Below are 60479 nucleotides of genomic sequence, written 5' to 3'. Positions count from 1 at the left end.
AGTGGACTAACAGAGATATTGTGGTTACGAAAACTGATGACAGAATTGGATCTCCGACTAGCTCTTCCATGCAGGATGTTCTGTGATAATAAGGCGGCCATAAGTATCTCCGGAAACCCAGTACAACATGATCGAACCAAACATGTGGAGGTGGACAGACACTTCATCAAAGAGAACATTGAAGCCAAGGTAGTAGAAATGCCCTATGTCAAGTCGGAAGATCAACTGTCAGACATCTTGACAAAGGTAGTGAACTCGAAGTCGTTCCACGAAGTACTGTGCAAGCTAAGTATTGGGAATCCCATTACCTAGCTTGAGGGGGAGTGTTAGAAGAAGACCACACCGCATAATTAGAAGATCACAAGAGATCACCACAAATCAAGGGAGATTATTTGAAGGAATATTGAACCATAAATAGAACATAGAAATAATGCTAATATAGGTTTACCTTATTTGTAAATATCATAGCTTATATAACGTTGTATGATCTGTGTTCACAAGTATGATGAATAAGAACTTTCCCTATATTGAGTTTCAACACTAGTGTTTGCTTGTTGTTCACAAGTATGATAGAATAAGAAAACCCTTTCCCTATATTGAGTTTCAACACTAGTGTTTGCTTGTTGAAATGTCAGATATAGCTATGTTAGTTGCAGAAGAATATGAGAGGAGAGTCAAGAATTCAAGAGAGAAAGGTGAAGAGATTGAGCTGCTGTCATGTGTGGGAGTTTTCATAGATAAATTCAATGGCTCTTCTTCTTGGTCATGGATGAGAGAGAAAGTGAAGTTGGAGAGAGAGAAAATGGTGAAGATTTTGGAGCCCAAATCACAGACCACTCTTGCTGCTACTACTGTTCTCTTTTCTGCTTGATTATTAGTCCTAGTAGTATTATGTTATTTAATTTTGCTAATATATGTTTAGATATTGCAAGTTGATATTGTATATTTTGTTGTATTAATTTGGTGTAACTTTGTCACTAATTATAGGACTTATGGTTGTACTAATACTATATTATTTCTTTTTCTTTTTCTTTTTTGAGAAAAATATTAATATAGATAAGTATTGATGAAATGGAAGGGAATCTATTTAAGTACTAATATAACATAAGTACTGAGAAAAGGGAGAATTAAAGTTTAAGCTTTAATTAACATACAATATTCAAATCCATCCTTTTATTTTTACTCAAGGAGAGTCCTATTAAAGATTCTTTATTGTCCAAGCTTTGAAATAATGTAATGCCAGACCCTTGGCAGAATATGGCTATCGATTTATTTATTTTAATTATGTATTATGTATATCGAATCTTATGTACTGTCACTGTATCACTCAACGTCCATATAATTAATATTATTGTGATTTGGGATGCTGGTCAAAAATAAAAACTTTCATTCAAATTATTAACATTATTTTATCAATTTTTACTCTTTTTTACTTACTTTAACCCCTTTTTACCCTTCTCTCTTGTACTTAACAGAAATTTTTTTACAATTCTCTCTTACTTTACCAATTTCTCATTAAAATTTAAAATTTGTATCGCATCATACTATTTTTTATGAACGGGAGAAGTATTTTAATAAAAATAATTAAAATTTAAATAGCACTATGCCATGTTGATAAATTGGCTTCAATGAGTATTCATATTATAAAAACGATTAAATATTATTTTATTACTATAAATTATTTGTCATAGCTTTAACATATTTAATAAAATTATTAAAGTCAAAATATATTCTAACTATTAATCTTTTACGATATGCTATAGCACTTTTTAATCCTTACTCATTAAAATAGGCAAAGTAATAAAATTAATAACCAAAAAGCAAAAGTAAGTATTACGTTTATTTAAATTAGGATAGAAATGATTTTATAAATAAGAAAAAAACAGGTAATATACCAATTATTGATTAGTAATACAAAGTTAAAAATAATACTCCGTTGCCTTATAGAAAAAGTAAAAGATCATCAATATTAATGCTGAAATTTATACAAAAGTTTTCGTTCAACTTCAATTACTATTTTGAAGACTTGATTCAATACTTGAACTTATATAATAAAATAGTAGTACTATAAGGTAAAAATGAATTGGGCTTTCAATTAATACTACACCCAAAAATAAAAGAAGAAGGTTCAGATTGTGGGATCGACGGCGTTTCATAAAGTTTTGTTTAATTTTGAAATAATTATACCTACTCTAGAAGGAAAATTGCATTAAATGTTGTGAATGACAGTAACTGAATAGTCATGAAACAGGTAGGATTCCACGTAGGATATGAATACTTGGCCCCACTTTACACCCACACATGAAGCTATATTCATTTACCTTTTTTCCTTTTGTCCTCAATTTTAAGTTACTCCTAGTAAAAGAATCAAACCAAAAAGCAAGTGCAGATCCTTTTCAAGTCTAGTTTAATTATATTTTGGATACAATTATGTGTAGCAAATCTTGAAAGTCTTTTTTTATTAATGGTAAAGAAAATATCTCAATCAATACCATATTTTAATCACATCATCTATTTTTTTTATATAGACTCCAAGCAAGTGCAAATCCTTTTCAAGTCTAGTTTAATATATTTTGGATACAATTATATGTAACAAATCTTGAAAGTCTTTTTTATTAATGGTAAAGAAAATATCTCAATCAATACCATATTTTAATCACATCATCTATTTTTTTTATATAGACTCCAAGCAAGTGCAAATCCTTTTCAAGTCTAGTTTAATATATTTTGGATACAATTATATGTAACAAATCTTGAAAGTCTTTTTTATTAATGGTAAAGAAAATATCTCAATCAATACCATATTTTAATCACATCATCTATTTTTTATATATAGAATCTTGAGAGCATCCACAATAGCAAGGACTTTCCCAACGGACTAGTACTAGGACTTCCCAAAAACACATTCTGTCACGTCATAAGGACTTCCCACCTCACTGCCACATCACTACGACTTCCCACTGCACAATAGTGGACTAGCACTAGGACATCCCAACAACATAATTTCACATTTTATATACGAAATTTAAATACGGAATTAAAATTTCGACACGAATACGGAGAAAATGCGAACATTTTATATTAATAAAAAACAGACATAATTAAAAAAAAATACATAGTGAAATAAAAAATACATAGTTCAAAGAGAATAATACAATGCAACAAAAAAAACAACAATTTAGTTTAGTAGGCCTTCATTTTCGACGATCGTTGTGCATGATATGAAGTGCAAATGAAATGAAGTGGAACGAGTCGGATATATAGAGTTGAAATTAAAAAAATATAAAAAGTCAAAAAAATAAAAAATGCTCTCGTCCGTCGAGGACCCACAATAGCGGACGAGCAGACGGACGAGACGACAGACGACCGAGAAATCCGACTGACGAGAGGTCGTCCGTCTGGCTCTTCCTTCGCGCGCTCGTCCGCCACAATACTGGATGTCCCGGACGGACGACCCGCTTGCCGGTCGGACGTCCGCCGGGACGTCCACTTTAAGCTAATTAATTAAATATATAAAATTGAATATCCATACAATAAGACAAATCAAGTTAAACGACATGATAAAACGAGTAAGCTAAAAGTTATGCAATTTACACCTCATACTTCATTGTCGTGGATATAATTGCAACGGTGGATGGGCGGCGTCCGTCCGTCCATGCCAGCGGCACGGAAGACGTCGTCCGCTGCTGGCACGGCACTGCTCGATGCATCGAGCACGTCCTTGCCAGCGAGCAGGTGATGTGTCGTGCTGCGATTGGGCAACAGCTATGACGTTGCATTTGAATATTTTTATTTTTTTTAAAAATTCGGATTTTAATTATAAAAACCGATTAAAAAAATATTTTCCCAATCTCCAAAAAATGGCCGTTTTTGCCAGTTTTTTTGTATTTTTTTATTTATTTTTATTTTTCCCCAAAATCATCTATAAATACACACATTCATCTTCCATTTTCCACGTCAAATCATCTCTCATTCATATTTTTCATACAACTTATCTACACCTTCATCTCTCACTCAAAACCTCAAATGGATTTCACCTATCTTATTGCGGAAGCGGAGCACAAAGAACAAGAATACTACTGACAACATCGTGCCGCTTATGATGCATATGTCGCAGCGGATACCCACGCCCCTCCTCCTCAACCAACTAGATCAACTCCCCACTACATCCATCGTGACCGGGAGGGAGCCCACGAAAGGCTTGTTGCTGACTATTTTGCCGACCCGCCGCGGTTTCCGGCGGATTACTTCTGGCGCCGTTTTCGCATGTCAAAGCACTTGTTTATGCGTATTGTCAACACGTTGTCCGCCCGTGTTGAATTCTTCCAAACAGGTCCAGATGCAGTCGGCCGGCAAAGTATCACGCCGTTGCAGAAGTGTACGCGTGCCATCCGACAACTCGCTACTGGGCAAACGGCCGACCTCTTCGATGAGTATTTGCATGTCGGTGAGTCCACTGGAATCCTTTGTCTTAAAAATTTTTGCGAGGGCGTTCGTACATCTTTTGGTGATGAATTCCTTCGGGCACCCACCACCGATGATTGCCAACGGTTGCTTCGTCTTCACGAATCAGTCCATGGCTTTCCCGGAATGCTTGGCAGAATTGACTGCATGCATTGGAGGTGGAAGAATTGCCCGACTGCTTGGAGGGGGCAACACTTAAGCAGCCACAAAGGCGGCGGCCCAACACTTATCCTTGAGGCGGTCGCCGGATCCAACAAAGACTTGAACGTGCTCTATTCTTCACCCATCTTCAATGATGTGTTGATGGTGTAGCATCGGCGACCGACTTCACCGTCAACGGAAATACATACCACATGGGTTACTATCTCGCCGATGGTATCTACCCAAGGTGGTCGACTTTCGTGAAGACGCTCAGCAACCTGCAAGACCCGAGACGGGTTTTTTTTGTGCAGCGTCACGAGTCCGCGCGGAAAGACGTCGAAAGAGCCTTTGGGGTCCTTCAAGCCCGATTCAACATTGTGAAGGCCCCGGCTCGGCTGTGGTACTTGAACAATATCGCCAACATCATGTACACGTGTATTATCTTACACAACATGATTATAGCCGACGAAGGACCGAGGGCGGCTAGCTTCTACGACGAGGATGAAGCCGGAAGCTTAAGCGCGAGGTCTCCCCCACGCCGAGCTGTGCATACGACGGTGGGTGAGAGGATCGAAACAAGGCACACAATGCGCAATATCCGAACTCACGTTGAGCTACAAGAAGACCTAATCAAACACATGTGGGCGAAATTCGGCAACGCGTAGTGGGTTTTTTTAATTTTATGAATTTAATTATGTAATTTTTAATTTTTAGTATTTTAATTATGTAATTTTTAATTTTTAGGATTTTAATTATGTAATTTTTATTTTTTAGGATTTTAATTATGTCTTTTTTATTTTATTTGTAATTTGTAATATTTTTTCGGTTTTTTAATGAATTTTAATGTTATGGAAATGTTTTTTACTTAAAATGAATTGTGCTCGTCCTTGCGGAATAGCACAACTGTGGGTGTTGTGCTCTTGCCTAAGAGCATGCAGGAATAGTGGCGTCGGGCCCACAACCGTGTTCGTTGGCAAGAGCACGGTTGTGGGTGCTCTTAGACTCTCGCGTTAGCTTTCCGACCGTTATAATTTCTTTGCGAAAAATTTTATTCCAAAAATGAAACGATGTTAAATTATAATTAACTAATCGATAAAATATTTTCCTCTAAACACTTATCCTTTAACTAAATAATAATAGTGACATCCTAATTCACTATAATCATAAAAAAAAAACTCTCTATATAATTTTCTATCTAAAATTTTGATAATTGGAGTTAATACAATAAAAAACGGATTAGCTGTTTATACGACAAAATTACGATGTTGATGTTAGAAAATTTTCGACATAAATTTTGTCTGATGAGATCTTTTAAAGAAACTAATGATCTGGAAAATAAAAATTCTACTTTATCGATTTCATATAAACTTTGACAGCAAAAGTTCCACTTCACAGTCTCTGGTCCCTATGCCCTCTCCCTCTCTCTTCTCTCTCCACCGCTGTCTCTGCTCCGCAACTTAAAATCAGCCATAGATAAGCAGTTTTCAACTTCCTCACCTGTTTTGAAATTTTCACTTCAAATTTTTAGTTTCAAGATCTAATTTTTATCTTAGTTACTCATTTTGTTCTCTTCAAACGAGAGCTCAAAGTAGAGATCTATCTACTGGATATGTTTCGCCTTCTGCTCTTCTTCTTTGTCATTTTGGTAATCTCTCTCTCCCTCTCTCTAGTTTCTTCAATAAAGGTTTAATCTTGAAGTGAAAGATGTTTCCTTTTCTTGAATTATTCTCACAAATTTTGAATGACCAAATTCATCACTTAAAGTTCGTATTTTTATCTCACTTTTTATGGGTGGTGTTTTAGTTGAGTTGATTTTAGGGGTAAATGTAGCTGGAAATAGCAATTGGGTTAACTCGGGCAAAGAAATGATACAGCTTTCTTTTTTGTATGTTGATAACAGCATTTACCCTTTTTTGGTAGAAGGAAGTGTAAGCTGAAGAACTGAGCTTTTTTTTTTGTTGAAATGTTCATATTAGGAATTGGATTTATGGCAGAGTATTCAGTTGTATTAATTGGGAAAAATTGGGACAAGCTTTAGCTTTAGACTCTAAAAAAGAAAGGAAAAGCTTTTGGTTTTATTGCACCTATGCTATTTAGAAATGCAAGAACAATTTAAGCTGTGGTGAAGGTAGTATGTTAGTGTTCATGCCATTTCTTAGTTGTGAAGTTCAAATCATTTGTGACATTTTTGAAGATTTCCATTTGAGATATTTGCAGAGAGTATATTTGTTTTGTTATGAATGAACTTGTGTGTAGCTGATAAGGCTAATTTTGTTTTCTAGTTTGTGGTAGTGATTCTAAAATTTCCATTTTTAGTTGCAAATTTGAGCTTTTAATTGGTGATGAATTCCAGAATCTGATGCTTGCTACTCTGATTCCTGTCTCAGCTGTTAGGGTTCGGGTCGAATGGTGCAAATACTCAAAGGATTTTGACTCCAGAATCTGCTGCTCATAGAGGTATAGCTTGCTTTTCTTTGCTGCCTATTGAGTTCTTTGTCTTTATGGAACTCCACGTAATCGAACTTGAATACTTGGCCTTGTGTTAAGATCATTGGGCACAAACCCGATTCTGTTTTTGATACTAGTTCTTGACGTTGTTCAGTTTCATGGCTAGCTTTAGTTATATCTGTAGGGAAAAGAAAAGCATTGTTTTGATTATGTTTCTCGTTGCTGTGGAACATGCTAGGTTAACTATATGTCTGTCTAAAGATTCTCGTGGTTTGTTGAGTTCAGCCCTGATTCACCTCCATTACATTCAACTCTTAATAAACTCGTTCAATCACCACATAAGCGAGACGACACTGCCCTTTTGTTTCATTGTTTCTATGGTTTTCAAGTCAATTGGGATGCATATAACTAAACACAATTGTCGCGTTTTTTTGCAGATGATGGGGATGTATCGTCTAAGCCAATCAAAATGAGTACTGTGAGGCACGACGTTGCAGGTATTTTTACGCTTGTTTCATATGTCATATGCATCTTTTGTGAATCTAGTTAGTTTCTTTTATGATCTGTTGGATGTTATGTATTACGAATTTACGACTACTCTCTTGAAAATCGAAATATGTATTGAAGCTCCATAGCGCGGTTTATATAGTGTGTTGATGTGTGTCGTTGTTGCTCAGTGGGAGGGATCGGTGCGAACTGGGGCTCACAAGCATCGCACCAGATAAAACCCGACTTAGTAGTGAGGATGCTAAGGGAGAACGGGATTCAAAAGGTAAAGCTCTTTGATTCTGATTACGACACACTACGAGCCTTGGGAAAGTCCGGGATTCAGGTCATGGTTGGCATTCCGAATGACATGCTTGCGAATTTAGCCAGTAGCTCGAAGGCTGCTCAGAAATTTGTAGCGGATAACGTCACCCATCATATCTCCAACAACGTCATGATCAGGTCAGTCGCTCTGTTCAACGTATTCGTTTCGTTTTTTTTCCCGAGAATGGCTATGGATTGATGACGAGTGGTGGTGGTAACAGGTATGTGGCCGTTGGGAACGAACCTTTCTTGGAGACGTACAACGGTTCCTTTCTCAAAACGACGTACCCGGCTCTAAAAAACATCCAAGACGCCCTCACGAAGGCTGGCCTCCACGACCAAGTGAAGATCACCTGCCCAAACAACGCTGATGTCTACTCGAGCGATAGTGGCTTGCCATCGGGAGGGGACTTCCGAGCCGATATCCGCGACTACATGGTGCAGATTGTGAAGCTGCTCAACGACAACGGAGCCCCATTCACCGTCAACATATACCCGTTCATAAGCCTCTACACGGAGCCCACGTTCCCCGTCGAATACGCCTTCTTCGACGGGGACGCGACGCCACTCACCGACCAGGGGATGACCTACACCAACATGTTCGACGCCAACCACGACACGCTCGTGTGGGCGCTGCAGAAGAACGGGTTCCCCAACATGCCTATCATACTCGGCGAGATCGGCTGGCCCACAGACGGCGACAGGAACGCCAACCTACAATACGCGCAACGATTCAACCAAGGCTTCATGACTCGTATGTCGGCCGGGAAAGGAACCCCGATGAGGTCCGGCCCGATTGACGCTTACCTCTTCAGCTTGATCGACGAGGACTTGAAGAGCATTCAGCCGGGAAACTTCGAGCGCCACTGGGGGATCCTCCGATACGACGGGCAGCCCAAGTACCCTCTCAACCTCGGGACCACAAACTCGGCCACTCTCATCCCGGTAAGAAACGTGAGCTACTTGGAGCCGAAATGGTGCATCATGAAGCCGAATGCGAGGCTCGACGATCCTAAGGTCGCGGGGAGTGTGAGCTACGCGTGCAGCCTAGGCGACTGCACGTGCCTCGGATACCAGACGTCGTGCGGGAGCTTGGATGCGCGGGCGAATATATCGCACGCCTTCAACAGCTATTACCAGATAAACAATCAGATGGATGAGGCTTGCGACTTCAACGGGTTGGCGACGGTGACGAGGGCCGATCCCTCGATCGGAAACTGCAGGTTTAATGTGATGATCAAGCCATACTATGCTGGTGCAGCTACACTTGCAGGATCTTTCATCAAAACAGTGTTGGTTGTGACCCTTGTTTTCTTGAATGGTTTGTGAGTTTTGAGCAAGAATTTGTCTTCATTTTATTTTTTGGTTAATGTAGAGGAAAACTGGAATTATTCTGGCATTCATTCAATTATCAAATCATGTCCTTCAACTATTTCTTCATTTTAGCTTGATCATATTCACTTTATTTATTTTCTTTATTTTATTTGTGGAAGTAAAGAATATAAATTTAGCGATTCCAACATATTTGTCATGTGTGGCCAATCAATCAATCACAATCGCAGTAACTCTTTGTTTTACCCTCTTTCAATAATTATGATTGATTGAATATATTACAAATATGTCCGAGCCAATTTTCAGGAGTAAAAGAACTGCACCAAAAATGCATCTTTAACTATTAATTTCAAAACTTACATTAAAAGATTAACTAAAAGTTTTAAATTTGTGGGCCATGGGAGGTGAAATAGTCGCTATCTCGTTAAATAATTCATATTTTCAAAAGTCCACGGTTCGAAAATAAATTTAGGATTATCTACTTTTAATGGAAATGACTAAGGCACACTAGCCTGTGAATAGTGGAAAAGCATGAAGAACCCATTAAAATGTGGTGATCATTTTAAATTACCAACATATAATTGTGGTATCGCCGCCCCAAACCAACAAAGTATTTCAATTATTGTATATGCATGGGGCCTTTGGATTGTGGTGGAAACACCATAGAATATATAGATGTCAAAGACATCATAGGATTTGAGATTAGAATAGATATTAAAATAATTTTTAATTTGACTATTGAAACTTTTATATTGAACTTTTTTTTTAATTTTACACGATTTTTGTATTTGGACATAAATGTATTTATTTGCATATTTCTATCTATGTTAATACTTTCTATTTGATGTATAATCATCGGCTAACAACTTTTTCATAGCATGTAAAAACACGCCAAACTTGCTAGACACTGACAAATTTAACGAAATTTTCATAATTACGCTAATAAAAATTAAACTATGCAAAATAATAGACTATGTAGACTTAGACCATTTCTAGTGATATAGTAAAACCTAATATAGAGTAGACAATTATCTTCGATCGTACTCCAATATTATCATTTTTATTTTTGAGTAAAATATGCATACCTTTAGGTTTACACTAAAACAAATTCAAATTACTTTTTCAAATTTTGGATGTGTGTCCAACTTCTCCAAACTCACATCTATTAATAGACTAGAGATGTCGACATAAATAGCTTAACAATAAATTAAAGACAAAAATCTTGGCCATATGAAAGGGCAAAACTCTCTTTCTATCTCATAGTTTTTGCCGTTATCTCATTCATATTTCTACTAGTTTATTCTTTACTTCTTTACTTCTATACTTTTATTTTACTTGAATCAATTAGTGCATTCATCTCGATCTTATGAATATCCACGTGTCTCTCAGTTCTACAACGACAACTTCACAATGATCATTTACTCCTTATGAATATCATGATTGAGCACCTAATATCGGAATGGTGTCAAAACTAGAAAAACATTTATATCATGATTCAAGCTTATTAATGAAATTTTACAATGATACTCATGAGCCGACAATGAAATCAGGTATAGTCTTTAAAAGGTACTTTTACATTCCACGCTCCGCAATTCCTACTAGCACTCCATTGCGGAAGTCCCGATAGTCAAATAATTAACATTAATTAATCCAATGTAAATCTACAAGCGCGGCAATAATTAACATTAATTAATCCAATGTAAATCTATAGCGCGTCAACTGCGCGTAAATTGATAGATTAATCCAATGGTAGTACGTGTGCGATCGAATAGCGTTGCCCAAAATCGTGCGGCTACGATGATAAGCCCCAATTTCATTCTTTCCAATCTAAACCGCCCTTTCCTTCACCACAATCGACGCTCATCCTCTCCTTCCCCCTTCCTTTAAATTCACTCATTTTCGCCTCTGCAAAACACACACACACACACACACGCAGCAAAATGTCTTCGATTGGGGCGAGCTACGCATCGTTGCACGTGCAGCAGAAGCGGCAGAAGGAGAGGTTAGCGAGGAAAATGGAGCAAGGTGGGGAGAGATTGAGTGTGGAAAAGCATGTGTTGGGAGAGGCATCAGATCGGAAGGCTGCTGCTCAAATTTGCAGCGCTAAGGGCAAAATTCACCCTGCGCCCTCCTTGATTTGATTTGATTTGGATTTTGAAAGTAAGTGGAATTGAGTTTGTGCTGAACGAAACCATCCACGATTAGCGTTAATCTTTTTCATTAGTGTCTAGTTATGTTATGCTTCTCCTCATATTGTAATTGTAATTGTAATTCCAGCCAATGTTGAAGGGAAATTGCTGTATTACTATTTCTTTTTCTTTTTCTTTTTGGGTTTAATTTGAAGTAGGTGTCGAATTGATTTTGAATGTGCGCCGATGAAGAATGCATGAAGAATGCATGAAGAACTCAAATAAGCTAACTACTTAAATTTTACTAAGATTTAAGAAGTGTTTAAGACGGCGTCCGTCCGTGCCAGCGGCACGGCACCGCTGTTCGTCGCTGTGCACTTGTCGCTGGCGCGGCGCTGCTCGATACATCGAGCACGTCCGTACCAGCAAGCAGCGTACGTGGCAGCCTCCCATTGGCCAACTGCTATGAACAACTCAAATAAGCTATCTACTTAAATTTTACTAAGATTTAAGAAGTGTTTAAGACGGCGTCTGTCCGTCCGTGCCAGCGGCACGACACCGCTGTGCTCTTGCCGTTGGTGCGGCGCTGCTCGATGCATCGAGCACTTCCGTGGCAGCGAGCAGCGTACGTGGCAGCCTCCTATTGGCCAACGGCATAGCCGTTGGCAATTTAATTTTTATTTTTTAAAAAAATCATATTTTAATTAAAAAATTCGATAAAAAAAATATTTTTCCACTTCCCAAAAAATTATATCCGTTTTTTAACCACTTTTAATTTATTTTTCAATTTTTTTTCTCCAAAAATACACCTTTTCATTTATAAATACCCCCACTTACACACTAAAAAATTCATACCACACTACACAATTCTCAATTGGGGTAGAGCAGGATGAATAGTCATCCATGAGGGTAATTTTTAATTTTTAGGTGTTTAATTATGTAATTTTTAATTTTTAGGATTTTAATTATGTAAATTTTAATTTTTAGTATTTTAATTATGTAATTTTTAATTTTTTTGTAATTTGTAATATTATTTCGGGTATGTTTAATGCATTTTAATTTTGTGGAAATATTTTTATTTAAATTGAATAATATAATGGTGGACCCTTGAGCTTGTCCTTGCGAGCACGGATGTGGGTGTTGTGCTCTTGCCTAAGAGCAGAGAATAAAAGTGGGACCGGGCACACATCCGTGCTCGTTGAAAAGAGCACATATGTGGATGTTCTAATTATTTTCCAATAATTTTTTAATGCCTATAGACTATAGTGGAATATTGCTATACATTTATTTAAAATAAAATACTCTTTATTTGCCAAAAAAAATGTTATACTAGTGCGTGTTAAAGGACAAATTACAAAATATGATGATTTTTTGTTAAATTCCAGTCCATTATGCAATGTTAAAAATCGACCGTAAAAATTATGAATTTCATTATTTTTTTCAATAATGCATCCTAAGGAATTATAAAGTTAAATTCTCCATTATTATTATTGTTGTCTGATATTGAGAGATTGGTATACCGATAATTATGTGAGCAACACTCGATTCTTAATTGGGCCAGCTAGTTAATTTAGCCCAAGTATTTTAAAGGCCCAATTATTGGACTGAAGTTTGAATCCAACAATGAGTATAGGAATAACAGTAATGAAAAAATCTTTGTAGATCTTAAGCCCGGACGGATCTAACTATTGCACAAAATGTTTCCAAAGATAAAAGTTAGATTTTATTGATTTATATCTTTGTTTATTTTTTCATGTAAGATTGAATAAGATATATTATTAATAATATGGGTATAGTTTCCAGATATAGAACATAAGTTGATTGGTAACAAGTCAAATCTTAATATGGATATATATCAATAATTAATAGTCAATGAAATCACCACATCAACCTTAGGCTTAAAAGTTAAAATCATGCTAGCTCAGTCCCAAACCTTCACATAAAAATAGGGTTATATATATATCTGATCCAAACACATCAAATCATAATTGAAGAGTTTAAGATTGAAACAGAATTTCTCTACTACGAAGGTATACCGGTAAAATCCAACGCATTCTTCATAAAAGCATCAAGAAGTATCTGAAAGACAACGAGGCGCAACTCAGTTTGTAAGACATTTCACTTCTAACCAATAGGTGAGTGGTTCGAGTCATCACATGGGAAGATGGAAAACCATTACTGATCCTCTTTAAAAAGAGGGAAAAAAAATCAAATTAAATAGTTTTTGAAAGCCCAACGTTTGATCGGAAAACATGCGGATTGCCTCCGCTTCAACATCAATGTGATAAAGACCAAAACTTAAGTCAAGTCCAACATTTGATTCGAAAATAAGGCAAAGGTCCTCCGAATCAACGTGATAAAGCTCAAAGTTCAAGTGAAAGTGTTACGAACTCAATGTCCCACATCCGCCATAAAAGCAACCTCTTAATCAACCGGACTCAATGCCCAAAACTAAAGTCAAGCCCTAACAATCCTAAAGTGTTTGAAATAACATACTAATGTTCCTTTCTAATTATATACTTGGAACATAATTTAGGTCGAACCAACTAAATAGTACTACTTACTTCATAATTTATTTGTCGTAATCAGCTTTTGGTCTCACTTACTTTGAATACATGACCATCATTTTGAACCAAGAACAAAAGTTGGGCCTCCACTCATTAACATAATTAAAAGTTTTAATTTGTGTTCCGAAAATACAAAAATGAGAACAAATTAAATTAAAGCTAATTAAACTGTATAACCATTTTAACTGGCCCTTTTACAAAGTAATTATTGACTCCTAATTTGGTAATTTAATTGCTAAATTTATTACTCCATCCATTCCACAGTAGTAGAGTCATTTCATTTTGTGCACTCGTTTTGAAAAAATAAATATAAATAGTTTGGAAAAAAGGAAAGTAAGAAAGAGATTACTATAGATAAGACTCTTCTCTACATTTTTCTTTCTTTTACTTTACTCTCTCTCCACCTTAACTACTATTTATTATCATTTTTCAAAAACGAGTGCAGAAAATGAAATGACTCTACTACTGTGGAACAGAGGGAGTAATCTCCAACTAAGACTTATAATTAATTTACTTGGAGAAAGTGAATAAATCTAAGTTCAAAATTAACACAATCATGTCACAAACATTTACACAAAAATAAGCCATCACAGAGAACAATGCCATATGATTTATATTCCACACCACAACTACACTCTCTAGCTCCATCTTGATCTTATAAAAATGTTATGTGGTGATGAACTCATTCTTGATATGTTTATAATAAAAAGATTAGCATAAAGATTTTAAAACTAGAATGAATAAGCCAGCAATAACGACTATTCAATTAGTGATGACAACATTCTCTAATTAGGGCTAAAATTTTGGCATATAAAAACCGCACAACACTAGCTAGTGGTTAGTGGTTACCAAATAGTTGATAAAACAATTAAGCAGCTGACAGCCTAATTCCCATATTAATCACCAAAACCACCCATAACCACAATATACTTGAAGATAATAATGCCTTTAAAGATGACCATTTAACATGCTCTCTCCACTTTTAATCAAACCACACTACTTAATTACTTAGTGATTTTCTTCCTCAGAAAGCATCCAACATATCTTTCCCTCCCTATAATTTCATCCTAGCCTTGAAGTTTCTAAGCACACCAACTTCTTCCATTGCTTCCATAGATAGATTTAATTATTTGAGCTCATTAATTTTGTTGTAGAATGTCTTCAACGGGAGCTAGCTACACGCACCTCTATGTGCAACAAAAGAAGGCGCAAAAGGAGAGAACGAAGAGAATGGAGGAGGAGAGAGGGAAGAATGGGGTTTCGAACAATGTTGATGAAGGGAAGAGTGATCGGAGCAACACTAGGGTTTACCCCGGGAATTTCGTCTCACCTCATTTTAATGGAGCTTGATCATCATCATATGATGTGTAAATTATATGATGTTCTTGAAATATTTTTTGTTAATGTTTTTAGTTTACGTTTGAAGTTCTCACCTTTTTCCTCTTGTAATAAATAATGGATTAGTGAGTTTCTTGTTACATGTGTTTTCTCGTTTTCTCAATTTCATGTTTCAGTTATATTCGATTTCTATCTGAATAATATTCATAATTACAAGTTGACAATTTCTATATTAATCAATTAACGAGCTATTTTATACTCGAAGCGTTGCCAAAAGGAAGTGCGTTGCATGTGTGACACTAATTATTTATATATTTTCAGTAACTTTGATCTTAAAAATAGAATAATTTAAGTTGCGTGTTAATGGATGTCCAAATTAGGCATTTAAAATTTTTAATATATATATCACGGTTATCACTTAGTTATGTGTCACCTCGTGAGGGAAAAACCTTAATTAGAATATTACTTACATTGGCCGACCATAATCTTTTTCGTTGTTATAGTTGGATAAAAATTTTCACTTGAAGATTTAATAATAATAACTTCATACTTGTGAAACCACACAATGAGTTGAGGGCCATGTTTTAATTGTTAAAAGTTTCATAGAGAAAAGGGACAAGTTGGCAAACAATAATTAATTATAATTAAAACAAACTAAAATGGCCTCGGGCAGACAATAATATAATACATTACATGCAGCTATTTTAGAAAAAAAAATATATACTCTCTTATGTCCATAAAAAAATAGTCTAATTTTTGCCATTTTATAGTAATCGTGAATAACAGTCTCATTTTAAAAATGAAATTTTTTTCTCATGTTTTTCTCATATTTTTCCCGTTCTCTCTTTTACTTTTTATCCTTTCTTTTATATTTTATCCACTTTCTATAAATGTGACTATTTTCTTTTTTAGACAGAAGGAGTATACATTACTATCTTGTATTGTTGGCAATAGTTAATTTGTATGCATATTTTTGTATAGCAGCATGCATAAATTTGTTTGTAAATATGCTAGTTTCATATTTAGACTATGTATATTTTGCTCAAAAATAAATTTGTGTTCAAGTGGTTTCTATTTATGCAAAGTGATTTCTATTTCAATTTGCAAAGTGGTTTCTTTTTATGCATGTTTTTACTTGAAAATATGCTAGTTTTTGTTTGAAAATATGCACATTTTATGAAAATACATGATTACAAATATCTTAATATCTGATTTTTAACACAAATATGGAGTACATATAATTAGGAATATCAATTGGGCTAATTCATCAAGTTTCAGGTCATATCTACTTAGGTTGCAGGCTAATTGAGTTAAAATTTTATCAATTTGTATCCTTGGATTTTGGGCTAGCCTAATTGGTTAATCGAGCTAAAAGCTAAATATCATCGTCTGCGCATGAGTGCTATCGGAAAATGACAACACTCAGACCCCATCGTTTGCGCATAAGTACTAGCGAAAAACTTCATTAATCGGGTGACTTCATGATTCCGACATTAATTCGTCGGAGGAATCTTAAGGTAGAAATCTATTACATTACATTATATTTTTGTTGTTTCTAAGCCAACTTAATTTAGGTCGAACCAACTAAATACTTCATACTAATTTATTTGTCGCGATCAGCTTTTGGTCTCACTTACTATTGGTTTAAATGGGTGGCTATCATTTTTGAACCAAAGTTGGGCTTCCACTGATTGGCTTTTCTTTTTGAGTTTAACTTTGCATCAAATTAGGTTATGTCAACCCCATATACTAATATAAACTTGTTGATTATACCAAGTGTGGTTCATATTAATTTAAGAAAATATAATACATGATGTATTATGCCCCAACAATTTAAAGTGGGAAATTAAATATTATTTGAATTAGAAAATCCCTGTTAATTCTAATGACCACTCGACAATGTGGATAATATTTCCTATAAATATAGTAGTGTGAGATAAGTTGGTGGGAGATAAGTAGACTTGATAATAATTATGACCTTTTAAATATATAACATGGCTTGGCCAGACCACTCATTAGCAATGCTTTTTTTATATTATTGCATGGAGGTAAAACGCATTTTAATTTTTTGTTTAAATTAAGATAAGATGTTAGCTGTTCTCGACTAAATGACATTGATGTATGACCAAAAACTGAACATTATTTAAGTGTAGAAAAATTTAGAAAAAGGCCTCATTAGTACATATTTGTGTTCCAAAATGCAAAAATGAAAACAAATTAAGCTATTATATAAACTATATAATGGGAAAAAATTAACATTTTTAACATATTCTTTCGGCGGTTCCACATGCAAATATATAAAACATGGATAATTAAAACGTGATTATTGTTTCATGTTATGGATTTATTAATTGCTATAAACTTATTAACTTTCAACTAAGATTTAATAATTACTTTACTTGAATATAATTAAAGATAAAATTAATAAATTGAACTCAATCATGTGATCAAACTCAACCGCATCATTGTACAAATCCAGTGACGCTGTTGAGTTCTTTTGGTCACATGATTGATTTGCATGTTGATAGCAAAAGTAGTAGATTCACCTCTAGGATTCGATCAAATACTTCAATTCAATAACGGCAACACACAAATATCTGTTATAAATCTAGATCTATATTTATGTTTGTAGTTTCCAGTGCGTATCAAAATTTGATGATTATATGTCAAATGATCAGATTACTAGTATATGAAGAACTATACTATAGTACTTACTACATTTTTTATATTTAGGAAAGAAGTTTATTGAAGTTTAACATATTTCCTATAAAAGTATACAACACAGATAATTATAAGCCATAATCACAGAGAAAAATGCCCACATGATACATATTCTACATCTACACTCATTCTTGAGAAGTTTACTTTAAAACTAGAGTGGCTTAGCTAGATAGCAATATCAAGTAGTATTGAATTAGTGATGACTACATTGATCAATTCTTTAATTAGGGCCCAAATCTTGCATATAAAAAACCTCTCAAAATGTAGTGGTTTCCAAATAGTGGATAAACCCATTAAGCATAGAAATCAAAAGCTGCTGACAGCCTAATGACCAACTAATGCACAAACCTTTAAAGATAACCATTAAACATGGCTTCCATAATTAAACCACACTACTTACTTAGTGATTTTCTTCCTCAGAAAGCATCCAACACCCCCTTTCCCTCCTCTCCTCTCTCCCTATAAATTCATCCTAGCCTTGTAGTTTCTTACCACACCAATTACTTCTCCCATTGCTTTCATAGATTGAAATCATTCATTAATTTTGTTGTAGAATGTCTTCAACGGGAGCTAGCTACGCGCACCTCTACGTGCAACAAAAGAAGGCGCAGAAGGAGAGCGCGAAGAGAATGGAGGAGGAGAGAGCGAAGAATGGGGTTTCGAACAATGCTGATGAAGGGAAGGGTAATAGTAGCAACGCTAGGGTTTACCCTGGCAATTTCATCTCACCTCATTTTAATGGGGAGACAAGAAATTGATCATCACTTTCATCTGTTTTTCTCCAATTTGTAAATTATGAATATTGCATGTGTGCTTTTGTTAGTTTACGTTTGAAGTTTGTGAGTACCTTGTTGCATTTGCATGTTTTCTTGTTTTATGAATTCCATGTTTCAATACTTTCCATTTCTAATTAATCTTTTTTATTGGATAATGTTAACCTATAAACTACACTCGCTACTTTTTTCGATTAGTTTTAGCTTTTTTATTGATTAAATACTTACATGGTAAATTAAACTAAAACTAGAACTGAAATATAAAATAAATCCTAACATAAAATATCTCAAAAGAAAGAATATGTATTCTCAAAATTATGATTCCTAAAATCCTAATTTGAGGGTAAAATGATCTTAATTAGTATGAACATCAAAATTAGTTAAAAGAAAAACTTAATCAAAATTCAATAATTCACAGTCTATTATATCACTTCTTTTGATTTTTCATTAATATAAATGATAGAATACCATTATCACATCTTGTTAATTCGGCCGTGGACAATGTAAATACATATGTGAATGCATAGATAGATATGCAATGCAACATGCATTAATTCCTTTCAATTAACTAAAAGTATATACAATTACACGGGTTTTGATCTATACAAAACTAGATTTAAATATAGAAACATAGAACAAAATCATATATATGGCATTTTTAGGTCATTGTTAATTTATTTTTAGGTCATTCTAACAAAGCATGACCTAAAATGATCTTAACGTGACATCAAACTCGAATTTCATAATACACGACCTAAGACTGATTAATAATGACCCTCTGTGTTTTTAGTTAATTATTGAGATCACTTAATCTTAAGACCAAGATTTGGACAGCATTTCTGAATTTAGATGCATTCTTGTTTAGAACATCCCCTACAATTACACATGCTAATTATTATATATGATAGGTACTATTGACGATTATGAATGTTACCAACCACACAATTAGAAAAACGTAATCATTTCACAAGATGGCATTCCATTTCTATCTAAACACCATTCATAATTAGAAGTTGACTATTTCTATATTAATTAATTAACGACAGTGGTTGCATTTGTAGCACTAATAAGTTGCATGTTAATGGACGTCCAAATTAGGCATTTAAATATCACCTAATTGTCACCCTCACGAGGAGGAATCCTTAATTATTAGAAAATTAATTACTAGGCCGACCATAATTATTTTCGTTGTTATAGTTGGATAAATTTTTGAAGATTTAATAATAACTTCATGCTTCTGTAACCACACAATGAGGGCCCACTTTTAATTGTTAAAAGATTTACATAGAAAGGGACACTTCTAATTACGCCCCTCACAAAATGAAGCCAAATGACCTTGCCAAACAATGATTAATATAATAAACACAAACCAAAAAATGGCATTGGACATGCCATTAATATAATCCACACATAGTACCTGATACATATGGTTAATTTTCAATTAAAGAAAATTGTGAGAGTTGTTAATGCTCGAGGCCAAAGGTCTTAGATTCAAATCTCATCGTATCACATTCTTTATATTCATTTGCCTATAAAAAAAAGAAAGAGTTGAGAGAGCTTCTCCAAAATTTCATATCAATCCTTTTAATCTGTTAATAAAGCTGAAAGGGAAGAAAAATTATGTTACAAAAATTGGCTTTGACAATACATACATGACTAGGAATAGGTGGGAGTCTAGCATCACTCAAGGCTAGCCACTTTATCTTCAATACCATGAACTCTATCGAGCGACTCTTCGAGTGCACGCAGTGCAATCTTGTAATGGTCGAGGGAGATCGCTCCTTCCTCCACGACTTGCAATGCACTTCGGTAGAGCTGGTTGAACCATTGCGCCTGCTCACTAGTATCGGAGCTCTCAGCCTGGTGGTCGTGAATGCATAACCGTTTGTAATCCTTTCTCCATCTCGACAAGATGTATCTCTCAGGGATCTCCTCTACTCCGTTGAAATTCAGCACGCTCAGCGCATGCCGACATAGATAACCATAGAAGTTAAAGCAGCTGCAGATGCAACGAACTTCAGATGCAGCTGGGTTGTAAAGTACTTCAAAATCTCTGATCTCTCTCCTGTTTACTTCGAGCAGAACCCTTTCCTTGACCGAGAAGATTGTGATCGATCCCTCAACGTGTATCTGTGTCGTACTGAAGCAAGAATACATCTCCTCCACCTCCAGCTGGAATCTTTTGAAGATTGCTCTAGTGTAGACCTTTGACAGCTGCAGTTCAAATGAACATCGTGTTTTCAGTTCAGGACTTGAGTTTCTCGACTCCGTGTCTGCAACCACTTCTTCCTTGTGTTTTTTCTGCAATGCTAGTTCATACTTGTCGAGGAATTCCTTCAGCGGAGTCTGCTTGTGCAGGTACTTGTCGAAAAAGGGATTCAGCGTCTCACCAAGCCGCACAGCAGCCATACCCACGAAGAAAGTGTCCTTCAGGTAAACAGGAGCCCATTGTGCTCGATCCTCATATAACGATCTAAGCCACTCATTATCCGAAACTCCAAAATGCTGAACCATAAATCTCCATGCTGCTTCAAAATCATATGGCTTTAATGCCTCGTAAACTCCTTTCAAAAGGGCCTTCCTTATAGTATCATAGCTACGCAAACCTCCCAGATTCTCTGGAACTTTTCTCATGATGTGTGACAAGCAAAACCGGTGTTGAGACTTCGGAAACACATCAGCAACAGCACTCTGCAAAACCTTGCACCTGTCAGTAATGATGGTTTGTGGGGAAGGTCCAGATGTACAACACAGCCATGCTTTCAATACCCAAGTATATGACTCAATAGTCTCACTAGCAAGCAGGCCACAACCAAGTAAAACTGACTGACCATGGTGATTCATGCCAACAAACGAAACAAGGGGAACCTCGTATTTGCTGGACAAACAGTTTGTATCGAAGAAAATCACATCACCGAAGTATACATTCGCAGCTCTAGACCTAGCATCTGCCCAGAAGACATTTCTCACACCCCCTTCATCATTTAAATCAACCAAGTAAAAAAAATTTGGGTTCGTCAACTGTACACGACAAAGGTAATTATACATGGCCTGTGTGTCACCCTTTCTCAAGTTCAATTTATTGGGCTGATCGGAGGGAGTTTTAGCAAGCTTCTGGCTGTAGTTGGAATTCCCATCACTGCCTGCATCTATTACAAGAGCACGATAGAGTTTGACTGGTTGCATTTCAACGTCAGAGTTCGACAGCAACTTTCTCTTGTGTCCACAACTAATCTTCTTATTAGACTGGTGAGTTTCCGCTCCTAATAGATGGTTGTGCTTGAGATTAACATCAAGTACTCGCCACCTTTTAGAATCGACTATCCTCATCCTCACCATAGCACGGCAACCAGTTCTTGTTTCCTTCCGCAGGTGGTTCCCATCTTTGAGTCTTTTGAACCCCTGGCAACTGCAGCATAAGACAGCACCATACTTCTCTCTGGTATTTCTTTTGAACCAAGAGTTTTTCACTCTCACAGTAAACCCTACCTCTGTGGCATAACAATTGTAATAGTTGTACGCATCGTCATAGGACTCAAACTCCATTCCTATTGCAGGAGCAACAAATTCATTTCCACCTTCACAAGTATTGTCCTCAAGAACGCCAGTTTGACCATTGGTTGGCAGAGTAGCAGAGCTTACTTCTTCTATGATTCCCTCAGTATGAAGAGACATTTCTTCCATACTCATCAGAAATTATCTCTGAGCATAAGTACACGCTAAAGGTACAACACAGATACCTGCCAGAAAGAAGTATAAACATTATTGAAATAAAATGACATCTTAAGCATTTATTCCTTTCATGAGTTTGGAACAGCAACATGAGCTTCTATTCTTTATTAAATATTGCAAAGCAGATTATCGATAGAAGCAAAGCAGAGAAAATCACATCAACAATGTGATATTGTCTTACAGCAAACACACATTACCATATACACATTTGCCTCTTCATTTCCAATTTGAATTTATTAGATCTAAACACTGAATAAGATGACAGATAAATTCCTCCAAGATTTCAGTCTGTTGTGATATGATGATCTCTTCAGAGAATTACTCCAACCAACACATTGCAATAAAAATCTATGTTTTCTTAATCTTCAAAAACAGGAAACCATTCAATAGGGAAATTATGTGAATATGGACCCTGTGTATAATTACACAATCATGTCTACAACTACAGACATAACCTTCATTTTTCCAATGCACTCCCTTCATTATCCACACACAGTTGAGCCCCCTTTATTATTCCTCTCTTCTCCGAGAAGCTAAGCAACCACTCTAAAACTCTATGAACTTCTTAGCACAAACAAGTGCATATATACTCACTCAACGCTGCAACTTCTAGCATGATATGTTAACCATTACATTTGCAGAGCATCAGATATATTTAGTTCACAACCAAATTAGAAGAGAACTCATAAATTCAAAGAGAAGGAGGAACTGGAAGCATCTATAAGAAATGGCTTGTCATGACAAATAAAATTCACAAATCGACGCGAAAGGTGAAACCAACATAAAATTGTGAAAATTAGAAACCCGTAAATTGGTCCAAATCAAGAAACTGAAAAGTTGGCCTGAAGATCAAACCTTCGAGTAATTTGCATAAAAAAAGAAACTTCTATCACCAACTCAGCAGTTTTAGTTCCTTAAAAACCTCAATGGTCAACCATCAACACAGATTATCAGTTAAATAGGAATTTACCGGAGCATATTTCTCCCAATTGCATATAATTAGTTGCTCGTAAGCTGAAAATTTTAAACTTTTTCTTAAACCAACCAAAATATTATCCGGTGATTGACATACGTTTAGTTATTTAGGCAATCTAGTATTCAAATTTTTGCTTCCAAAATAAAAACATCACATTTCTCACCAGGAAAGCATTATTCACATTCCATGAAAATAATATGCACATATATCTTCATATTGATCATAAAAAACAATTATTCACAATCTGCATTCAACGGTAAAATCAAAATTTCCTGTTGCCCACAACAATCGATTAATATGCATAAAATGGGGTTGGTGACTACAGCATTGATCGGAATTGAAAATTGAAAAAAGCAGCAGCGTAGAAATTGGGGTTAGAGACTACCGCAGTTAGGGTTCGGAAAATCGCGGGAAAATGAGGAAGCGAAACCGAAGATAAATTAGCGAGGATCCGAGCCCTTCCTCCTTAGGAGTATTAAATAAAAAGCCGTAATGAATCAAGAAAAGCAGAGCTTTGTTACTCATAGAATTGAGCTAATTAGCAGTGAAGATGAGCAAAGGGAACGGATTAGATGGGATTTTGTCTTTATTTTCTCGAGAACAATATTTTCATACTTGTGAAGTGTATTTTGCTTTTCTCTAACAATAATAAAAAAATCACTTCATCTTTTACTTTCGAACATAAATAAATGTTACCTGATATTTATTTTATATCGTTTTTAGTATCTATAAATCACATTTTTGGTACCTGGCGTGATTTTCACCACAAAATGCCCTCTAAATAAATACATTTCTCATTTGTGTCATAAATGTTATCTTGGTCATACACAAAACTAAGTACCAGAAGTGATATTATAATATATTCTCTCATTCTCCCATCTCTTTATACTATTATTATTAATCAATATTAATATTATTAAATTGATGTTATAAATTAGTAATTAATTTATTTTAATATCATTCAAATATATTTAATTATAATGATAGTTATAATTATATTTAATTGTTATAATAGTATTATTGTTATAATACTAGTAGTAATTAATAATAATAATAATAATAAGTATTATTATTATTATTATATATTATATTAGATTAATAACTAATCAGTATAGTCGTAATAAAAATTTATAGTTGTGAATTGTATTCATAATGATATAAAGAGTTGAATATTTTTAGTTAGGTGTTTCAACCATAAAATGAGTATAAAATAATTTAATAAAAAATATTCAATTAATTTAATTACTTTAAATAATGAATTTAATAAGGTGTTTTGTTCTTGATTTATGTTATGAATGCAATTAGATGTATGTATAAAACACTAAAAAGAAAGAAGAAAAAGAAGAGAGGAAAAAAGAGGAACCATAAATTAAGGAGAAAAAAGAAAGAAGAACGAAACATAAATTAAGGAGAAAAAAGAAAGAAGAACGGATGATAAAATACTAAAAGAAAGAAGAAGAAACTAAAGAAAAAAAAAAGAAATAAGAAAGGTGAAAAAAAAATTACATGTTTGGTACTATTTAATTGAACTTCCAAAAATATCCTCCATAACCAAAATATCACATGTTTGGTACCTAGGGTTATTTTTGTCATGAGATACCAAAAACGATATAAAATAAAGATAAGGTACTATCTATGCACCAAAAACGATATAAAATAAAGATCAGGTACTATTTATGCGTGAAAGTGAAAGATCATGTACCATTTATATAGTTCACTCTAATAAAAAAAGCACTCTTCTATAAAAATTAAATAACCTAATAATCTTCTCAAGCTACTTAAGTCAGTTAATATTGTAGTGGCACTCATTTTTTATTTAATACTACGAGATTAAGTATGTTTTATAGAGAGAAAATGGCCTTCAAAGATAGCCAGCATGAGAAACAATTGTCAATGTCGATATATGCTAGACGCCTAGAAATTATCGAGAATTAGAATATTTCATATTTATGTGTTTTTTAATTTGAGACGAACTCAAAGTCAAATATCATTAAAATAAAGTTTAATGTAAGATGGCTGCTTTAAAATGAAATGACTGCCTAACAACATGAACAAAAGAACAATGAAAATAGTTAAATAGAGAATATCTAATTTGGTTGATACTTGATAGTGATTGTATTCCCACTTCTACGATTATAAATTATTGTCTTAAGTTAGTATTTTGTTTATACATGTTCATATAATAATCATTGTAAATTAACATGATTATAGTTTAATTAAATGAAATTGAGCAATAATGTTGCACGGATTCGGTCAAACGTGTATCACGTGGTCCATCTCATTAAACTCTTTTTGTGGTAATGTTAAACTCATTTTATTAATTACTCAAAAAATAAAACTAAAATCATTACTTTTACATTATTCTATATTTAATTTCAAGGTATAATTTCTTAGCAACACCCAAACTACAAATATCTAGTTATTTCGTTTGAAGTATAGAAACAAATTAATTAAGAGGTTCATAGAGTTTGGAGATGTATTATTATTCTCAAGCTTTTTTTCCAATATTAAAATTATCCTTGATGGTTGGGCGAATTTTTGATGGTAGTAAATGCAGGTAAAAGAAAATATAGATCACGACACAAGGAATTACGTGGTTCGATTTACTGAGGTAAATCTACATCCACGGGAAGAAAGGAGGGCAAGATTGTATTGCTTGATCTGGTTTACAGCTTACAAATACAGACTTGCTATATGATATTTGATGTCTAGAGAGCTCTCTTTTTTTTTCCTCCCTAGTCTATCTGATCTAAGTTCTATTTATACATTGAACTAAGATCGTGGCTTGCATCACCACTAACTAGGTCGTGGCTTACATCATCACTAATTAGGTCGTGGCTTACATCATCACTAATTAGATCGTGGATGTCGTGGAGGTCATGAGATCCTACATGGGTCCACCACTAAATAGATCGTGTAGTGGAGGTCGTGGAGGTTCTGCATGAGTCCACTATCTCCCAGTTCGGTCGAATACTGAGACCGAACTGCTGAACTATTGCCGAGCAGCTTTTTCCGATCTGAGAGTAGAGCTTGATTGGTCGGCTTTTACCGAGCTGTAGGCTGGGGCCGAACTCTTTGGTAATGCCGAACTGATACTCTTCCTTGGGCTTTGGGCTGATGGGCCGTCACTGCTATTGGGCTTGTTTAGTACGTACCCCATCACTACCCCCCCCGAAAAGCGAAGTGAATCACTTCGGCGAAGCGAGTCACTTCGGCATTCTGGATAAAGGTACGGGGGAGGCTGACGTTAGGGGACGTGCCTTGCGCGTGACTGCATTAAATGCGACAGTAAAATCCGGCCGTTGAATCCTGAAAAGGTGGGATTCGAAACGGTGCGATGATTTTGAAATCTTCTCCGAATCTGATAAATACGTCCTTTCTTCATCAGTTGAACACTTTTGCTATTGCTTCTTCTGCAATCTCTCTCTTTTGCGTAAAAATTTCCTTCCGCTTTCAAGAATTTCTTCAGAATTTCTTCAGACTTTCAAAGAGTAAGAACCATGTCTTCTTCTTCTTCTTCTGAGTCAGGTAGCGGTAGGAAAGGGGATAAGGGGTCTTCTAGCCGGAAAGAATCCGGGGAGAAGACCGTAGAGTGTTTTCACAGCATCTTGAGTAAGGATACTGTGATATCCTTACACGAAAAATATTTTTTTCCTGGGGGGAAGGTTGCGATTCCCGACGACCTTCATAGGGCTGACTCGCCGCCGGAGGGTTACGCCACCGTTTATGAAGCCGGCTTGGAATGCGGGCTTCGTTTCCCTCTTCCCCCTGCCTTTGTAGAGCTGCTAGATTTTTTTCAACTCCCTTTAGGTCAGGTGACTCCGAACTCTTGGAGGCACTTATCGGCCTTTGCTGCCGAACTGCGTAGGCTAGATAAGGATCTGTCTCTGAGGGCAATCCTTAATTTCTTCCAGTTTAAGAGGAAGGGATCTTGGTTTTACTTGATCCCTTTACAGCCCTTTAGAGCCTTTTGTAAAACCAAATGGCCGAAATGGCAAAATCGCTTCTTTTTTTATAATAGGACTTCGGCTTCGGACTTTTCCTGGAGAGGGCCGAAGTCCGTTATTCCTCATCCTCGGGTAGAACCGTTGGACGAGCTCGAGGCCGAGCTCAATAAGATTCCCATGATTAGGAAGCAGTACTCGCAGTCTGAGCTCGTCAAGGGCGACTTCGTGTTCGACTCCTCGTCTTCGGACGAAGAGACTGAGGGTGAGGATTTCTTTTTTATGCATTACTGCCTTGACGACGAAAACTAACCTTGTTTTCTTGCTTTTTGGCAGTGAACTTGCTAAACAAGCTCGGTCGCAAATCCTCCGAATCTAAGGAACCGGAGAGGCCGAAAACCACCAGCTCGGCGTCTGATGCCGAGAAGAATCCGAAGAGGCAAAAGACCTCTTCGGATCCAAAGAAGCCGGAGTCGACTTCGGCAAATAGGAAGGGGAAGACCCAGAAGCCCCCAAGAGCGCCAGAGAAAGACGTGGTCTTGGCGCCTCCTTCGGAACATATCTGTGAGCCCTTTTTATGGCCCACGGACTTCGCCGAGGTGAATTCTCTTCTTGATTTTCTGGCCTTGCTTTTTTCCTGTATTTTTTGTGGCCCCTCGGTTGACTTTTTCCTTTTTCCATTTTCAGAGGAACGATATGCTCTCCAAGCTCGTCGCCGTTGAACTCTCCAAAGCGTCCAACGATTATGCTGAGATGCAGAGGAAGTTGGCGGCTGCTCGTCACCAGGCCGAACAGGCTAAGGCAGACTTTGAGAAGGCCAGAGCTGCTAGGATCTCGGCCCAGGATGAAGCCCAATTTGCCAAAAACCAGCTCGTCATCCAGCGAGAGCAGACGAAACGGAGGGATGCTGCCGCCGTGGTGGCCCAAGGGGAGGTTCTCCGTGCTTTCGCGGAGAAACTCTTTCTGAGCAATCAATTTTCGGCCTTTGTCGGTGATCTGCTGAAACTGATGACCGATAATGCCGAGCAGGGGCCCGAAGTCGTCCTGCCGCTGTACGGCCGAGAGATAGCAGCTCGTCTCCAGAGTCTGCCGCTCCTTGAGGAGCTTGCTTCGTCCTCAGTCCTGCTTTCTGCTGACCGAGTTCGTAGTTGCCGAGCTGACCGGGACGAGAATATGGAGGCTATCTTTGCCTCCTTAGGGCCAGTTTCACCCGCTCCAATTTTCCACGGAGAGGGTGAGACCGAGCAGCTTGATCAGCAGACCGGAGACAGGCAGGCCGAGCAAGAGGTGCTGCTGATCGGTGATGGGGGCACCGAGCAGGCTGGGGGGAGCAGGGAGGCCGAGGCTGAAGCTGAGGCAGACAAGGAGAAGGAAGCTGAACCTCACCGAGGAGCCGGAGACGAAGCTGGCGGAGTATGATTTCGTCTCCCTTCTCTTAGTTTAGTTTCTTCCTTGTTGTAAAATGGCCTTGAAGCCCTCCTTGTGTAAAATTTTTTTTTTCTTATGAATGAAAAAATTCTTCTTTCTGCACTTGTGTCTTCGTATAGCTTTTCATACTCTCTTTTACTCCTGTTGTGGTTTACTACCTGCTCAGTAAACTGAAATGCCGAACTGACATAGGCTGCTTTGTATTCTTAACTCTTAAGGAGCTGGAGGTACTTCACTGGAAGCGGCTGTACTCTTCCGCTTTAGACGAAGCTGAGAAAAAAGCCATAGCTGACCAGATGAAGAATGACGAACTCTTGGCTTGTTTAGTGAAGCTGGAGGCCGACAATAAGGACTTAGAGTCCGAAAAGAAAGATCTGGAGGCCGAACTGAATACTGCTGTCGCTGAGAGGACTGCGTATGAGGATTTCATCAGCAGGCGCGGGGGAATGACCATCTCTGAAGTTCAGGAACGAGTTGACGAACTGTGGGAGGAATATCATGTACTCCGGAGGAACAATGCGCTGGAGAGCTCGGCTTGCCAACAAGTCGTGAAATCATTGCGGCGCTGGGCTTCTCGGTACGACATCATTCTTTCCCGGCGTCCCTCAATCGAGAGATTCCTTAGGCATTTCCCGCCAACAGATGCTCATACTCCAGCTCAAACCTCTGATCCACTTGCTCAAAATCCTACTCCAAATCAGCAACGAACTCAGGAGCAACCGGAAACGTCAAGACGAGAACGGACTCAGGAGCAACCGGAAACGTCAAGACAAGGACGGACTGAAGTTCGTAGAGGAGCTGTGATTATGAGTGAGCAAGATCAACAAATGCTTCGTGAAGAGACTCTTCGCCGCCGAGGTGCCAGTACTTCCCGGACTCAAGGAAGAGGCGGTAGGTCGATCAGAGCATCTCGTCGACCTGCTTATTCTTCAGCTGCCCGGAACGCCCGAACTCGGCTTCACGAGGATTTTGTGAATAGATGGCTCAACTTTAGCAACCATGGACAGTAGAATAGTCCTTTGTAATGGCGTAACGCCTTCTCGTAGGGCAGCAGAATTATATGCCGAACAAGATTTAATAAATGAAATCTTCATTTCGCTTCTATCACTGCGTATTTACAGCTCAGCGAAAAAATTTCATCGTGCTCGTCCTCGGTCTTATGAAGTAAACTTCTTTGACCGGACTCGTCCTCGGTCTTATGAAGTAAGCTTCTTTGACCGGACTCGTCTTTGGTCTTATGAAGTAAACTTCTTTGACCGGACTTGGTCCTCGGTCTTATGAAATAAACTTCTTTGACCGGACTCGTCTTTGGTCTTATGAAGTAAACTTCTTTGACCGGACTCGTCTTTGGTCTTATGAAGTAAATTTCTTTGACCGGACTAAGCTTGTGTCCTAATTTGGCGAGTTTTATCGCTCGGATCGGACTTTCCCTTGTCCTAATTTGGCGAGTTTTATCGCGTGGATCGGACTTTCCCTTGTCCTAATTCGGCGAGTTTTATCGCGTGGATCGGACTTTCCCTTGTCCTAATTCGGCGAGTTTTATCGCGTGGATCGGACTTTCCCTTTGTTGCAGTTCGTTTCAGACGGACTGCTTGTTTCTTAAGCTGAATTGTGGTCTTGTATCCTCCTTAGAAGCTTGGACTCACAATCGTTGGCTTATATATGTTCTAAAAAGGGGATCAGCCTTCGAAGAACAAGATACCTCAGTAACATTTGTAAGAGACGACACGCACATAGACAGACAAAACGCACATAGACAAACAAAACGCACATAGACAAACATGAAAAACAAGTAAAAAACAAAGAAAGCACATACCCCTAGGACCGAACTAGACACAAGACTGACTGACCGGACTGTCTCTTACAAATGGAACTTCTTGAGGTTGGAAATGTACCATGTTCGGGGTACTTGTTCTCCTGACATGTGAGTCAATTTATAAGACCCTTTGCCGAGGACTTCTGACACCCGATATGGACCTTCTCATGTGGGTTCGAGTTTGCCCAGCTTTTCTGCTCGGCTTACTTCGTTGTTTCTCAAGACGAGATCTCCCACTTGAAATTGCAGCTTTTTCACCCTTTGGTTATAATACCGGGCTACTTGCTCCTTGTACTTGGCTGCTTTTATGCAGGCCAATTCTCTTCTTTCTTCGGCCAGATCTAGTTCGGCTCTCAGTCCGTCCTCATTCAGTTCTGCTGAGAAATTAAGAGTTCGGGGACTGGGTATGCCGATCTCAACCGGAATCACGGCTTCAGTGCCGTACACCATCGAGTTCGGCTCCGGTGTGACTTCGGTCATTTCGCCTGCCTCTGACTCCGGCTGCTGTGATTGCTATGCTTGATGGTGCCGATCTAATTGCTCGGCACTTTTAAGCGCAATCTGCAAACACTCTTGCTCTTTTTTGATCACCTCGGATGACCGCTATCCCTCCTTTAGTGGGGAAGGAGTTCGGCGAGGAAGCCTCTGATCGCTATGATCGGGCTTCTTTTTGTCTTCTCTAGATGAGCTGTCTAAAGACCGTTTTCGACGGTCTGCCTCATCGGCACGAGAAAACTGGTCCGCAATGTCCCACATCTCTTGAGCTGTTTGCGGACTGCATTCCACGAGCTTTCTGTAGAGAGCTCCGGGCAGGATTCCATTTTGGAATGCCGAAATGACAAGTAGATCATTGAGATCATCTACTTGTAGGCATTCCTTGTGGAACCTCGTCATAAAGTCGCTGATCTTTTCGTCGCGACCTTGACGTGTAGAAAGCAGCTGAGCCGAAGTGATTCGGGCTTCCGCTTTCTGAAAGAACCTCCTGTGGAAAGCATCCATTAGATCTCGGTAAGATCTAATGCTGCCTTTGGGGAGGCTATCGAACCACCTTCTTGCGTTCCCGATAAGCAGCTCGGGAAACAGCTTGCACATATGGACCTCATTGAGACCCTGGTTCGCCATGTTATACTGATAGCGTCCCAGGAAGTCATGAGGATTCACTAACCCGTCATAAGTCATTGACGGAGTTCGGTAGTTCTGTGGCAAGGGAGTTCGGGTGATATCGTCCGAGAACGGAGTCTTCAATGCTCCGTACATGGCGAACCCGACATCTCTTCGGTATGGAGGAGATGGAGTTCTCCTGTGATTCCGGTACCGAGGAGGAACAAGAACATGTCGGGGTTGAGGATTCTTCTTCCTGGAAGACACGGCACTACTGCGGTAGTGACTTTCATGTCTGGATGAGGAGGGAGAATCCACCGTTTTCGTTTCCGGCTTTTGGCCCTTTTGCAGGAAAATTAAGAACTCTTCCTGCTTCTCGGCCAAAAACAACTTGACAGCCTCGTTCAAATAGGGCTGCTGGGAAGACTCGGTGCGATGAGTCTTTGAGCGGCTTGTTCCTTCTCCGTGAGAACTGGAAGTAGATTTCTCCCGAGGCTGTTTTCTAGACCTGCGGGCTGGACTAGCTTCCTCATGGTTATCACGGACGGAAGCACGGGTATTATGTGATCTGGTATGCATTTTTTTGGTGGAAGAGGATCAAAAACTCGCTTTTATCACAGATTTGGTTCTCTGTTTCCCACAGACGGCGCCAGTGATGGTTGGGCGAATTTTTGATGGTAGTAAATGCAGGTAAAAGAAAATATAGATCACGACACAAGGAATTACGTGGTTCGATTTACTGAGGTAAATCTACATCCACGGGAAGAAAGGAGGGCAAGATTGTATTGCTTGATCTGGTTTACAGCTTACAAATACAGACTTGCTATATGATATTTGATGTCTAGAGAGCTCTCTTTTTTTTCCTCCCTAGTCTATCTGATCTAAGTTCTATTTATACATTGAACTAAGATCGTGGCTTGCATCACCACTAACTAGGTCGTGGCTTACATCATCACTAATTAGGTCGTGGCTTACATCATCACTAATTAGATCGTGGATGTCGTGGAGGTCATGAGATCCTACATGGGTCCACCACTAAATAGATCGTGTAGTGGAGGTCGTGGAGGTTCTGCATGAGTCCACTATCTCCCAGTTCGGTCGAATACTGAGACCGAACTGCTGAACTATTGCCGAGCAGCTTTTTCCGATCTGAGAGTAGAGCTTGATTGGTCGGCTTTTACCGAGCTGTAGGCTGGGGCCGAACTCTTTGGTAATGCCGAACTGATACTCTTCCTTGGGCTTTGGGCTGATGGGCCGTCACTGCTATTGGGCTTGTTTAGTACGTACCCCATCAATCCTATATGTGCTATAAATATAATAAAACGTGAATTGGAATAACTGAGTTTTTAAGAGGAAGAAAATTTTTGTTGACAGCGATGTCCAACCTAAACACAAGTGTGTGTGCATTACCACATAGGAATTGCATTTAATAAATATATTTATGCACTATAATAACACATAAATACCCTATAAAGAAAAAGGAGTGGGTCTATGAATTTAATAAATGTTGGGCATTCTAATAAATAGTACTAGTACGATACTGTTTTCATAGACAAGGTTGAACTTGAACACAAGTAGGAGAATATTTTTGCAAGCTAGAATAATGCAAATTTAGAACAATCATTTGAGAGTGGATAAACAATTGTACATGTCATGAACCTATGTTTCAAAGTTTAAAATAATAAAATAAAATTGCTATATTTGGAAAACAATTATAGTCAGTATTTGTACTGTTTGATTTATAAAATCAAAGTTAACGAATGTATTTGGGTCATGTTTTAGTATGGAACATTGGAAAATGGGCTCTTTGTTTCGAGTTTGAAGTGTTTCTTTTGAACACGAAATGTTAAAATTGATATTTCATTTGTATTATCTTATATGATTAATTTCTTTTGACATAAATTTATGAAAATAATAATTATTAAATTAAATGAATAGGGAGTAAATAAATTATTTTTTTTGCTAAAAATGAAATTGATCACTTATACTGTGAATGTGGGGGAATAGTATGTTTAAGAATGAAGGTGGAGAAACGTTTGAGGAAAATAAAGGTTTTTATGCAAAATAAAAAAGAAAACGACTCAACTATCTCGATATGATTCGAAAGATAGACACAAATGGAATAATTCGATACTTTTGAAAGTTGCCAAATTTCATAATAATTTACCAAAAGCGCGTCGCTCATTGTCACATAATCATATACAATATGTTAGTTTGATAAGATAGAAAACTTTATCCATATTGAAATTCTAGAATAAAAGTTACTACCTCCAACCTATAATAAGAGTCTATTTTTATCATTTTAATCCATTCCATCATTCTACAAGTCTATATTCACTTGAGACTATTTTTTATAAAATCTAAAAATGATAAAATAAAATACTACTCCTATATATATACATATATAGATGGGAAAACAGAAATGTTGAAAAGCGTGTGGAGTCAATAATGGCAGCTTACGAGAAGCAGGTGGTGCTGATAACCGGCTGCTCCGCCGGCGGCATAGGCCACGCCCTCGCCCTCGAATTCTCCTCCCGCGGCTGCCTCGTGGTGGCCACGGCTCGCTCGCTCTCATCCATCTCCGATTTGCAGGACAATCCCAACTTCTTCCTCCAGGAGCTCGACGTCTCCTCCGACGACAGCGTCCGCCACGCGCTCTCCACAGTCCTTGAGCACTTCGGCCGCATCGACATCATCGTCAATAATGCCGGAGTCCAGTGCGTCGGCCCCGCCGCCGAGGTCCCCATGGCTATGATCCAACACACCTTCAACACTAATTTTTTCGGTAAAATTGATTTTATCGATGCTAAATTGGCTGATTTTCTATGCTGTATCTATTTGCATACAAACTGATTTTTTATGTAGGATTGATTATGTTTGAAATTGAGTTGGATTGTAGATCAGATCTCATAGTATCGATGTTTTGGAGTAGGATTTGGTTGTTATTAGAACTTTGTTTTTGATGCTCAATTTTGCTAAGAATTTGCTTCTTGAGGAGAATTTCTGCTGCTTGTTGTTTGATTGGTAGTTTTGTATTTTATTTCTGAGATTGGGATTACCGATTGGTTCATGGCAAGGTTAAGATTATGTGAACCTTTTGTGAGGTAAGTGAGTCTTGCAATAGTGTCATCTAAATATTGAGTTTATGTACTTTGTAATTTTGGTAAAAGAACTGATTTATCCCGGATGATAACATAGGACGCTATGACTTCTGCTCGTTGCATACCCTGATCTACTACTGTACGAATAGCATTTACTGATGCAGTATGAGTGGCTAAGGGTGTCCCTCTTCTCGTATCATTGGAAATTTGGAACCACAAGTATCAATGTCTCCTTCTGTTCAAATTGAGTTTTGATTTGAGGAACTAAGAGTTATGATTATTTTGAGTACAATAAGTTAGTTAGGTAACCATCTTCCTCTCATTTATCATTCTGTTTCTAGCCTTTTCCTTAGCATTCATTACCAAAGGAGATTGCTTCCTTTCAAAGTGAGTATTTGTGGTCATCTTTGCCCCTAAATGAAACCCTAATCTTTCTCTTGCTTTCATTATATGTACTTGGCTTATTGCTTACTACAACTCACTGAATTTTGTAAATCTATCATTAGTGTGCTCTGTTTCCATGGTTGTTGCAAGAACAGCCATCAACATAAACCAGTTTTCTTAAAGCAGAATTTATTGTATGCATGATTCTGTGTTTTCCTATTTGATAGGATCGTTGAGGTTGATTCAAGCCGCAGTTCCTCACATGGCATCTAGGAAGAAGGGCAAGATCGTGAACATTGGAAGTGTGACAGCATTGGCACCAGTGCCATGGGGAGGCGTATACACTGCAACAAAATCTGCTCTACATTCCATCTCCGATAATCTAAGGTAAGTCGAAAATGTCCTTCCAGTGCTCAAGTTTTTGATCCGTCTCACAACTGAGTTCACCGTCAAAATGCAGATTGGAGCTACGGCCCTTTGGGATCGACGTGATCACAGTTGTACCCGGGGCTATTAGGTCCAACATAGGGGAGACTGCTTTGGCCATCTACAGCAGAATGCCGGAATGGAAACTGTACAAGCCATTTGAAAATGCAATTCGAGCTAGAGCAGTCGTCTCACAGACCCCGAAATCTACTCCTGCGGAAGTGTTTGCAAAGAAGACAGTTGACGCAGTACTGAAAGAGAAGCCGCGCCCTTGGTTCAGCTTTGGCCATCAGTCCACACGTATGGCAATTTTGTATTATATGCCCCTTTTTATTAGAGATTTTGTCTTTAGGAAGATGATCAAGTGCTGATGATATGTTTTGGTATATTCTTGTAACAATTATATGGGATGGATCATGTAATAATATTGTCCATATTTTCTCTATTTTTAGATATGAATCTTAAATAGCTTTGGTTTGAAGCTTTTCGGTCGCACCAACCAAAACGACGTAGTATTGTCCATTTTCCTCTTCGATGAAATTTTAAAATGTCCGAATAGCAACAGAGTCATAATCTTAAAAGTATGAAGTGAAAAGCCTATTATTGTCCAAAGGAAAATGATACACAGCTATTGATGTCTACTAAATCTCACAACAAAATTTCAAGTTTACAAGAAGCCTGTGTTGACTACAAATGTCAGCAAATCACTGCAATCGGTAAGGGTGTGAAAAATATACCATTCCGGGTGCCTGAATAGGAGCTAGAGGGCGAAAGCCTGCAGGCGGAGGTGGTTGCTGTTGAGATACCGACATGGGTTGCTGCTGAGGTACTGTTGATGGCTGATGCCCCATTGGCAGCATTTGCACCATCGGGTTAACCATGTACGATGGAGGGGCCGGTGGAGGAGGCCCAGGCGGCATAGGACTCAGGCCACTATAATCATACGAACCAGGCTGCATATACTGCATAGAAGGCTGGTTAGGTACTGAGTGATAGAGGGCTTGAGAGTTGGGAACTTGCATCGAGGGCTGGGCCATGACGGTTTGATAAGGGTTTTGTGAAGGGTTTATCTGTGCAGCCATGTAAGCTTTAGGATCTGAAACAGGCGGGTTTTCGGATTTTGACATGGGATTGCTCTGTGTTGATGAAAAAGAAGTCGTTGAGGTTGATGATGGCGTCAGCCCAGCACCTTTAGCTGCTTCGGCAGCAAATGAGGAGAGAACCGATGTCATGATATACTGGGAGGATGTCGAGGCTGCTAGTCTATCAGCAACTTCAGCTGCAATTGCAGCAGCAGATTTTTTTGATGATTGCTCCGAGTTGGGATTGGCGTCTGTTGACGTGGTTGATGGTTTTGAGTCAAATATGCGATCTTCATTCAATTGTTTTCGCATGTGTGTGGCTTCTTCTACCTGTGCCTGTGCAACCTGAAATTTGATACAATGCCTTTGGTGTTAGACGGTGTCTTAAAATGATTCTTGAAATAAAATTTCGTGAATGGGTCTCAACGACAAACCTGCATCTGTGTCCGAACATTCTCCAGTTCAGATTCCTGAAATACAGGAAAATTGTACCGTCAACGATTCAGTAGGCAAGTTGATACATAATAAAATGGAATCATTCTGGGATTGAGCGATTGACTACCTGCTCGTGAAGTGCATCCCTCAACTGAGCAACAAGTGCAGCTCTATTGTTTTCAACTTCTTTAAGTTTTTCAATGCATTGCTTCAATGTACTTTCTTCCTCCTCCAACTCTTTGGCTAGGGTCTTGCGCGATGGATCTTTGGCTGAAAAAAGTAGCAAATCCTAGAATAAATAGTAGGAATCAATAAAACACTGCAGCACCAGTAATGTTGCTTCATTTAACAGTCTGCCTACCTTTTGTTAACGCCACATCAACATCTTTCTCCATCTTTTTCACACGATGAACGGCAGATTTGCATTTACTCAATTCTTCGTCTTCACTGTTGTGTTCACTGAACACCGAATGAAATGCTGAAACAATTTTCTCTGCTGTACCACCAATGCTCAGTTTCTGGTTTCATTAAAAGAAGATTTTTTTAGAAATAAATCTAACAAAGCTGATGACGTACAATAAAAGAAAAGGAAGATAAGAGCCGCGCAGAAAACAATGAAATGGTAAATCCTACCGTCTTTATAGAACGTGAGTCCTTTTTAACTATTCTGACAGAGCGAGACCGTTTCTTCCTGAGCTCCAAAGGAGGAGGCAATTCTTCTCCAAGCATTGCATCTCTAAGGCTTTTAGCTTGAGAACCAAAAACTCGTCTTTCTTCCCATATCCCAACCTAAAGAGCACATTATAGTCAAGCATCTCCGCCAGTCAAAAACAAAATTGATTATCTACCGTTCATATTTGAAGAATCACAAGACTAAACAACTGAGACATCTAGAAAGCATTATATGAAATGACAATCCCCGACTGAATAGTTAACTACTTTCTTTTGGAGTTGAGGAAACGAGTGATAGATGGCAGTGTTCTTAAATTATGCAAAACAGCTCACCAATCTAGACACCACATTCTTTCCACGATCATCGCCTTTACTCTCTATCTCCTTGAGTGCTGAAGGTAGAACTTTCCAGAACTCGGTAACGAATTCATTGCCTTTACGCTTGCTGTTCTGTAAGATATCATTTGCAAGATATAAAAGAGGTACTTTCTGGGCTATTTCTGAACTGCGGAATTGTCTGTCCCATGTTGTAACCACTAGCTCTGCTTTGCTGCGGTGAAATATACACCAGTGCGATAAAGCTAAATCCCAAGTTAAGGGAAAACCAGAGAACATATTTGCAAATATAAGTAGAGGGTGTCAGAGAAGTATTTCCATACAAGTCCACCTCTAAAGCAAGTTTGCAAACCATAAGCATAAACTATATCAATTTTGAAATTTATGCATTTCCATTCTCCAGAAATGGACACTTGTTCAATTAAATGTTACGTGGAAGATTCACTTACATGGAAAGAAATATTCACAAAAGAATACTCCATAATGTTTGATATTTGTGAATAGTGAATACAAAAGATTACGGTTATATATGTATGCCAACTCAAAAAAAAGCATCCACACAAGAACTTGAAATGCACGTCTAGTCACTACAAAGTTAATAATTCAGAACATCAGGAAAAAAAATTAAACAAAAAATAGAATGCAAAAGGAAAAGATACTGTTCTAACATAATTGTGACTCTACGACTCTATAAAGTGCCAACTCAGGTAGAAATTTATCTAAGACATAAAAACTATGTTATCCTTTGATAAGCCTAGGTGTTATAACTTCAAAAAACAAAATGTTACCAGCAATCCTGTCAAAATTAAACAATAAACAAAATCCTAGTATCAAAGCAAACAGGGCGAAAGATCAACTGCAACAAGCGGAACGGTGCCTTCACAATACATTCCTCATTTCCTCTTATTATATAGTACTATGAAACTGGAGCACAAATTCACACTGTTGGAACACATGAAACACATTCTACAATTGCACAATCAATCACAAAAGGTTAGCAGCATAGATGTAACTGCATCTCCCAATCCACTCAGAAAACACAAAGAAAATCAAGAAACTGCAAATCACACTAAACTTGCTAGCAATACAAGGCAACAGAAAGAATTAGAAAAAATAACAAACAAAAAAATAAGCTAGAGAAGGATACTCTCAATGCATTGCTGAGTGCTATTGAGCTTCGAAAGCTTGTCAGCAAGAATCTGTTCACTAAACACACTATTCATCCCACCGCCGCCGCCACTTTCAGCTCCGCCGAACAACTATGTGTGTGTGTGTGTGGCGAATGTACTCAATCGAATAGAAGCGCGGCAAAATCCGAAATTCAATTGAATCCAAGAGTGAAACCCTAATTTGTGTATGAACAAGAACTGAGAAAATAGAATAACTTTAACCCAATCAATCGAAAGGGTCTGCGCAAGGAAAAAACTTTCAACAAATCAGCTGATTTGCATTGCTACAGAATCAAAAGGACGGAGAGAAAGGGGAGAGTTTTTCCGAACCAAAGCAAAAAATGAAGTTGGGCGGAAAGAAAATTTGAAAAACAGGTAGCTTCCACAAAATTTAAACGAAATTTGATTTCGGTTATATCACAAACCCTAATAAAAAGTTGTGATTTTGTTAGGATTTTGGAAGCGGGAGTGATGGGGAGGGATTCATACAGAAAGAAACGCATAAAAATGAGAGGGGATTTGCCTTTTTTGGTAACAAAAATTTGAGCTACGGCTGCGTGTCTAGTGTGTGTTGTGTGTGAAAATTCTATGAATTTTAGAGATGTAAAACGCAATTTTATTAAATTGGGTATGTCACGTGCACCTCTAATTTCTTGTTACTATTTTATTAGCAAAGGTGTGATTTTGAATTTTCATTTCCATTCTTTAAACATATTGTGTTTTTGAGTATAAGCACTTTTAAGAGTAACATGAAAAAATAATATACTCCTATTATCTTAGTCGAAAAAAATTTCCTCGCATTTTATGGGTGCGGATTTGAGTAAGGTTAAAAAATATTGATTTTTAGTCGATAAAAGTGTCACGTTTTAATGTAGAGATTTGTAGGTTAGTGGGGAAAAGTTATCATTTGTTGTTATTCAATGAGGGTGGTTATTTTTTTTAGGCCATGTATGATGTATAAACAAGATAAGATAAAAAAGATAAGAGTAAATATAAAATCAGTAATTTCTGAAAATTGAAAGAAGATTCTTGCGGGGGTGAGGAAAATATTTAATTGAATACACTCTTACGAGACGGATAAAGTATTAGGGGTGAGTACGGATTTCAGATCGAATTGTTGCACAATCCGATCTAATCCAAAACTTAGAAATATTATGAAAAATGAATCTAATTTGATCTGAAAAAATTTGAGATTGCATAAAAACATATAAATTCTGAAAAATTCAATTTTGAAATCTAATATTTTATCCGAAAATCTAACCCAAAATACCATTCGAATCGTTCAACACAAAGTTTATGTTTAATATAATTATAATATATTTTTTAAAAATCCAATCCAAATCTAAAATCCAAAACAATAAACAAAATCTTAAAATTTGATTTGGCAAGGATTGGATTTTCATATTTCAGATATTTTGTTCCGCTATGAAATTGTAACAAATAATGTCGGTTCCATGCTCAAGATCATTCCATCCATAGAGAGAAAATGAAGTAGAAAATCAAGAATATGGATAATCAGATCTCATATACTCTACCAAATATGATTAATGGAAGTGAATTGACTGTCAAAAACCAGCAAGGACATGACCAAGCTGAACCATAACACACAGCATAGAATATTCGAGATGACAATTCCAAGACTACGATAAAATGTCTTATATATAAAATATAGAAAACGATACAACGGATCCAGAACATCGAAGTAAATCATTAAAACTATTTATCTTTCCTCAGTGATCGCCGGGCAGTGATTTGATGATGTCCGAGTCACCTGTATAATACAGAGAACGATTGAAATGTATCAGTAATCACTCCAATGTCCAAGTGATGTAAGGTAAGAAGCAACAAGAAGATAACTCCCATACCAGGATCAACAATGCTGAGGCATGAAACGCGGAAGTACTTCCCGCATGCAGTCCCCAAATCAACGTTGTCTGGAAATTAACAAGATAATTTAAAGCGTTAGACCAAACTCATGCCTGCTAGCTCAATCTTTGCTATATATTGCCACAAACATTTATCTTTGTAGAACATACTCCAGGTTTGTTACCTTACACTAGATTTATTAGAAAGTATCCTGATTCAAACTTGATTAAATCCATAGCCTTTGGCAGCACATAATTAGAACAATACATTGCCTCTATTTCAAATGAATCAGTAATCAATCAAACATCCAATACATTAGGAATTGCCAACTAACAAGCTTTCTGTTTCATCTCATTGATGGAATTTCCTATTAATTCATCTATTGATGCTTATCATATATGTTCCCAGCAAAAGTTTAATCAAATAACAGACATTAACCCTAAGCTCCAAACCATTTCTTACTTCTTCATTTGCATAACCAATAATAAAATTTGGAATTTGTAAGCATACCTAATGCATAAATCCTTCAAATAAACAAGCAAATACAACAAGACACCTCAGAAATAAGCATAAACACGACTCATCCCAAATAAATCTCAAAACCAGCACTTACTTCCGTTGTAATGGTGAACACCAATCTTCGCGAGCATAGCATAGTACTCAATCTCGGATTTCCTCAAAGGCGGGCAATTGTTCGAGATCAAGATCAACTTACCTACAAAAATTCAGCCAATCAACAACCACAAACCCCTCTACACAATACAGATTTAGCTGAAACGCATTCGCACTGAGATAAATCTAACGAACATTGCAAAAAAACGAAAGGGGGGAAAATTTACCTTTCGAGTTGCGTAGGGTTTTGAGCACGGTCTTGTATCCGAGCGTGTACTTCCCGCTCTTCATCACGAGAGCGAGCCTGTTGTTGATGCTCTCATGAGTCTTCTTCTGAAAACGGAAATGAATCAGCGCAAAAGCGAATTAGCTATTGATTTCAGATGAATTTCAGAAATTAACATGAACAGAAATGTTAAATTATGGAACGATGATCAGAAAATAAAGGAGAATCATACGGTCTTCTTGGCGGCAACCATTGTTGCTGGAGTCTGCAGGAGAGCGAGCGGCGGAGAAGAATGCGAAACCCTAATTCGGCTAAGAGATGCAGCACTGAGTGATGGGATTTTAATAGGGTATAAGTTTTTGCAGATCTTCTATTTGGTCCCTCAATGTTTAGGAATTACCCAAAGCCACCCAATTCCTTGGTCGGTACTGTAATATTCAAATTAATGAAGGGTTAAGTTTAAAATTGTCCAAAGTTAGATATATATCACTCCCTCCTGCCTCCATTAATTGACGCCGTTTGACTTGACAAGTGTTTTAAGAAATATTGTGAAAAATAAGTTAGAAGTTAGAAATAGTTAGTGAAATGTGAGTATACTTTTATACATTTATTTTATACTGTAGTAAAATGTATGTGACATGAGCTATTGAAATGTGCTTGAGTATTAGGTCTTGATTTTAATAAGAGATGGGCCACAGTATATCACATTATTCATTTGTTAATTTAAACTCGACACTATATTAATACAAGTATCAATGATTATTTAGAGGTTTCAATTCATTAGAATTTTTTATCGGGTTGAACCACTGAAATATGATTCCGATGAAGATTTGTTAGAACATTGAATATTTATTTCATGACCTACTGGTAATTCGAGATACTTCCATTTTGAAATTCAAATTGATATTTACCAATAAGGTAATGCATATTATACCAATCTTTTCCAAAGCAGAAGCCCTCAATACTTTCACTTTCTTAAAAAAGAAACCCATCACTTATCAGACAAGAGGGAGTATATGCTAAGGTTGAAAAAAGCAGAGTAAAAATGCATGCTGAGAATAAAAAGGATCCAAATGTTGTAGCAATGTTAGTAACATACAATCCTCTTTTAGAAACAGATGGATGTCCAAAACTCTCATCAACTAAAAGAAAACAAATTCCTAACTCAAACTCAGCCTCAGATGAGATCCATGACTGAACCAGCACCGGAACATCCTACATTTGTCACCTGCAGACCTGCAAAGATATAGTTATAACATACCTTTCACTCTAACCAATCTTATCAGAAATCTACTGAGTAACATTCTTCCCCTGGGTCTTCAGCTTTGATGCAACTACTTCATCAGACAACGGCAGGTAGTAGATGCGTGGTGCGGCCTTGGTTTTCCGAAATAGGTCATCCAGAGTGACAATTGGTGGATCAACAACCTTCTCCGCAACTGGAAGCGGAGGTGGAGGTGGGAGGTTCAGCCTGTCCCTTGCCGGGAGAGGCTGTTCCCTTGGTGGATGCAGCTGTTCCCTGACTAGGGGTGGTGGATTGGATAGTGGTGGTGGAGGAAGAGGAGGTGGTATCTGCTGCTTCATTAATTGCTGTCGTGGGGAAGGTTGTGCGACCGATGGGGATTGAGTTGGAACTGTAGTTGGTGAGGGAGCTGCAGGTGATACAAGTGGAGCCTCCATGCGTGATTTGACTTCTTGAGGGTCAACAAACTCCGCAACCAAGAGGCGCCCCCCGTTTGTAGGCCACTGGAGATTGTATACAGCATTACGGGTTTCTAAAGCCTCTTCAACAGATGAGTACTGCACAGACAAAGTTATTCTAATAACTACCCATACATATCAAAGTGGGCCAGCTTCCCAAAATAAAAAATGCGGTGCACATTCATGAAATAATGTGAACACGCAAACACACAAACACATGCTATAATATTTGTTTTGCAAAAAATAGATAAAACGAGGGATGTAGTTATGGGAGTGAAGACAAAACGTACTGAGACAAAACAGTGGGTTTTGATGTGATCCATCCAGAAACTGGTAACAGTTCCAGTCTTTCCTAGAAGTTCTTGGACAGCTTTCAAAGTAAAAGGGCGCAGAAAACGATCAATTCTGAGAGAATTAGTCGGTGGCTTTGATGATGGTGGAACTGCACACAACAAATAAAACAATTTAGTTGAGATAACGAATGATATTAGAAACAAATTACTAGAGCAATGACAAACTCTGGAACATACCCACACGCTCCTTGGGAGCCTCCTCTACATTAGCTAAGGAGTTGGCACCTGTTATGGGCTTAAAACTAGGTTCAGATGAACCTTTAGGTGTTATAGAACCACTCTGTGGCTCTGAACTCTTTAAACCTTCAGTGTTCCACCTGCGCACCTTCTTCCCAGCATCATTATTGCCAATGGCTTCTTTGTCTGGAATATCCAAAGCATGAGTTTGTTGTTAAAGCCTTAATTGAAACAAAGTAGCTAGACATAACCAGAGAAGGACAAAGTGAAGAGATTTTCTTAAGTTAGCATAAATTTCAGCAAGGAGCTATTATACATATATCTGTTTTAGCTTGGATTCAGAATTTGGTTGAGATTGAACTATTACAGGCACAGAAGGGGGAAAACTTTAGATCTGGAAATCACTCATAACCTTCAATAAAAAAGGAAGCATGCCTAGATTAACGACAAACCTCACAATTATAAGCCAAATATGTTAGTATTCACAAGCATACTTAGCCAGTATAGTCCAAAGGCTTGTTACTTGTCTGCAAAGAGAGTTGTCATAGCTAAAAATGTTCATAATAACAAACTGGATCATTTCCCACCATATTTATCATAATCCAGATATTAAACTATAAAAGTATTTATTTTAAGAATCCAGAGTCTTTAGTAGTATGAAACATCATGTTGGCATCATTTCATATCATGCAATAAACATTAAAAAAAAGGCCCTGCGGATATAAGCAAGAAAGCCATCTGAAAAATATAACAAATAAGGTGCAAACAATATACAATCAAGGGTTCCTGCATCTCTAGAGCTTTATTACACAAAGAAGGCAGGGAGTTAATTCATACACTATTGACATTATAGTGTGTCTTGTCATGCAAGCCATCATAATGTACTTACCTTGAAATTTTCTTTTCATGGAGGTCGGGACAGAAGCTGTCTCCATTTCAACAGGCTTATCATGACCAACCACGTCCACATGATCCTCCTCTTTCACACTAGGTGTTCCAGAGTTCTCCACATTTTCAGTAAATGAATCAGACTTGCCATCCATCTGTTTACTCTCCATTATATCCTCTTCCATTGAATCATCGCCAGAACTCCGATCTAAACTTAGTTTTTCAGGGGGATCTACATCCCCACTATCAATGCTCTTGACATCATGAAGTTCTTCAACATCTTTTATGTCAAGGTCAACTTTGTCATCATTTTTGTCAAGTGGCTCTTTAACATCTTTTATGTCAAGATCAACTTTCACATTAGTTTTGTCAAGTGGCTCTTCAACATCCGTTGGATGTGATTCACCACCATCAGGGACAGCGATGCTGGGAGACTGCTGCACCACCCCAGGCTTAACATCTAGTTCTAATTTGACATTATCATTAATTACATCAATCTTTAGTTCATTTTTCTCAATAATGGAGACAGATTCAGTAGAAACAGAATCAGATGTTACTTGAAACCCTAAACTAGGGTCAACCGCAGATACCTGATACTTCAGTGTCTGGACACTGGAACCTGGTTGGAGACAACTGGAATCATCATTTTCCCTCTGCTCCGTTGAGTGAATACCTTCATTAGTATTAGGAGCTGAGAGTTCAACCTTCGCATCCTCCTGCAGAGATCCATCAACATTAGGCAATACAGTAGCATCTCCTCCCTCAATTATTCCATGATCTTGTGAGTTTGATTCTTCTGAAATCTTCACAGGTTCAGTTATCTTTACAACTTCAGTAGTATCCACAAAAGAGGGATCAGGAACCTGTCCACCTTCCAGCCCAGCAAACTCGGTTCCCTGCACCAAGCCTGTTTCAATGACTTTGCCTTCACCTGATGACCCTCTGGAGTCATCTATCTTTTCGACAATGTCAATATCTCTCCCCGTAAAAGCCTTAGCACTATCATTAACATCAGTCACTGCATTTTCTTTTTCAATAGGAACCTCAGGCTGTGTAGGTTCCTCTTCTGCTTTCTCCAAACTTTGCATTTCAATACGAAGTGCTTCATCCAGACGTTTCACCAGATCTTGTTTCAACCCACTACTAGTCAATCTACGACTCTTGAGCTCTTCCCTCAGCTCAGTGACCTTCAACTGATCAACTGTTCGATTGCCAATTTTAACATATGGCGACGACATCTTTCTTTAAACCAGCTTTCCCTTCTACAAGACCTGCGACAACAAATATAATCATTAACAGGACACTGTTTTTGGAGATAACATAAAGACACATGTAAATTCAAAAGGAAAATATTAACTTCCAGCTGCTTGAAGAGGATGTGCAAACATGCTTAAAGTTGTTATTAAAAATGTATTTTAAGGTAAAATATTGTTTAAAAAATGCTTAAAAGATGTCAGGATAAAATTCCACGACATGTAGATATATAATAACAGCTAATTTAGAGAGACGAGTAGTCAATAAAGTATGCATTTGGCATTTTTATCTTAAAACTACGTCTACAGATAATGTAAAATGCCCAGTCAAGTTCAGTAATACACATCCATTACATAACCAAAAAATTAAACATCCCGAAATCAAAATTCAACATCCGGAAATACTTTAAACTCCAATTTTTAGATCCACGAATTCCAATCAGAAAAATAAGCTTGCAGATCTCTTGACCAAAAAACCAACAACCCATCAGCAAAAAGGAGATATGGATGTGAAGAAGAAGCGGAAATGTGGGAGAAAAGGCTGCAGAAGAAATTGACCTGATGATCAAAATAGAATTAGGGTTTCTTGATTTTGTTGCGACAAGAGGTCCACGACGGCAGCGGCGGGGAGCGATGGTGGTGGCGTGAGCGAATAGACGCCTGATTTTAGGAAATGAGGGGAGGAGGCAAGACCGCGAGAGCAAGGTTATAGCAAGAGATAGAGGAAAGAGAGACTTCCCGTTTTCTCATAGAGAGAACATAGGAGCGAGAATGGAGAGAGATAGATTAAGAAGAAGAACCGTTTCATTTATTGGGCTTTTGTATAAATTGGGCCTTTTTAATAATTTGGGCTTTCTGATAAAAAGTTGGAGCCATAATACTCTTGCACTTCAAAAACTTGTGTTTACTCGTTGGAATTTTGTGTTTATATATCAATGATTACTTATCGTTGAAGTTTAATAATATTGATATCAGTGTTTTGATGCGTCGAGTAGACTAAAATAAATTAGATTTGTGAAATCTTATTAAGCTCTTGATCATGAGTTCGGTTCGAACTCGAGTCATTCTAGATCCGATCTAGATCTAGAGGTAGGTACAGTATACCTTATCGAAAATTACGGTATACAAAAAATTCGATATTTTTGATAGGATAAGGCCGGCATTTCGGTATTTTTCCTCAGCCCTATTCCGATCTGAACCTAGTGGACATAGTAAAGGCAAATGAAGGGACATAAGGGCATCCACAGTGGGGCAGACGATACGGACGATGGAACATCCATCGTCCGCGCCCTATGTTTCGTCCGCGGACGATAGGGCTTCGACCACGCATCGCCCGCGGTATAGTCTGCCCCACTGCAGGTCACGCGGACGATGCAACGCGTTTTTTTTTAATTCTTCAAAATTTATTATATATATACTCCTCAACTTCACTCTTCCATTCACTCCACCCTTCCATTCTCACTCTTCCATACACTATAAAATGAATCCCGGTGATTACCCAAGTCTGAATAGTCCGATGTTCAGTGGTGGTGCACGGTGGCCGGGTACAAACCCAGATGAATACCGGCCTTTGACTCCAACACTCAGTACGATCCCGATTTCAGTACGGATTCGTACAGGCTGTTAGACATGGAACCGTCTCCCACCCGTGCCCACGCCCCACCCCACCGCCGCCTCGGGCTCCGCCACCAAGAAAAAGCGGAACAGGCAAAGGGCCCAGAAGTTGCCGCCTCCGGAAAAGAATGAAGAGAGGACGAACTACAACCCGGATGAAACCATCGTCTTGTCCCAGTGTTGGATTGATATTTCAGAGGACTCGGTGTTTGCCAACAACCAAAAGCAAATCGCGTACTGGGAGCGCATCGTTGATCGCTACAACGAGGCCAAGCCGGCGTCCGCCTACAAGCGCCATAGGGAGCAGCTCCGCAAGCACTGAGATCATGTGAAGAAGCAGGTTAATTTGTTCTCGTCGGAGTACGAGAAGTGCTTGAGGGAGCAGGGCAGCGGTGAGAGTTTGACTAATGTGCGCGATAAAGCGCTTGCGTCGTACATTTCATTGTACGGCGATTTCAAGCATTACAACTTCTGGCTCCTCTTGAAGGACAAGCAGAAGTTCCAAGGAGATATTATGCCCCTATCGGCTGCGGCAAAGAGGACGAAGAACACCGCGGCCGGTGATTATACTAGCAGCGACAGCGGCGCACCTCCGATGGACCTCAACCAGTCGATGTACGAGGATGAGAGTTCCGGCACACCGATGTCCTCTCGGCGTCCCATTGGCGTCAAGGCTGCCAAGAACAAGGGCAAGGCGAAGGTGACATCCTCACAGGCCGCGGCCCGGACCCGACCCGACCCGACCCCTGCCCCGACTTCGGCTGCGGGACATGCCTACGCGGAGTTGGTGGCGGCCGCCAACCGGAGGACGTTGTTGGACACGCACCACGCTCTCATGCAGTGCAAGGACCGGGCAAAGCCGAAGACCTCAAGTGGATAATCGATGATCTGCGCCACAAGCTGGGAATGAAGGATTAGTAATGTAGTGTTTGCCTTTAATCGTAGTGTTTTTATTTCTAACTCTTGCAAAAAAAATATAATTAGTAATGTAGGATTTGCCTTTAATCGTAGTGTTTTTTGATAATTTTGCATGACATATTTGAAGACATAAAAAATTAAATAACAAAATAGTAGTGAAACCTATAGGGCAGACTTTAGGGCGTCCCACTGCAGGTGCAAGGGTAGGAGGATAGAATGATGATGTGACGGAGCATAGGGCACCCCTTTGCGAACACCCTAAGTCTCTACTAAATTGAAATATTTCTTTTTTATTTTTATAAGAACACCATAAATAGGGTCGCGTTTTGTGACTGTCGAAGCAGTCGCGATTTTGCGGCCCTGCTGTGGCGCGATGGATGAGGCAATGGCTGCCGAAACTGCCGCAACCTAGGTTGTCAGCCATTGCTCACCGATTTCACCATCCTTTATTTTAGTTCTATAAACTCTTTCAACATCCCTTTATTTTACTTCTATTAACTCTTTCTACATCTCTTAACATATGATTCTACTTTTTTTTTTTCTGTTATAAATATCAATCTAAATCAAATCGATATTCGTGTAAGAAAAAAAAAGTAATTCGCTCTGAAAAAATTTAAAAAAAATCAAATAAATTTTAATATAAATAATATTGAGTCGAATTCAATTATTTAAAGCACGACCATTCATTTAGTCTATGGACTATGGAGTATTACTCTTTGCCTATTTAATATTTGCACTTAATTTCACCCCTAATCAATTGGATCTACACTAGCAAATTATTCCTAATTGGTAGTTAAGTTGATTTGATTTGCTCTTCCTCTCAAAATATTCCTAATTGGTAGTTAAGTTGATTTGATTTGCTCTTCCTCTAAAAAAGAGAAGTTAAAAGGGTTCTGCTTAATTCAGTTCATTTGTCTTAATCAAATCCTTATTGTTTATTTCACCCTACTAACTTTATGAAACAATCATATGCAATAATGATACATGATGTGTACATTTTGGCTGTCATTAGAAAATTAGTAAATTAATAACTATCATTATTAGTTGTATCCTGCTGTATTTAAATAGACATCTTACCCACTTGTATTCTCATGCACCATTACTTTTCACCACCCAAATTTTTTCATAAACTTGAATAATTAAATCCAACCAAGTTAAGTCTTGATTATTTATCCGAATGCATGTATTTTCCCTATCAATTTTAATAGCATGATTAAATATTGTTTAATTATTTATTAATAACTTACCCGATTAGAACAAAAACCGACGGTGAAGCCGGAAAAATTACCGCCGCCGCCGCGATATTTGTCGGTGGTCCATAGTCCATACCCACCTCCTTTTACTGCTCTCTCTCACACACACACACTCGTGAAAGCTTTTTTATCTTCCTCGCTTGTCAGTTACGAAACGATAATTTGGAATAGAGACAATAGATACAGAAACTGAGAGAAAACTTCTCTCTCTGACTCAATTGCATTAATTCTACATCAACATTGTTGCCGAAGAAGGAAATTGTGATGCACTCCACCACAATCTAACGAAAGGTTTCCTTTATTCTCATTTCTGCTAGATCTTACTCTCGTTTCACTACCTTCCTCCCTCAGCTCTCACATTCTAGCTGCATTCAGTTTTATCCTTTGAATTTCGGCTTCGTGAACTTATCGTGCGAGATCACGTTGATCTACTGATTTACAGCAAGATCTGTGATGAGATTTTGAGAAGAGCTTGTTTTCTAGTGTTCAGTTCAATTCAGTGTCAATTGTTGATAATGTGTGCCTATTGATATGCAGTGATTTTGCAATTGAATATCCGATTTGTGCAAAATTCAGTTGAAAATTTTCATTGCTAGTGTAAATGTGAAATTCGGATTGGTGTTCTTATGGTATATTGTGAATGATTTGTCAATTCAGCATAAGCATTTTGCCTGTGTGGTGGGAGTGACAAATCTGAAGTGGAGATCTCGGGATCAGGCTCATAAAGCTGGCGGCGACGGCGACGTGGAGGGCTGCTGCCACCAACGGCAGCGCCCACAGTGATATGGTAAGATTTCTCCTTAGGTGGTAACTGGATTATTGTGAATTTGTGATTGGTAAGAGTTGCACTAAATCGTTCTTGAATACTATATCTACTTTGGATCTTATGGATAGTAATGAATGTAGAGTCTAGTTGTAATGAGTGTTATGTTAATGAATTTTGTTTTTACTAGTCTTTAGTACATTGTCTGGATGCAACTGCACAGAATATTGGTGTTGAATCACTTGCTTAGTTTAATCAGCCTATAGTATACTTGTGCGGTCATTGTTTGGCTTTGAAGATAGTGTGCTCGGGGAAGATATTAGCATCTAATGTGTTTATCATTAATCTACATTGCAAAGTTCATGAACTGTTTGATGCATCAATTTGGGGCCTATTTTTTTTTTTAAATAGTTAATTAGTTACTCTAATGTTAGATATCAGTTCAGCGCTTCCCTCAAACCTCAACTGAGTATGTATTTTATGTGTTTTTTTCTACTGTAGGAGAGAAGTGGAGAAGCAAAATCTCAGGACTTGGAGCTTTCAACTCCTCTTTCCCTCTACAAAATGAATTCAAGGTTGGTTGAATTGTACCTATATAGAGCATCTGTAAAAACCTAACATTGTTCATCAACATTCTTATTGTCTGTCATTTTTAACAAAAGCTAACAGCAATCATCTGTTGTGAGTATACAGAAGTAATTCAAAACTCTGAGTAGAATTTTGCCTCCTAGATTTTTAGATGTTCTGTAGTCCTGCAAGATCCAACTTTTGATTTGTTATTTTATGTTTATAAATATTCAGTAATATTCTTTATGCTATTTTGTTTTGTTTTTTTAAACTTTAGTATGGTATTATAGGCATAAGAGTTGCCCTTCCTTCCACGTTAACCACACCCATACTGAAATGCATTTGCTTACTTTTCTGTTAGAAATCACTTTATGAGTGTATGTTGAACAAGTTTTAAACACCATATAACTGCCTCTTTACTTGCAGGGATAGGAGTAGCATGGAGGACCCGGATGGAACATTATCAAGTGTTGCCCAATGCATTGAGCGCTTGCGGCAGAGTTCTTCATCATCACAAGAAAAGGAGAATTCATTGAAGCAATTATATGAGCTAATCAGTACAAGGGAAAATGCTTTGGATGCTGTTGGATCTCATTCCCAAGCAGTTCCAGTACTTGTCTCTCTTCTTCGTTCTGGATCATTGGCAATAAAGATACATGCCGCTATTGTTTTATGTTCTCTTTGCAAAGAGAATGAATTGCGTGTCAAAGTCTTGCTTGGAGGTTGCATTCCACCACTGCTTGGTCTTCTTAAATCAAACTCAGTTGATGGACAAATTGCAGCTGCAAGGGCCATATTTGCGGTTTCACAAGATGGTGCTAAGGATCATGTTGGCTCAAAAATCTTTTCGACGGAAGGAGTTGTCCCTGTCTTATGGGAGCAACTAAAGAAAGGACTAAAGGCTGGAAACATGGCAGATGAATTGCTCACCGGCACTTTGCGAAATCTTTCTAGCAGCACTGAGGGATTTTGGCCTGCTACTATTAAAGCTGGAGGAGTCGATACACTGATCAAATTGCTGACTTCTGGCCAATCAAGTACACAAGGAAATGTATGTTTTCTTATGGCATGTATGATGATGGAGGATCCATCTGTATGTACAAAAATTCTGGCTGCAGAGGGAACTAAACTGCTTCTCAGGCTACTTGGACCTGGGCATGATGCTTCTGTAAGAGCAGAAGCTGCAGGTGCTCTTAAATCTCTTTCTGCTCAGTGCAAAGAAGCAAGGCGGGAGATTGCTAGTGCGAGCGGTATACCTGTTCTAATCAATGCGACAATAGCTCCTTCAAAAGAATTTATGCAGGGTGAGTTTGCTCAAGCTTTGCAAGAGAACGCAATGTGTGCGCTTGCAAACATATCTGGTGGCCTATCGTATGTCATATCAAGTCTTGGTCAAAGCCTTCAATCATGTAGCTCCCCTGATCAAGTGGCAGACACATTGGGAGCAATAGCGTCTGCGTTAATGATATATGACAGCAAAGCAGAAACTGCTAGAGCATCGGATCCCATGGAGGTTGAGGAGACATTGCTACAACAGTTCAGACCTCAGTTACCCTTTCTAGTGCAGGAGCGAACAATAGAATCCCTTGCTAGTTTGTATGCAAATACAGTATTATCTAGCAAGCTAGCAAATTCTGATGCGAAAAGGCTGCTTGTTGGTTTAATTACCATGGCCACCGATGAGGTTCAGGAAGAGTTGATAAGGTCTCTTTTGATTCTTTGCAAAAGTGATGGTAGTTTGTGGCAAGCCCTTCAAGGTCGAGATGGGATTCAGCTTTTGATATCACTTCTTGGTCTCTCATCAGAGCAGCAGCAAGAGTGTGCTGTAGCATTGCTCTGCCTTCTATCTCATGAAAATGATGAAAGCAAATGGGCTATTACAGCTGCTGGTGGCATTCCTCCTCTTGTTCAAATTCTGGAAACAGGGTCTGCAAAAGCCAAAGAAGACTCTGCATTAATACTTGGAAATCTTTGTAATCATAGTGAGGATATACGTGCTTGTGTTGAAAGTGCTTCTGCGGTCCCTGCTCTACTTTGGATACTAAAGCATGGAAGTTCCAATGGCAAAGAGATTGCTGCTAAGACCTTGGGTCATTTGATTCACGAGTCTGATACAGCAACGATCAGCCAACTTTCTGCATTATTAACCAGTGATGTACCTGAATCCAAAGTCTATGTCTTAGATGCCTTGAAAAGTTTACTCTGTGTGGTCCCTCTGAGTGATATGATATGTGAGGGTAATGCTGCAAATGATGCTATTGATACGATGATAAATATCTTAAACTCTACAAACGAAGAGACTCGGGCAAAGTCGGCACGGGCATTGGCTGGAATTTTTGAACTCAGGAAGGACTTGCGTGAAACAAGCACTGCTGTTAAGACCCTTTCATCAGTCATGAAGCTATTGAATGTTGAATCTGAAAACATTTTAGTTGGAGCTTGTCACTGCCTTGCCGCAATCTTTCTCTCTATCAATGAGAACCTTGACGTCGCTCTTGTCGCTAAAGATGCTTTCCCTTTGTTAGTGGCACTTGCTAATTCCTCAATGCTTCCGGTTGCAAATGAAGCAGTCTGTGCTTTGGCAAATCTGCTTTTAGACAGTGAAGCATCAGAAAAATCTATCCCTGAAGAAATTATACTGCCTGCTACTAGAGTTTTGCGTGAGGGAACAAATGCTGGCAAAGTCCATGCTGCAGCTGCAATTGCTCGGCTTCTGCGTTCTCATAAGATTGATTCTGCTTTAACTGATTGTGTAAATCGCACTGGAACATTTCTGGCTCTAGTTTCTTTCCTTGAAGGGGCTGACAGTAAATCTGTTGCTGCGTCAGAGGCTCTAGAAGCACTTGCTCTCTTCTCATGGCCTATTGGAGATATTGGGCACAACCAACCTTCTTGGGCAGTTCTTTCAGACTACCCAAATAGCATTACACCTATAGTTTCATGTATTGCTGATGCCATACCGCATTTGCAAGATAAAGCTATAGAAATACTCTCTCAGCTCTGCCAGGCTCAGCCCCTAGTTGTTGGGAATAAAGTTGTCAGCATCACCAGGTGCATTTTATGTATTGCAGGAAGGGTTATCAGTTCCTCAAATGCAAGGGTTAAAATTGGTGGAGCTGCACTTATTGTTTGCAGTGCAAAAGTGAATCATCAAAGAGTAGTTGAAGAATTATATATGTCTGATTTGTGTACTTCACTTGTGCGTTCTCTTGTTGGAATGCTAGATTCTTCCGAGTCATCTCAAGTTGGAGATCAGGGAAGCAAAGATATCATAAGTATCTCCAGGATATATAACAAAACAACTGAACACAACTCAGGGAAAATTACTTCCTTCATATATGGTTCAAGTATAAATATCTGGCTCCTTTCTGTACTTGCTAGTCATAGTGACAAAAATAAGCTGGATATTATGGAGGCTGGAGCAGTTGATATTCTCACAGAAAAAATCTCTCAGTCCTTTTTCCAGTATACTCAGGTATCATATTACTTCTTTATTGCTTGAAATTCAATACTCAATACTTTTGGTGCCATGAAGCTGCTTTTCATATACTTGCATCTTTACAAAAATTACTTCTATATTCCATACTTACTTTTTCTAAACATTTTGCAGTCTGATTACAAAGAAGATAGCAGTATATGGATATCTGCCCTATTATTAGCTGTCTTATTTCAAAATAGAGATATCATTCGTGCACATGCAACCATGAACGCAACTAAAGTGCTAGCTAGTCTTTTGAGGTCAGAGGTGGCAGCAAACAGATTTTTTGCTGCCCAAGCTTTGGCTAGTCTGGTCTGTAATGGTAGCAGAGGAACTCTTCTGTCTGTTGCAAATTCAGGGGCAGCTGTAGGACTGATTACCTTGCTTGGTTGCTCTGATGCTGATATACACGACCTTCTGGAATTGTCTGAGGAGTTCACTTTGGTAGGCTATCCCGACCAAGTTGCCCTTGAGAGACTGTTTAGGGTGGATGACATTAGAGTCAGCGCAACGTCCAGAAAAGCAATACCTGCGCTTGTTGATCTGCTGAAACCTATTCCAGAACGCCCTGGTGCACCTTTCCTTGTACTGGGACTTCTGATTCAGCTTGCGCAAGATTGTCCTTCTAATCAAACTGTCATGGTGGAGTCAGGGGTTCTAGAAGGTTTGACAAAGTATCTTTCTCTAAGCCCGCAAGATGCTGAACAAACTGCTACTGATTTACTTGGAGTTCTGTTTAGTACACCTGAGATAAGGAGACATGAAGCCGCATTGGGCACTGTTACTCAACTTGTCGCAGTTTTGCGTTTAGGTGGAAGAGCAGCAAGATATAGTGCTGCTAAAGCACTGGAAAAATTGTTTGCTGCTGACCATGTAAAGAATGCAGAATCTTCTAGGCAGGCTGTTCAACCTTTGGTTGAAATCCTGAGCACGGGATCAGAGAAGGAGCAGCATGCTGCTATTGGTGCTTTGGTCCGGCTACTGAGTGAGAATCCATCAAGAGCCCTTGTGGTTACTGATGTTGAGATTAATGCTGTTGATGTGTTGTGCAGGATTCTTTCATCAACTAATTCCATGGAATTGAAAGGGGATGCTGCTGAGTTGTGCTCCGTACTGTTTTGCAATACAAGGATAACATCAACCGAAGCAGCTGCTCGTTGCGTTGAGCCTTTAGTTTCTCTTCTCATTACCGAGTATAGTCCAGCACATCATTCAGTTGTGGGAGCATTGGATAGACTTTTAGATGATGAACAGCTGGCGGAACTTATTGCTGCGCATGGTGCTGTTATCCCTCTTGTAGGTCTGCTGTACGGTCAGAATTATTTGCTTCATGAGGCTGTCTCTAGAGCTCTAGTTAAGTTGGGGAAAGATAGACCTGCAAGTAAGATGGAAATGGTGAAAGCTGGAGTGATCGAGAGTGTGCTTGATATACTTCATGAGGCACCTGATTTTCTCTGTGCTGCATTTGCTGAATTGCTTAGAATACTCACTAATAATGCGACCATTGCCAAAGCTCCATCAACAGCGAAAGTTATTGAGCCTCTGTTCTTGTTACTAACAAGATTAGAGCTTGGACCTGATGGACAACAAAGTGCTCTGCAAGTTCTTGTCAATATTCTAGAGCATCCAAAGTGTCGTGCTGATTACACCCTGCCATCCCAGCATGCTATTGAACCTCTTATATCCTTACTCAATTCTCCTGCTTCAGCTGTGCAGCAATCTGCAGCTGAGCTTCTTTCCCACCTACTTTTGGTGGAGCATCTTCAAAGAGATCCTCTAGTACAACGGGTGCTTGGTCCGCTGATACGTGTTCTTGGTTCTGGAATTCCTATTCTGCAGCATAGAGCTGTCCGGGCTCTTGTCTGTGTTGCAGCCACATGGCCAAATGAGATTGCAAAGGAGGGTGGTGTGACTGAGCTGTCCAAAGTCATACTTCAAGCTGATTCTTCACTCCCAAATGCCTTGTGGGAGTCAGCTGCCTCTGTTTTATCCAGTATTATGCAATATAGTTCTGAGTTCTATTTGGAAGTACCTATAGCAGTATTAGTCAGGCTGCTTCGTTCAGGCACGCAGAACACAGTTGTTGGTGCACTGAATGCTCTTCTAGTGTTGGAGAGTGATGACTCTAGCAGTGCTGAAGCAATGGCTGAAAGTGGGGCGATTGAGGCACTTTTGGGAATTCTTAGAAGTCATCAGTGTGAAGAAACAGCTGCCCGACTACTTGAGGTTTTGTTGAACAACGTAAAGATCCGGGAATCTAAAGTTACCAAGTCTGCCATTTTGCCACTATCTCAATACCTTTTGGATCCTCAAACCCAAGGTCAGCAGGCGAGGCTACTGACAACTCTTGCTCTTGGTGATCTTTTCCAGAATGAAGTTCTTGCTCGATCAGCAGATGCCATTTCAGCATGCCGAGCACTAGTGAGTCTGCTTGAGGATCAACCTACAGAAGAAATGAAAGTAGTAGCTATATGTGCTCTACAGAACCTCGTCATGTACAGTAAAGCAAATAAACGGGCAGTTGCAGAAGCTGGTGGTGTGCAGGTTGTGCTTGATTTGATTGGTTCAAGTGAACCTGAAACATCACTGCAGGCAGCAATGTTTGTCAAACTTCTTTTCTCTAATAATACCATACAAGAATATGCCTCAAGTGAAACTGTCAGAGCTATAACTGGTAAACTTCTTTCATCTCTTAATGAAACATCCTTTGCATTACCGCGTAGGACAGCACAGAACTAGCTGAATTTTTTTATCAGATGATGAGAAAAAATTTCAATTGTTTCTCTAAATCTTTCTTGGTTTCACTCTTCTTTTATCACAAGTTTGTTCCTATCATTGACGCTTCATGACACGATGATTTCATGTTCTTGCAGCTGCAATCGAGAAAGACTTGTGGGCCAATGGTGCGGTAAATGAGGAGTATTTGAAGGCCCTCAATTCACTATTTAGCAATTTCCCCCGTCTTAGAGCTTCCGAACCTGCAACACTAAGTATTCCTCACCTGGTCACCTCTCTCAAGAGTGGAACGGAAGCCACTCAAGAAGCTGCCTTGGACGCACTATTTCTTCTCAGGCAGGCATGGTCAGCTTGTCCAGCTGAAGTTTCTCGAGCCCAATCGATTGCTGCAGCAGACGCCATACCCCTGTTACAGTACCTAATCCAATCAGGACCTCCTCGGTTCCAGGAGAAATCTGAAATTTTGCTGCAGTGTTTGCCTGGAACCCTCACTGTCATAATGAAGCGAGCAAACAATTTAAAGCAATCAGTTGGGAATCCTAGCGCATTCTGCAAGCTGACCCTCGGAAGTTCACCCCCACAACTAACAAAGGTCTGAAATCTTACTTCTTCCCCAACTTGCTCTTTCCACCAGTGCTGGTTTTTATGTTTTGTCATCTAAGTGTTAATCCTATACAAAATTAAGTGCTAAATTATGGTAGCTTGTATGAATTTACGTGATATGTTTATCGTCATTTCGTTCAAGAGCTATTACACGTGGAAAATTGGATACATTGACTTCAACCAACATACAATTTATATCAGTTTTTGCACTAACCAAACTATATTCTTAACAACCATCAGATTGTATCCACTGGTCCCAATCCAGAATGGGACGAGAGTTTCACGTGGTCATTTGAAAGTCCCCCCAAAGGCCAGAAGCTCCGCATTTCATGCAAGAACAAGAGCAAAATGGGGAAGGTAAGCTAGTTGAAAGCAACCAGCTATGAATCTACTTGGTGTTTTTAAAAATACAGCACACACACACACACACACACACATTGCACTTCACTTTCCTCAGTCTAATACTTTTGATGATATAACGGCAGAAATCATTCGGAAAGGTGATGATCCAGATCGACCGTGTAGTGATGATGGGTGCAGTTGCCGGAGAGTACACATTGCTGCCTCAAAGCAAAAGCGGACCTTCAAGAAATCTGCACATCGAATTTCTCTGGTCCAACAGTAAGGTGCCCCCTCCTGAGCTTTAACCAACTCCATTTCAAAACAAAGTTACAAGCCTATTTACTGATTTCTTTTAATTTTTATAAAATGTATTGTGTGTAAATATATAGTTATAGCAAATCCTGTGCAGCAGTTTCTGTTGCTTCTTGATGTGTTCTTGTGTAATTTGAGAGTTTTTTTTGTTGGATTTTTGCTTTGAGTTATAATGGCAGTCTTTCTCTGTAATTGTTTGTAACCTCATTTGTTGATTAAAGATATTTTGAGAGTTGAATAGTCTTGATTTTGAAATTACATCATTAATATTTCTTTAAGATTGAAGCATTATTAATAATTTTGATTTTTTTTGGTAAAATTTTAAAGCTTAATTGGGACCCCCAAAGTCCCAAATGGTCAATTTTCCCCGTTTTCCCCCTTTTTTTAGCTATCTTTTTCATTCTTTCCTTTTTCCCATTTTCCATTCCCTAAATTAGTTCATTCATGTAATTCGTAAACTTGGAAATTATTTAAATTTTTTGGCAATTAGGTTTGTTAATGTTTTAACAAACATAATAAAATAATATAAAATAATTAATCGTAGTTGTGATTTTGGAAGTTGACGAACGTATGAGGAGCTGATTTTGGGTTGAATGATTGCATCTGATTATAATATCTATCACAAAATCTTTGGTTCCCAAATTAAAGGTATATAATTACAGAAAGCTAAGTGAATTTATTCAATCAACATAGAAATTGAATATGTACTGTTTGAGTCATTGTTAAATTTGAATATTTTACAATTTTAATTTTTAAACAATGAGAGAATATAGTAGGTAATGCTATCTATATATGGGTGTTGCTGATGTTGCTCCTATATACTTACGGAATATGGAAATTTATAGATTAATTATAGTGTTTGATAATCGACGTTGAGAATTGAATAGTCTTGAATCTTGATTTTGAGAATTCGTTATTCTTTAGAACGAAGTGTCATAAAAATAATCGGACTATTGTTTTGCGAGATAGAATAAAATTATTTATTTATTTTATGTTAATTTCCAATTTTTTCTCTATAAATTTATAAACTATGATTGACTGGGGACCAAAAGTCCCAAATACTCAATTAGTCAATTTTCTCTGTTTTAGCCTTTTTTTTCTTTTTCTATATTTTGCCTTCTTTCTATTTTCGCGTTTTTCATTCTCTAAATTAGTTTATTCATGTAATTAATTTAATTTAATCGAAATCAAACATAAATCTAAAAATTACGATACATAGATTATATATAATATAATTAAAAAAAGTATAGTTATAATAGTGAAATAATTTTGTTAAAATTGAGATTTTTGTTGAAGTCAACATTGTCGAATTTCTTATTTTTATGTGTGAATTAATATGCAAAAAGTGTACGCACAAGGAAATGAAACATATGAAAATTATTGTCTCAAAATCTTAAACTCGAATTTTAAAATATATAGTTCGTATCATAATAAATTATGCACTCGGCATATAGTTCTTATATCTTTGTAACTTTGATTTCTTTTTAAAAAA

General features: G+C 38.1%; 7 protein-coding genes across 7 annotated transcripts; 3 read left to right on the top strand and 4 right to left on the bottom strand.

Annotated features, from left to right (window-relative positions):
• Positions 1–5968: 5968 nt before the first annotated feature.
• LOC121785979 (glucan endo-1,3-beta-glucosidase 6-like) lies at positions 5969–9303 on the top strand. The gene is made up of 5 exons (XM_042184474.1): positions 5969–6250; positions 6993–7062; positions 7491–7550; positions 7731–8001; positions 8085–9303. Exons 1-5 carry the CDS (start codon positions 6215–6217, stop codon positions 9190–9192), a joined length of 1545 nt encoding a protein of 514 aa, XP_042040408.1. The 5' UTR covers positions 5969–6214; the 3' UTR covers positions 9193–9303.
• Positions 9304–20208: 10905 nt separating this feature from the next.
• LOC121786126 (protein FAR1-RELATED SEQUENCE 6) lies at positions 20209–24014 on the bottom strand. The gene is made up of 2 exons (XM_042184667.1): positions 23817–24014; positions 20209–22463 (listed from the first exon to the last, which is right to left on the bottom strand). The coding sequence occupies exon 2, from the start codon at positions 22411–22413 to the stop codon at positions 20404–20406; it is 2010 nt and encodes a 669-aa protein (XP_042040601.1). The 5' UTR covers positions 22414–22463; positions 23817–24014; the 3' UTR covers positions 20209–20403.
• A 10119-nt stretch (positions 24015–34133) lies between these two features.
• On the top strand, positions 34134–36112 carry LOC121787305 (short-chain dehydrogenase ptmH). Its single transcript, XM_042185993.1, has 3 exons — positions 34134–34505; positions 35433–35592; positions 35666–36112. The coding sequence occupies exons 1-3, from the start codon at positions 34169–34171 to the stop codon at positions 36000–36002; spliced, it is 834 nt and encodes a 277-aa protein (XP_042041927.1). The 5' UTR covers positions 34134–34168; the 3' UTR covers positions 36003–36112.
• Positions 36113–36206: 94 nt separating this feature from the next.
• LOC121787304 (regulation of nuclear pre-mRNA domain-containing protein 1A-like) lies at positions 36207–39894 on the bottom strand. The gene is made up of 7 exons (XM_042185992.1): positions 39304–39894; positions 38154–38401; positions 37782–37937; positions 37510–37666; positions 37276–37418; positions 37148–37183; positions 36207–37058 (listed from the first exon to the last, which is right to left on the bottom strand). Exons 1-7 carry the CDS (start codon positions 39377–39379, stop codon positions 36336–36338), a joined length of 1539 nt encoding a protein of 512 aa, XP_042041926.1. The 5' UTR covers positions 39380–39894; the 3' UTR covers positions 36207–36335.
• A 1072-nt stretch (positions 39895–40966) lies between these two features.
• Positions 40967–42410, bottom strand: LOC121785713 (60S ribosomal protein L30-like). The gene is made up of 5 exons (XM_042184124.1): positions 42262–42410; positions 42031–42136; positions 41805–41906; positions 41191–41259; positions 40967–41096 (listed from the first exon to the last, which is right to left on the bottom strand). The coding sequence occupies exons 1-5, from the start codon at positions 42280–42282 to the stop codon at positions 41056–41058; spliced, it is 339 nt and encodes a 112-aa protein (XP_042040058.1). The 5' UTR covers positions 42283–42410; the 3' UTR covers positions 40967–41055.
• Positions 42411–43054: 644 nt separating this feature from the next.
• Positions 43055–47174, bottom strand: LOC121787410 (histone-lysine N-methyltransferase SETD1B-like). Its single transcript, XM_042186120.1, has 5 exons — positions 46960–47174; positions 45150–46419; positions 44261–44446; positions 44021–44172; positions 43055–43829 (listed from the first exon to the last, which is right to left on the bottom strand). The coding sequence occupies exons 2-5, from the start codon at positions 46384–46386 to the stop codon at positions 43320–43322; spliced, it is 2085 nt and encodes a 694-aa protein (XP_042042054.1). The 5' UTR covers positions 46387–46419; positions 46960–47174; the 3' UTR covers positions 43055–43319.
• A 3126-nt stretch (positions 47175–50300) lies between these two features.
• LOC121787641 (protein CELLULOSE SYNTHASE INTERACTIVE 1-like) lies at positions 50301–59245 on the top strand. The gene is made up of 8 exons (XM_042186442.1): positions 50301–50477; positions 50844–50973; positions 51451–51524; positions 51943–54991; positions 55127–57668; positions 57868–58322; positions 58574–58690; positions 58819–59245. Exons 2-8 carry the CDS (start codon positions 50971–50973, stop codon positions 58978–58980), a joined length of 6402 nt encoding a protein of 2133 aa, XP_042042376.1. The 5' UTR covers positions 50301–50477; positions 50844–50970; the 3' UTR covers positions 58981–59245.
• Positions 59246–60479: the final 1234 nt, after the last annotated feature.

Source organism: Salvia splendens, chromosome 22, assembly GCF_004379255.2.
Source record: "Salvia splendens isolate huo1 chromosome 22, SspV2, whole genome shotgun sequence".
Classification (NCBI taxonomy): Eukaryota; Viridiplantae; Streptophyta; class Magnoliopsida; order Lamiales; family Lamiaceae; genus Salvia; species Salvia splendens.
Note: the sequence above shows the minus strand (reverse complement) of the source record. Positions and strands in the feature narration are given on the sequence as shown.

Coding starts and splice junctions, on each gene's coding strand:
- LOC121785979 (XM_042184474.1), top strand. CDS start 6,215: ATGTTTCGCCTTCTGCTCTTCTTCTTTGTCATTTTG. Junction 6,251..6,992: donor TCTTCTTCTTTGTCATTTTG/GTAATCTCTCTC, acceptor TTCCTGTCTCAG/CTGTTAGGGTTCGGGTCGAA. Junction 7,551..7,730: donor TGTGAGGCACGACGTTGCAG/GTATTTTTACGC, acceptor GTTGTTGCTCAG/TGGGAGGGATCGGTGCGAAC.
- LOC121786126 (XM_042184667.1), bottom strand. CDS start 22,413: ATGAGTATGGAAGAAATGTCTCTTCATACTGAGGGAATCATAGAAGAA.
- LOC121787305 (XM_042185993.1), top strand. CDS start 34,169: ATGGCAGCTTACGAGAAGCAGGTGGTGCTGATAACCGGCTGCTCCGCC. Junction 34,506..35,432: donor CTTCAACACTAATTTTTTCG/GTAAAATTGATT, acceptor CCTATTTGATAG/GATCGTTGAGGTTGATTCAA. Junction 35,593..35,665: donor TCCATCTCCGATAATCTAAG/GTAAGTCGAAAA, acceptor GTCAAAATGCAG/ATTGGAGCTACGGCCCTTTG.
- LOC121787304 (XM_042185992.1), bottom strand. CDS start 39,379: ATGAATAGTGTGTTTAGTGAACAGATTCTTGCTGACAAGCTTTCGAAG. Junction 37,938..38,153: donor AGAATGTGGTGTCTAGATTG/GTGAGCTGTTTT, acceptor TGTGCTCTTTAG/GTTGGGATATGGGAAGAAAG. Junction 37,184..37,275: donor GGGATGCACTTCACGAGCAG/GTAGTCAATCGC, acceptor CCTGTATTTCAG/GAATCTGAACTGGAGAATGT.
- LOC121785713 (XM_042184124.1), bottom strand. CDS start 42,282: ATGGTTGCCGCCAAGAAGACC. Junction 41,260..41,804: donor TGTTCACCATTACAACGGAA/GTAAGTGCTGGT, acceptor GTTAATTTCCAG/ACAACGTTGATTTGGGGACT. Junction 41,097..41,190: donor CCTCAGCATTGTTGATCCTG/GTATGGGAGTTA, acceptor TGTATTATACAG/GTGACTCGGACATCATCAAA.
- LOC121787410 (XM_042186120.1), bottom strand. CDS start 46,386: ATGTCGTCGCCATATGTTAAAATTGGCAATCGAACAGTTGATCAGTTG. Junction 44,447..45,149: donor CATGAAAAGAAAATTTCAAG/GTAAGTACATTA, acceptor TGGATATTCCAG/ACAAAGAAGCCATTGGCAAT. Junction 43,830..44,020: donor AAACCCACTGTTTTGTCTCA/GTACGTTTTGTC, acceptor TTGTCTGTGCAG/TACTCATCTGTTGAAGAGGC.
- LOC121787641 (XM_042186442.1), top strand. Junction 54,992..55,126: donor CCTTTTTCCAGTATACTCAG/GTATCATATTAC, acceptor AACATTTTGCAG/TCTGATTACAAAGAAGATAG. Junction 58,691..58,818: donor ACAAGAGCAAAATGGGGAAG/GTAAGCTAGTTG, acceptor ATATAACGGCAG/AAATCATTCGGAAAGGTGAT.